Below are 72089 nucleotides of genomic sequence, written 5' to 3' on the forward strand. Positions count from 1 at the left end.
TTTCGTTTTAACTTAAAACAAGACTGCGGGTTGAATTCTCTAAAATAGAGGGACTTTTGTAAAAAATGTCATGACGGACGAAAGAAACCTGGTCCTCTTAGACAGCACACAAAACGTGTGGACACACCCTCTTAACGCCCACACGTGTGGCAGTTATCGTAGTCAAAAAAAGTATAAAAAAACTTTGTCCTATTAGTAGACGGACACGGCGCTGTGGCTCATCCTACCGAAACTCTTTCGAGACTTTGCAAGTTCATCCCTGACGTGACACGGCAGCACGTCAGCTCGTATTACTACTATATCTCTTCCTACATGGAAACGAAGACTCCGCGTTTTGTCGGCATCACCTCATTGGAGGGACATAAACCATATAGCTTAATAAATCTTCTGAAGAAAATAACCTCAATCTCTCTCTCCGTTCTAAAATAGATGACCCAATTTTATACTAACTCTATACTAAAGTTAGTAGTACTAGCAAAAGAGCCCGTGGATTGCAACGGGAGAGAAAACATAACACACGCTCTTAACTCAACAACCATCACTCAAGACCACAATAGGTCCATCTTCTTTATTTTTGCGAGGCATCATATTTGTGTTGCCGCTTATCCTCCTTCTCACCCTGCCGGCGATGACTTTGGTGTTCACACAAAACAACAAAAAACATGTGTTGAATATGGTTAATGCTAAGGCGTCTCTCTCTCCCTCTCTCCTCCCTCCCTCTCTCTCTCACTCTCGCGATGAGAAATCTGTTGTTTTTTTCTGCGACATTTTTCAGAGGTATGCATGTGTAGTTATCGATGTTTTCTTTTCCCTATATGGTTATAGTGAGGTGTTTATTTGCAATCTGGATCACCGCCGGTATGAAAAAAAATTCGGATCTTGCGCTATAAATTATAAGTTTGCTTCCATAACAATATTTAAAAAATATTTCATTGGTAAAATTAACATCATATTTAGATTTCACATATTTCTTTTTCTAATAAAATTTCATATATAATATGCCAAAATCGAAGTTACGATTTAAAAGATACAGATAATTTAGAAAATCATTTGGTTTGACTCAAATATATTCCAAAATAATATTTAAAAATAGTTAACAGGTAAAAATAATCTCATATTCATATTCTATATATTTTTCTAATCAAATTTCATATATAACATGTTCAAATCGGAGTTACGGTTTAAAAGATATGGATGATTTTAAAAAGCATTTATTTGACTTAAATATGATCCGGGAATGAATTACCTAAAACATCAGGGGGGGTTTCGAAAAATATAAAATAACGGCTCGGGTGTGACTTAATTCCGGACGACGGGTTGATTTCAAGAAAAAGACAAGGACTTTTATGCAAAATACAAAAATAATGTTTCGTTTTAACTTAAAACAAAACTGCGGGTTGAATTCTCTAAAATAAAGGGACTTTTCTAAAAAATATCATGACGGACGAAAGAAACCTGGTCCTTTTAGACACAACACAAAACGTGTGGACAGACCCTCTTAACGCCCACACGTGAGGCAGTTATCGTAGTCAAAAAAGGTATAAAAAACTTTGTCCTATTAGTAGACGGACACAACGCTGTGGCTTATCCTACCGAAACTCTTTCGAGACTTTGCAAGTTCATCCCTGACGTGACACAGCAGCACGTCAGCTCGTATTACTACTATATCTCTTCGTACATGGAAACGAAGACTCCGCGTTTTGTCGGCATCGCCTCATTGGAGGGACATAAACCATATAGCTTAATAAAGCTTCCGAAGAAAATAACCTCAATCTCGACTACTCCCTCCGTTCTAAAATAGATAACCCAATTTTGTAGTAACTTTATACTAAAGTTAGTAGTACTAGCAAAAGAGCCCGTGCGGTGCAACAGGAGAGAAAACATAACACACGCTCTTAACTCAACAAGCATCACTCAAGAGCACAATAGGTCCATCTCCTTTATTTTTGCGAGGCATCATAGTTGTGTTGCCGCTAATCCTCCTTCTCACCCTCGCCGGTGATGGCCTCGGTGTTCACACAAAACAACAAAAAACATGTGTTGAATATGGTTAATCCTAAGGCGTCTATCTCTCCCGCTCTCCTCCCCCCCTCTCTCTCTCTCTCGCTTTCTTTCACTCTCACGATGAGAAATCTGTTGTTTTCTCCTGCGACATTTTTCAGAGGTATGCATGTATAGTTATCGATGTTTTCTTTTCCCTATATGGTTATAGTGAGGTGTTTATTGGCAATCTGGATCGCCGCCGGTATGAAAAAAAGGATCTTGCGTTATAAATTATAAGTTTGCTTCCATAACAATATTTTAAAAATATTTAATAGGTAAAATTAACATCATATTTAGATTTCACACATTTTTCTAATAAAATTTCATATTGAATATGTCAAAATCAAAGTTACGATTTAAAAGATACAGATAATTTAGAAAATCATTTGGTTTGACTCAAATATATTCCAAAATAATATTTAAAAATACTTATCAGGTAAAAATAATCTCATATTCATATTCTATATATTTTTCTAATCAAATTTCATATATAACATGTTCAAATCGGAGTTACGGTTTAAAAGATATGGATGATTTTAAAAATCATTTGTTTGACTTAAATATGATCCACGAATGAATTACCTAAAACATCAGGTTTTTTTCGAAAAATGTAAAATAACGGTTCGGGTTTGACTTAATTCCGGACGACGGGTTGATTTCAAGAATAGACAGAGACTTTTGTGCAAAATACGAAAATAACGATTCATTTTAACTTAAAACAAGACTGCGGGTTGAATTCTCTAAAATAGAAGGTCTTTTCTGAAAATTATCATGACGGATGAAAGAAACTTAATTTGCTTTATTATCAGGGGTAAAGATAAAGTTGAGTCATCTATTTTAGAATAGAGGAAGTACGTACCACCATGAATTTTACAGCTAGGTTAATACATCGAGCCCGATGCGGATTGCCATGCATATGTGTCGTCGGCCGGGTTTCAAGAAACAGGCAATGGCGATGGCAAAAGCCGAGTGCCTGCAGCAAGACGTCCTGGCCAGCATCCTGGTCCACCTTCCTGGGAGTGATCTCCGCCGCCTCCGCCTTGTCTGCAAAGAATGGTGGGACATCATCACCGACCAAACGTTCATCCAGGCGCACATGATGCACGGACCTCGGGCACCTTTGACACATACCATCGTCTTCTTTCCCGGATTCACCTACGGGAGCCGCAAAAACCCATGCAACGGCCGTGGTTTCCTCCGCGACGAGCACTGGAGGCTCATGGCCGAGCTCATAGCCGGCGTGTGGGATGAATTTGTAGGTGCATGCAATGGTCTGCTCTGAGTCCTGGAAGCTGGCCAGGGCTCCATCAAAGTCGTAGAACCATTCACCGGTGAGTCCCTCGCGCTGCCGCTGCCGCCAGAGGCGTCGAGGCTAAGGTGGACCGGCAACTGCAAGGCGTACTACTTCGATTACGATGCTACGACCAGACATTACAGGATCGTGCACCATGACTTCATCACAGATGACACGAGAATGGATTTTTAGCACCCGGGTGCCTAGACACCCCCTTATCATGACCGTTGGTCTAGAATCCAGTTCATTGGGATATGTGTGATATACTGTAGCTAGTAGACTATTAGTAGCAGGCATACTGTTTGCTAAACCCGGGCGATCGGTTGCGATTCAAACGAAGCTGTGCCTAGGCTGTCACTTTGCCTCTAGGTTTGATTCCCCCGAGACGTGGACATGACATATCGGCCCATTGTAAATAAAAAAACAGGAAAGAGCTAGCAGACTTGGTACATTTTAACAGCCGAAAGCATAAGCATACCTCTTGGCCGGGACAGTGAAGCTAAACCTGAGTCAGAAGCACAGCCCATGGGATCTTGGAAGGAGAATGACAGGTGGGACAGTCCATGTGTGCCCACAACGTCATAGAGTAATTAAGTTGAACATGGCCGACTGGGAATCTCTTGTGACATGGGCGCATGCAGCGACAGTCTGCTGTCTTTTCATCCATCACGTGGGCCTGCAAGACCTTTCTCTGCATGTTGGTGAAGGAAATATGCCCTAAAGGCAATAATAAAGTTATTATTTATTTCCTTATATCATGATAAAAGTTTATTATTCATGCTAAAATTGTATTAACCGGAAACATAATACATGTGTGAAGACATAGACAAACAGAGTGTCACTAGTATGCCTCTACTTGACTACCTCGTTAATCAAAGATGGTTATGTTTCCTAACCATTGACAAAGAGTTGTCATTTGATTAACGAGATCACATCATTAGTTGAATGATCTAATTGCATGACCCATTCCATTAGCTTAGCATCCGATCGTTTAGTATGTTGCTATTGCTTTCTTCATGACTTATACATGTTCCTATGACTATGAGATTATGTAACTCCCGTGTGCCGGAGGAACACTTTGTGTGCTACCAAACGTCACAACGTAACTAGGTGATTATAAAGGTGCTCTACAGGTGTCTCCAAAGGTACATGTTGGGTTGACGTATTTCGAGATTAGGATTTGTCACTCCGATTGTCGGAGAGGTATCTCTGGGCCCTCTCGGTAATGCACATCACTTAAGCCTTGCAAGCAATGCAACTAATGAGTCAGTTGCGAGATGATGTATTACAGAACGAGTAAAGAGACTTGCCGGTAACGAGATTGAACTAGGTATTGGATACCGACGATCGAATCTCGGGCAAGTAACATACCGATGACAAAGGGAACAACGTATGTTGTTATGCGGTCTGACCGATAAAGATCTTCGTAGAATATGTAGGAGCCAATATGGGCATCCAGGTCCCGCTATTGGTTATTGACCGGAGACATGTCTCGGTCATGTCTACATCGTTCTCGAACCCGTAGGGTCCGCACGCTTAAGGTTTCGATGACAATTATATTATGAGTTCATACGTTTTGATGTACCGAAGGTTGTTCGGAGTCCCGGATGTGATCACGGACATGACGAGGAGTCTCGAAATGGTCGAGACATAAATATTGATATATTGGACGGCTATATTCGGACACCGGAAGTGTTCCGGGTGATTTCGGAGAAAACCGGAAAGCCGGAGGGTTACCGGAACCCCCCCGGGAGAAGTAATGGGCCATATGGGCCTTAGTGGAGAGAGAGGGGCAGCCAAAGGTGGGCCGCGCGCCTCCTCCCCCCTGGTCCGAATTGGACTAGGAGAGGGGGGGGGGGGGCGGCACCCCCCTTTCCCTCTCCCTCCCTACTTCTTTCCCCCTCCTAGTAGGAGTCCTACTCCTACTAGGAGGAGGACTCCTCCTTGGCGCGCCATAGGGGCCGGCCGGCCTCCTCCTCTCTTGAACCTTTATATACGGAGGCAGGGGCACCCCAGAAACACACAAGTTGATCCACGTGATCATATTCTTAGCCGTGTGCGGCGCCCCCTGCCACCATAGTCCTCGATAATATTGTAGCGGTGCTTAGGCGAAGCCCTGCGACAGTAGTACATAAAGATCGTCACCACGCCGTCGTGCTGACGGAACTCTTCCCCGACACTTTGCTGGATCGGAGTCCGGGGATCGTCATCGAGCTGAACGTGTGCTAAAACTCGGAGGTGCCGTAGTTTCGGTGCTTGATCGGTCGGGTCGTGAAGATGTACGACTACATCAACCGCGTTGTCATAACGCTTCCGCTATCGATCTACAAGGGTATGTAGATCATACTCTCCCCTCTCGTTGCTATGCATCACCATGATCTTGCGTGTGCGTAGGAAAATTTTGAAATTACTACGTTCCCCAACAGTGGTATCCGAGCCTAGGTTTTATGGTTTGATGTTATATGCATGAGTAGAACACAAGTGAGTTATGGGCGATATAAGTCATACTGCCTACCAGCATGTCATACTTTGGTTCGGCGGTATTGTTGGATGAAGCGGTCCGGACCGACATTACGCGTACGCTTACGCGAGACCGGTTCTCCCGACGTGCTTTGCACATAGGTGGCTTGCGGGTGACTGTTTCTCCAACTTTAGTTGAACCGAGTGTGGCTACGCCCGGTCCTTGCGAAGGTTAAAACGGCATCAACTTGACAAACTATCGTTGTGGTTTTGATGCGTAGGTAAGATTGGTTCTTGCTTAAGCCCGTAGCAGCCAAGTAAAACTTGCAACAAACAAAGTAGAGGACGTCTAACTTGTTTTTGCAGGGCATGTTGTGATGTGATATGGTCAAGACATGATGCTGATTTTATTGTATGAGATGATCATGTTTTGTAACCGGGTTATCGGCAACTGGCAGGAGCCATATGGTTGTCGCTTTATTGTATGCAATGCAATCGCGCTGTAATGCTTTACTTTATCACTAAGCGGCAGCGATAGTCGTGGAAGCATAAAATTGGCGAGACGACAACGATGCTACGATGGAGATCAAGGTGTCACGCCGGTGACGATGGTGATCATGACGGTGCTTCGGAGATGGAGATTACAGGCACAAGATGATGATGGCCATATCATATCACTTATATTGATTGCATGTGATGTTTATCTTTTATGCATCTTATCTTGCTCTGATTGACGGTAGCATTATAAGATGATCTCTCACTAAAATTATCAAGAAGTATTCTCCCTGAGTATGCACCGTTGCGAAAGTTCTTCGTGCTGAGACACCACGTGATGATCGGGTGTGATAGGCTCTACGTTCAAATACAATGGGTGCAAAACAGTTGCACACGCAGAATACTCAGGTTATACTTGACGAGCCAAGCATATACAGATATGGCCTCGGAACATGGAGACTGAAAGGTCGAGCGTGAATCATATAGTAGATATGATCAACATAACGATGTTCACCATTGAAAACTACTCCATCTCACTTGATGATCGGTTATGGTTTAGTTGATTTGGATCACGTGATCACTTAGAGGATTAGAGGGATGTCTATCTAAGTGGGAGTTCTTTAAGTAATCTGATTAATTGAACTTAAATTTATCATGAACTTAGTACTTGATAGTATCTTGCTTATGTATGTTTGATTGTAGATAGATGGCACGTGCTGTTGTTCCGTTGAATTTTAATGCATTCCTTGAGAAAGCAAAGTTGAAAGATGATGGTAGCAATTACACGGACTGGGTCCGTAACTTGAGGATTATCCTCATTGCTGCACAGAAGAATTACGTCCTGGAAACACCGCTGGGTGCCAGGCCTGCTGCTGGAGCAACACCAGATGTTATGAACGTCTGGCAGAGCAAAGCTGATGATGTTGGGGAATGTAGTAATTTCAAAAAATTTCCTACGCACACGCAAGATCACGGTGATGCATAGCAACGAGAGGGGAGAGTGTTGTCTACGTACCCTCGTAGACCAAAGAGGAAGCGTTGACGCAACGTAGAGGAAGTAGTCGTACGTCTTCCCGATCCGACCGATCCAAGCACCGTTACTTCGGCGCCTCCGAGTTCTTAGCACACGTACAGCTCGATGACGCTCCCCGGGCTCCGATCCACCAAAGCTTCGGGGATGAGTTCCGTCAGCACAACAGCGTGGTGACGATGATGATGTTCTACCGACGCAGGGCTTCGCCTAAGCACTACAACGATATGACCGAGGTGGAATATGGTGGAGGGGGGCACCGCACACGGCTAAGGAACGATCACGAGGATCAACTTGTGTGTCCTAGGGTGCCCCCCTGCCCCCGTATATAAAGGAGCAAGGGGGAGGCCGGCCGGCCCTTGGTGCACCAAGGAGAGAGGGGGGAGTCCTTCTCCTAGTGGGAGTAGGACTCCCCCTTTCCTAGTCCAATTAGGAATATGGAGGGGGAAGGAAAGAGAGGGAGAGGGAGAGGGAAAGAGGGGCCGCCCCCCCGTCCCTAGTCCAATTCGGACTCCCCATAGGGGGGGGCGCCACCTCCTGGGCTTCTGCCCTCTCTCTCCCCTCAGACCCAATATGGCCCATTACTTCCCCGGGGGGTTCCGGTAACCCCTTCGGCACTCCGGTTTTATCCGAAATCACCCGGAACACTTCCGGTGTCCGAATATAGTCGTCCAATATATCAATCTTTATGTCTCGACCATTTCGAGACTCCTTGTCATGTCCGTGATCACATCCGGGACTCCGAACTAACTTCGGTACATCAAAATGCATAAACTCATAATAACTGTCATCGTAACGTTAAGCGTGCGGACCCTACGGTTCGAGAACAATGTAGACATGACTGAGACAAATCTCCGGTCAATAACCAATAGCGGGACCTGGATGCTCATATTGTCTCCTAGATATTCTACGAATATCTTTATCGGTCAGACCGTATAATAACATACGTTGTTCCCTTTGTCATCGGTATGTTACTTGCCCGAGATTCGATCGTCGGTATCCAATACCTAGTTCAATCTCGTTACCGGCAAGTCTCTTTACTCGTTACGTAATACATCATCTCGCAACTAACTCATTGGTTGCAATGCTTGCAAGGCTTATGTGATGTGCATTACCGAGAGGGCCCACAGATACCTCTCCGACCATCGGAGTGACAAATCCTAATCTCGAAATACGTCAACCCAACATGTACCTTTGGAGACACCTGTAGAGCACCTTTATAATCACCCAGTTACGTTGTGACGTTTGGTAGCACACAAAGTGTTCCTCCGGCACACGGGAGTTACATAATCTCATAGTCATAGGAACATGTATAAGTCATGAAGAAAGCAATAGCAACATACTAAACGATCGGGTGCTAAGCTAATGGAATGGGTCATGTCAATCAGATCATTCAACTAATGATGTGATCCCGTTAATCAAATAACAACTCTTTTGTCTATGGTTAGGAAACATAACCATCTTTGATTAACGAGCTAGTCAAGTAGAGGCATACTAGTGACACTCTGTTTGTCTATGTATTCACACATGTAGTATGTTTCCTGTTAATACAATTATAGCATGAATAATAAACATTTATCATGATAAAAGGAAATAAATAATAACTTTATTATTGCCTCTAGGGCATATTTCCTTCAGATGACTACTCGATAGTTCAGTGTGCCATGCTTTACGGCTTAGAATCGGGACTTCAACGACGTTTTGAACGTCATGGAGCATATGAGATGTTCCAAGAGTTGAAGTTAATATTTCAAGCAAATGCCCGGATTGAGAGATATGAAGTCTCCAATAAGTTCTATAGCTGCAAGATGGAGGAGAATAGTTCTGTCAGTGAGCATATACTCAAAATGTCTGGGTATAATAATCACTTGATTTAGATGGGAGTTAATCTTCCAGATGATTGCGTCATTGACATAATTCTCCAATCACTGCCACCAAGCTACAAGAGCTTCGTGATGAACTATAATATGCAAGGGATGAATAAGACTATTCCCGAGCACTTCGCAATGCTGAAAGCTGCGGAGGTAGAAATCAAAAAGGAGCATCAAGTGTTGATGGTCAACAAGACCACTAGTTTCAAGAAAAAAGGCAAAGGGAAGAAGAAGGGGAACTTCAAAAAGAACAACAAGCAAGTTGCTGCTCAAGAGAAGAAACCCAAGTCTGGACCTAAGCCTGAAACTGAGTGCTTCTACTGCAAGCAGACTGGTCACTGGAAACGGAACTGCCCCAAGTATTTGGCGGATAAGAAGGATGGCAAGGTGAACAAAGGTATATGTGATATACATGTTATTGATGTGTACCTTACTAATGCTCGCAGTAGCACCTGGGTATTTGATACTGGTTCTGTTGCTAATATTTGCAACTCGAAACAGGGACTACGGATTAAGCGAAGATTGGCTAAGGACGAGGTGACGATGCGCATGGGAAACAGTTCCAAAGTCGATGTGATCGCAGTCGGCACGCTACCTCTACATCTACCTTCGGGATTAGTATTAGACCTAAATAATTGTTATTTGGTGCCAGCGTTGAGCATGAACATTATATCTGGATCTTGTTTAATGCGAGACGGTTATTCATTTAAATCAGAGAATAATGGTTGTTCTATTTATATGAGTAATATCTTTTATGGTCATGCACCCTAGAAGAGTGGTCTATTCTTATTGAATCTCGATAGTAGTGATACACATATTCATAATGTTGAAGCCAAAAGATGCAGAGTTGATAATGATGGTACAACTTATTTGTGGCACTGCCGTTTAGGTCATATCGGTGTAAAGCGCATGAAGAAACTCCATACTGATGGACTTTTGGAACCACTTGATTATGAATCACTTGGTACTTGCGAACCGTGCCTCATGGGCAAGATGACTAAAACACCGTTCTCCGGTACTATGGAGAGAGCAACAGATTTGTTGGAAATCATACATACAGATGTATGTGGTCCGATGAATATTGAGGCTCGTGGCGGATATCGTTATTTTCTCACCTTCACAGATGACTTAAGCAGATATGGGTATATCTACTTAATGAAACACAAGTCTGAAACATTTGAAAAGTTCAACGAATTTCAGAGTGAAGTTGAAAATCATCGTAACAAGAAAATAAAGTTTCTACGATCTGATCGTGGAGGAAAATATTTGAGTTACGAGTTTGGTGTACATTTGAAGCAATGCGGAATAGTTTCGCAACTCACGCCACCTGGAACACCATAGCGTAATGGTGTGTTCGAACGTCGTAATCGTACTTTACTAGATATGGTGCGATCTATGATGTCTCTTACTGATTTACCGCTATCGTTTTGGGGTTATGCTTTAGAGACGGCCGCATTCACGTTGAATAGGGCACCATCGAAATCCGTTGAGACGACGCCTCATGAACTATGGTTTGGCAAGAAACCAAAGTTGTCGTTTCTGAAAGTTTGGGGCTGCGATGCTTATGTGAAAAAGCTTCAACCTGATAAACTCGAACCCAAATCGGAGAAATGTGTCTTCATAGGATATCCAAAGGAAACTATTGGATACACCTTCTATCACAGATCCGAAGGCAAGACTTTTGTTGCTAAATTCGGAAACTTTCTGGAGAAGGAGTTTCTCTCGAAAGATGTGAGTGGGAGGAAAGTAGAACTTGATGAGGTAACTGTACCTGCTCCCTTATTGGAAAGTAGTACATCACAGAAAACTGTTTCTGCGACACCTACACCAATTAGTGAGGGAGCTAATGATAATGATCATGAAACTTCAGGACAAGATACTACTGAACCTCGTAGATCAACCAGAGTGAGAACCGCGCCAGAATGGTACGGTAATCCTGTTCTGGAAATCATGCTGCTAGATCATGATGAACCTACGAACTATGAAGAAGCGATGGTGAGCCCAGATTCCGCAAAATGGCTTGAAGCCATGAAATCTGAGATGGGATCCATGTATGAAAACAAAGTATGGACTTTGGTTGACTTGCCCGATGATTGGCAAGCAATTGAGAATAAGTGGATCTTCAAGAAGAAGACTGACACTGACGGTAATATTACTGTCTACAAAGCTTGACTTGTTGCAAAAGGTTTTCGACAAGTTCAAGGGGTTGACTACGATGAGACCTTCTCACCCGTAGCGATGCTTAAGTTTGTCCGAATCATGTTAGCAATTGCCGCATTTTATGATTATGAAATTTGGCAGATGGATGTCAAAACTGCATTCCTGACTGGATTTCTGGAAGATGAGTTGTATATGATGCAACCGGAAGTTTTTGTCGATCCAAAGGGAGCTAACAAAGTGTGCAAGCTCCAGCGATCCATTTATGGACTGGTGCAAGCCTCTCGGAGTTGGAATAAACGCTTTGATAGTGTGATCAAAGCATTTGGTTTTATACAGACTTTCGGAGAAGCCTGTATTTACAAGAAAGTGAGTGGGAGCTCTGTAGCATTTCTGATATTATATGTGGATGACATATTACTGATTGGAAATGATATAGAATTTCTGGATAGCATAAAGGGATACTTGAATAAGAGTTTTTGAATGAAAGACCTCGGTGAAGCTGCTTACATATTAGGCATAAAGATCTATAGAGATAGATCAAGACGCTTAATTGGACTTTCACAAAGCACATACCTTGACAAGATTTTGAAGAAGTTCAAAATGGATCAAGCAAAGAAAGGGTTCTTGCCTGTGTTACAAGGTGTGAAGTTGAGTCAGACTCAATTCCCAACCACTGCAGAAGATAGAGAGAAAATGAAAGATGTTCCCTATGCTTCAGCCATAGGCTCTATCATGTATGCAATGCTGTGTACCAGACTTGATGTGTGCCTTGCTATAAGTTTAGCAGGGAGGTACCAAAGTAATCCAGGAGTGGATCACTGGACAGCGGTCAAGAACATCCTGAAATACCTGAAAAGGACTAAGGATATGTTTCTCGTATATGGAGGTGACAAAGAGCTCATTGTAAACGGTTACGTTGATGCAAGCTTTGACACTGATCTGGACGATTCTAAATCGCAAACCGGATACGTGTTTACATTAAACGGTGGAGCTGTCAGTTGGTGCAGTTCAAAACAAAGCGTCGTGGTGGGATCTGAAGGAAATATGCCCTAGAGGCAATAATAAAGTTATTATTTATTTCCTTTATATCATGATAAATGTTTATTATTCATGCTAGAATTGTATTAACCGGAAACATAATACATGTGTGAATACATAGACAAACAGAGTGTCACTAGTATGCCTCTACTTGACTAGCTCGTTAATCAAAGATGGTTATGTTTCCTAACCATAGACAAAAGAGTTGTTATTTGATTAACGGGATCACATCATTAGTTGAATGATCTGATTGACATGACCCATTCCATTAGCTTAGCACCCGATCGTTTACTATGTTGCTATTGCTTTCTTCATGACTTATACATGTTCCTATGACTATGAGATTATGTAACTCCCGTGTGCCGGAGGAACACTTTGTGTGCTACCAAACATCACAACGTAACTGGGTGATTATAAAGGTGCTCTACAGGTGTCTCCAAAGGTACATGTTGGGTTGACGTATTTCGAGATTAGGATTTGTCACTCCGATCGTCGGAGAGGTATCTCTGGGCCCTTCTCGGTAATGCACATCACATAAGCCCTGTAAGCATTGCAACCAATGAGTTAGTTGCGAGATGATGTATTACGTAATGAGTAAAGAGACTTGCCGGTAACGAGATTGAACTAGGTATTGGATACCGACGATCGAATCTCGGGCAAGTAACATACCGATGACAAAGGGAACAACGTATGTTGTTATGCGGTCTGACCGATAAAGATCTTCGTAGAATATGTAGGAACCAATATGGGCATCCAGGTCCCGCTATTGGTTATTGACCGGAGATTTGTCTCAGTCATGTCTACATTGTTCTCGAACCGTAGGGTCCGCACGCTTAACGTTACGATGAGCGTTATTATGAGTTTATGCATTTTGATGTACCGAAGTTAGTTCGGAGTCCCGGATGTGATCACAGACATGACGAGGAGTCTCGAAATGGTCGAGACATAAAGATTGATATATTGGACGACTATATTCGGACACCGGAAGTGTTCCGGGTGATTTCGGATAAAACCGGAGTACCGGAGGGGTTACCGGAACCCCCCGGGGAAGTAATGGGCCTTATTGGGCCTAGGGGGAGAGAGAGGGCAGCAGCCCAGGAGGTGGCGCGCCCCCCCTATGGGGAGTCTGAATTGGACTAGGGAGGGGGGCGCGACCCCTCTTTCCCTCTTCCTCTCCCTCTCTTTCCTTCCCCCTCCATATTCCTAATTGGACTTGGAAAGGGGAGTCCTACTCCCACTAGGAGAAGGACTCCCCCCCTCTCTCCTTGGCGCACCAAGGGCCGGCCGGCCTCCCCCTTGCTCCTTTATATACGGGGGTAGGGGGGCACCCTAGAACACACAAGTTGATCCTCGTGATCGTTCCTTAGCCGTGTGCGGTGCCCCCCTCCACCATATTCCACCTCGGTCATATCGTTGTAGTGCTTAGGCGAAGCCCTGCGTCGGTAGAACATCATCATCGTCACCACGCCGTTGTGCTGACGGAACTCATCCCCGAAGCTTTGCTGGATCGGAGCCCGGGGGGCGTCATCGAGCTGTACGTGTGCTAAGAACTCGGAGGCGCCGGAGTAACGGTGCTTGGATCGGTTGGATCGGGAAGACGTACAACTACTTCCTCTACGTTGCGTCAACGCTTCCTCTTTGGTCTACGAGGGTACGTAGACAACACTCTCCCCTCTCGTTGCTATGCATCACCATGATCTTGCGTGTGCGTAGGAATTTTTTTGTTACTACGTTCCCCAACAGTGGCATCCGAGCCTAGGTTTTATGTGTTGATGTTATATGCACGAGTAGAACACAAGTGAGTTGTGGGCGATATAAGTCATACTGCTTACCAGCATGTCATACTTTGGTTCGGCGGTATTGTTGGACGAAGCGGCCCGGACCAACATTACGCGTACGCTTACGCGAGACCGGTTCTCCCGACGTGCTTTGCACAGAGGTGGTTTGCGGGTGACAGTTTCTCCAACTTTAGTTGAACCGAGTGTGGCTACGCCCGGTCCTTGCGAAGGTTAAAACAGCACCAACTTGACAAACTATCGTTGTGGTTTTGATGCGTAGGTAAGATTGGTTCTTGCTTAAGCCCGTAGCAGCCACGTAAAACTTGCAACAACAAAGTAGAGGACGTCTAACTTGTTTTTGCAGAGCATGTTGTGATGTGATATGGTCAAGACATGATGCTAAATTTTATTGTATGAGATGATCATGTTTTGTAACCGAGTTATCGGCAACTGGCAGGAGCCATATGGTTGTCGCTTTATTGTATGCAATGCAATCGCGCTGTAATGCTTTACTTTATCACTAAGCGGTAGCGATAGTCGTGGAAGCATAAGATTGGCGAGACAACAACGATGCTACGATGGAGATCAAGGTGTCGCGCCGGTGACGATGGTGATCATGACGGTGCTTCGGAGATGGAGATCACAGTCACAAGATGATGATAACCATATCATATCACTTATATTGATTGCATGTGATGTTTATATTTTATGCATCTTATTTTGCTTTGATTGACGGCAGCATTATAAGATGATCTCTCACTAAATTATCAAGATAAAAAGTGTTCTCCCTGAGTATGCACCGTTGCCAAAGTTCGTCGTGCCCAGACACCACGTGATGATCGGGTGTGATAAGCTCTACGTCCATCTACAACGGGTGCAAGCCAGTTTTGCACACGCAGAATACTCAGGTTAAACTTGACGAGCCTAGCATATGCAGATGGCCTCGGAACACGAAGACCGAAAGGTCGAGCGTGAATCATATAGTAGATATGATCAACATAATGATGTTCACCATTGAAAACTACTCCATCTCATGTGATGATCGGTTATGGTTTAGTTGATTTGGATCACGTGATCACTTAGAGGATTAGAGGGATGTCTATCTAAGTGGGAGTTCTTTAAGTAATTTGATTAATTGAACTTAAATTTATCATGAACTTAGTACCTATAGTATCTTGCTTATGTATGTTTGATTGTAGATAGATGGCCCGTGCTATTGTTCCGTTAAATTTTAATGCGTTCCTTGAGAAAGCAAAGTTGAAAGATGATGGTAGCAATTACACGGACTGGGTCCGTAACTTGAGGATTATCCTCATTGCTGCACAGAAGAATTACATCCTGGAAGCACCGCTGGGTGCCAGGCCTGCTGCTGGAGCAACACCAGATGTTATGAACGTCTCGCAAAGCAAAGCTGATGACTACTCGATAGTTCAGTGTGCCATGCTTTACAGCTTAGAATCGGGACTTCAACGATGTTTTGAATGTCATGGAGCATATGAGATGTTCCAGGAGTTGAAGTTAATATTTCAAGAAAATGCCCGGATGATAGATATGAAGTCTCCAATAAGTTCTATAGCTGCAAGATGGAGGAGAACAGTTCTGTCAGTGAGCATATACTCAAAATGTCTGGGTATAATAATGACTTGATTCAATTGGGAGTTAATCTTCCAGATGATTGCGTCATTGACAGAATTCTCCAATCACTGCCACCAAGCTACAAGAGCTTTGTGATGAACTATAATATGCAAGGGATGAATAAGACTATTCCCGAGCTCTTCGCAATGCTGAAAGCTGCGGAGGTAGAAATCAAGAAGGAGCATCAAGTGTTGATGGTCAACAAGACCACTAGTTTCAAGAAAAAGGGCAAAGGGAAGAAGAAGGGGAACTTCAAAAAGAATGGCAAGCAAGTTGCTACTCAAGAGAAGAAACCCAAGTCTGGACCTAAGCCTGAAACTGAGTGCTTCTACTGCAAGCAGACTGGTCACTGGAAGCGGAACTGCCCCAAGTATTTGGAAGATAAGAAGGATGGCAAGGTGAACAAAGGTATATGTGATATACATGTTATTGATGTGTACCTTACTAGAGCTCTCAGTAGCACCTGGGTATTTGATACTGGTTCTGTTGCTTATATTTGCAACTCGAAATAGGGACTACGGATTAAGGGAACACTGGCAAAGGACGAGGTGACGATGCGCGTGGGAAATGGTTCCAAAGTCGATGTGATCACAGTCGGCACGCTACCTCTACGTCTACCTTCGGGATTAGTATTAGACCTAAATAATTGTTATTTGGTGCCAGCATTGAGCATGAACATTATATCTGGATCTTGTTTGATGCGAGACGGTTATTCATTTAAATCAGAGAATAATGGTTGTTCTATTTATATGAGTAATATCTTTTATGGTCATGCACCTTTGAAGAGTGGTCTATTTTTGATGAATCTCGATAGTAGTAACACACATATTCATAATATTGAAGCCAAAAGATGCAGAGTTGATAATGATAGTGCAACTTATTTATGGCACTGCCGTTTAGGTCATATCGGTATAAAGCACATGAAGAAACTCCATACTGATGGACTTTTGGAACCACTTGATTATGAATCACTTGGTACTTGCGAACCGTGCCTCATAGGCAAGATGACTAAAACACCGTTCTCCGGTTCTATGGAGAGAGCAACAGATTTGTTGGAAATCATACATACAGATGTATGTGGTCCGATGAATATTGAGGCTCGTGGCGGATATCGTTATTTTCTTACCTTCACAGATGACTTAAGAAGATATGGGTATATCTACTTAATGAAACACAAGTCTGAAACATTTGAAAAGTTCAAAGAATTTCAGAGTGAAGTTGAAAATCATCGTAACAAGAAAATAAAGTTTCTACGATCTGATCGTGGAGGAGAATATTTGAGTTACGAGTTTGGTGTACATTTGAAACAACGCGGAATAGTTTCGCAACTCACGCCACCCGGAACACCACAGCGTAATGGTGTGTCTGAACATCGTAATCGTACTTTACTAGATATGGTGCGATCTATGATGTCTCTTACTGAATTACCGCTATCGTTTTGGGGTTATGCTTTAGAGACGGCCGCATTCACGTTAAATAGGGCACCATCGAAATCCGTTGAGACGGCGCCTTATGAACTATGGTTTGGCAAGAAACCAAAGTTGTCGTTTCTTAAAGTTTGGGGCTGCGATGCTTATGTGAAAAAGCTTCAACCTGATAAGCTCGAACCCAAATCGGAGAAATGTGTCTTCATAGGATACCCAAAGGAAACTGTTGGGTACACCTTCTATCACAGATCCGAAGGCAAGACATTCGTTGCTAAGAATGGATCCTTTCTAGAGAAGGAGTTTCTCTCGAAAGAAGTGAGTGGGAGGAAAGTAGAACTTGACGAGGTAACTGTACCTGCTCCCTTATTGGAAAGTAGTACATCACAGAAACCTGTTTCTGCGACACCTACACCAATTAGTGAGGAAGCTAATGATAATGATCATGAAACTTCAGAACAAGATACTACTGAACCTCGTAGATCAACCAGAGTAAGATCCGTGCCAGAGTGGTACGGTAATCCTGTTCTGGAAGTCATGCTACTAGATCATGATGAACCTACAAACTATGAAGAAGCGATGGTGAGCCCAGATTCCGCAAAATGGCTTGAAGCCATGAAATCTGAGATGGGATCCATGTATGAGAACAAAGTCTGGACTTTGGTTGACTTGCCCGATGGTCGGCAAGCAATTGAGAATAAATGGATCTTCAAGAAGAAGACTGACGCTGACGGTAATGTTACTGTCTACGAAGCTCGACTTGTCGCAAAAGGTTTTCGACAAGTTCAAGGGATTGACTACGATGAGACCTTCTCACCCGTAGCGATGCTTAAGTCTGTCCGAATCATGTTAGCAATTGCCGCATTTTATGATTATAAAATTTGGCAGATGGATGTCAAAACTGCATTCCTGAATGGATTTCTAGAAGAAGAGTTGTATATGATGCAACCGGAAGGTTTTGTCGATCCAAAGGGAGCTAACAAAGTGTGCAAGCTCCAGCGATCCATTTATGGACTGGTGCAAGCCTCTCGGAGTTGGAATAAACGCTTTGATAGTGTGATCAAAGCATTTGGTTTTATACAGACTTTCGGAGAAGCCTGTATTTACAAGAAAGTGAGTGGGAGCTCTATAGCATTTCTGATATTATATGTGGATGACATATTACTGATTGGAAATGATATAGAATTTCTGGATAGCATAAAGGGATACTTCAATAAGAGTTTTTCAATGAAAGACCTCGGTGAAGCTGCTTACATATTAGGAATAAAGATCTATAGAGATAGATCAAGACGCTTAATTGGACTTTCACAAAGCACATACCTTGACAAGATTTTGAAGAAAGTTCAAAATGGATCAAGCAAAGAAAGGGTTCTTGCCTGTGTTACAAGGTGTGAAGTTGAGTCAGACTCAATGCCCGACCACTGCAGAAGATAGAGAGAAAATGAAAGATGTTCCCTATGCTTCAGCCATAGGATCTATCATGTATGCAATGCTGTGTACCAGACCTGATGTGTGCCTTGCTATAAGTCTAGTAGGGAGGTACCAAAGTAATCCAGGAGTGGATCACTGGACAGCGGTCAAGAACATCCTGAAGTACCTGAAAAGGACTAAGGATATGTTTCTCGTATATGGAGGTGACAAAGAGCTCATCGTAAATGGTTACGTTGATGCAAGCTTTGACACTGATCCGGACGATTCTAAATCGCAAACCGGATACGTGTTTACATTAAACGGTGGAGCTGTCAGTTGGTGCAGTTCTAAACAAAGAGTTGTGGCGGGATCTACATGTGAAGCGGTGTACATAGCTGCTTCGGAAGCAGCAAATAAAGGATTCTGGATGAAGGAGTTCATATCCGATCTAGGTGTCATACCTAGTGCATAGGGTCCAATGAAAATCTTTTGTGACAATACTGGTGCAATTGCCTTGGCAAAGGAATCCAGATTTCACAAGAGAACCAAGCACATCAAGAGACGCTTCAATTCCATTCGGGATCTAGTCCAGGTGGGAGACATAGAGATTTGCAAGATACATACGGATCTGAATGTTGCAGACCCATTGACTAAGCCTCTTCCACGAGCAAAACATGATCAGCACCAAGGCTCCATGGGTGTTAGAATCATTACTGTGTAATCTAGATTATTGACTCTAGTGCAAGTGGGAGACTGAAGGAAATATGCCCTAGAGGCAATAATAAAGTTATTATTTATTTCCTTTATATCATGATAAATGTTTATTATTCATGCTAGAATTGTATTAACCGGAAACATAATACATGTGTGAATACATAGACAAACAGAGTGTCACTAGTATGCCTCTACTTGACTAGCTTGTTAATCAAAGATGGTTATGTTTCCTAACCATAGACAAAAGAGTTGTTATTTTATTAACGGGATCACATCATTAGTTGAATGATCTGATTGACATGACCCATTCCATTAGCTTAGCACCCGATCGTTTAGTATGTTGCTATTGCTTTCGTCGGAGAGGTATCTCTGGGCCCTTCTCGGTAATGCACATCACATAAGCCTTGTAAGCATTGCAACCAATGAGTTAGTTGCGAGATGATGTATTACGTAACGAGTAAAGAGACTTGCCGGTAATGAGATTGAACTAGGTATTGGATACCGACGATCGAATCTCGGGCAAGTAACATACCGATGACAAAGGGAACAACGTATGTTGTTATGCGGTCTGACCGATAAAGATCTTCGTAGAATATGTAGGAACCAATATGGGCATCCAGGTCCCGCTATTGGTTATTGACCGGAGATTTGTCTCAGTCATGTCTACATTGTTCTTGAACCGTAGGGTCCGCACGCTTAACGTTACGATGACAGTTATTATGAGTTTATGCATTTTGATGTACCGAAGTTAGTTCGGAGTCCCGGATGTGATCACAGACATGACGAGGAGTCTCGAAATGGTCGAGACATAAAGATTGATATATTGGACGACTATATTCGGACACCGGAAGTGTTCCGGGTGATTTCGGATAAAACCGGAGTGCCAGAGGGGTTACCGGAACCCCCCGGGGAAGTAATGGGCCTTATTGGGCCTGAGGCGAGAGAGAGGGCAGCAGCCCAGGAGGTGGCGCGCCCCCCCTATGGGGAGACCGAATTGGACTAGGGAGGGGGGTGCGGCCCCTCTTTCCCTCTTCCTCTCCCTCTCTTTCCTTCCCCCTCCATATTCCTAATTGGACTAGGAAAGGGGAGTCCTACTCCCACTAGGAGAAGGACTCCCCCCTCTCTCCTTGGCGCACCAAGGGCCGGCCGGCCTCCCCCTTGCTCCTTTATATACGGGGGCAGGGGGGCACCCTAGAACACACAAGTTGATCCTCGTGATCGTTCCTTAGCCGTGTGCGGTGCCCCCCTCCACCATATTCCACCTCGGTCATATCGTTGTAGTGCTTAGGCGAAGCCCTGCGTCGGTAGAACATCATCATCGTCACCACGCCATTGTGCTGACGGAACTCATCCCCGAAGCTTTGCTGGATCGGAGCTCGGGGAGCGTCATCGAGCTGTACGTGTGCTAAGAAATCGGAGGCGCCGGAGTAACGGTGCTTGGATCGGTCGGATTGGGAAGACGTACGACTACTTCCTCTATGTTGCGTCAACGCTTCCGCTTTGGTCTACGAGGGTACGTAGACAACACTCTCCCCTCTCGTTGCTATGCATCACCATGATCTTGCATGTGCGTAGGAAATTTTTTGAAATTACTACGTTCCCCAACAGGATCTACATGTGAAGCAGAGTACATAGCTGCTTCGGAAGCAACAAACGAAGGAGTCTGGATGAAGGAGTTCATATCCGATCTAGGTGTCATACCTAGTGCATCGGGTCCAATGAAAATCTTTTGTGACAATACTGGTGCAATTGCCTTGGCAAAGGAATCCAGATTTCACAAGAGAACCAAGCACATCAAGAGACGCTTCAATTCCATCCGGGATCTAGTCCAGGTGGGAGACATAGAGATTTGCAAGATACATATGGAGCTGAATGTAGCAGACCCGTTGACTAAGCCTCTTCCACGAGCAAAACATGATCACCACCAAAGCTCCATTGGTGTTAGAATCATTACTGTGTAATCTAGATTATTGACTCTAGTGCAAGTGGGAGACTGAAGGAAATATGCCCTAGAGGCAATAATAAAGTTATTATTTATTTCCTTATATCATGATAAAAGTTTATTATTCATGCTAAAATTGTATTAACCGGAAACATAATACATGTGTGAATACATAGACAAACAGAGTGTCACTAGTATGCCTCTACTTGACTAGCTCGTTAATCAAAGATGGTTATGTTTCCTAACCATTGACAAAGAGTTGTCATTTGATTAACGGGATCACATCATTAGTTGAATGATCTGATTGACATGACCCATTCCATTAGCTTAGCATCCGATCGTTTAGTATGTTGCTGTTGCTTTCTTCATGACTTATACATGTTCCTATGACTATGAGATTATGTAACTCCCGTGTGCCGGAGGAACACTTTGTGCGCTACCAAACGTCACAACGTAACTGGGTGATTATAAAGGTGCTCCACAGGTGTCTCCAAAGGTACATGTTGGGTTGACGTATTTCGAGATTAGGATTTGTCACTCCGATTGTCGGAGAGGTATCTCTGGGCCCTCTCGGTAATGCACATCACTTAAGCCTTGCAAGCATTGCAACCAATGAGTTAATTGCGAGATGATGTATTACAGAACGAGTAAAGAGACTTGACGGTAACGAGATTGAACTAGGTATTGGATACCGACGATCGAATCTCGGGCAAGTAACATACCGATGACAAAGGGAACAACGTATGTTGTTATGCGGTCTGACCGATAAAGATCTTCGTAGAATATGTAGGAACCAATATGGGCATCTTGGTCCCGCTATTGGTTATTGACCGGAGATTTGTCTCAGTCATGTCTACATTGTTCTCGAACCGTAGGGTCCGCACGCTTAACGTTACGATGACAGTTATTATGAGTTTATGCCTTTTGATGTACCGAAGTTAGTTCGGAGTCCCGGATGTGATCACGGACATGACGAGGAGTCTCGAAATGGTCGAGACATAAAGATTGATATATTGGACGGCTATATTCGGACACCGGAAGTGTTCCGGGTGATTTCGGAGAAAACCGGAAAGCCGGAGGCACTACTAGGAAAAGGCCTACTAATGGCGCACCTAATTTGGCCATTAATGGCGCATTAGTGGTGCGCCATTAGTAGCACGCCATTAGTATATTTTACTAATGGCGCATGTGACGCCCCCGATTTGACCGTACACTAATCATACACGCAAACGTGTACGATCAAGATCAGGGACTGACGGGAAGATATCACAACACAACTCTACAAATAAAATAAGTCATACAAGCATCATATTACAAGCCAGGGGCCTCGAGGGATCGAATACAAGAGCTCGATCATAGACGAGTCAGCGGAAGCAACAAAATCTGAGTACAGACATAAGTTAAACAAGTTTGCCTTAAGAAGGCTAGCACAAACTGGGATACAGATCGAAAGAGGCGCAGGCCTCCTGCCTGGGATCCTCCTAACTACTCCTGGTCGTCATCAGCGGGCATCACGTAGTAGTAGGCACCTCCGGTGTAGTAGGAGTCGTCGTCGACGGTGGCGTCTGGATCCTGGGCTCCAACATCTGGTTGCGACAACCAGGAAGAAGGAAAGGGGGAAAGGAGGGAGAAAGCAACCGTGAGTACTCATCCAAAGTACTCGCAAGCAAGGAGCTACACTACATATATATGCATTGGTATCAACTGGAATAAGGCTATCATAGGTGGACTGAACTGCAGAATGCCGGAATAAGAGGGGGATAGCTAGTCCTTTCGATGACTACGCTTCTGGCAGCCTCCGTCTTGCAGCATGTAGAAGAGAGTAGACTGAAGTCCTCCAAGTAGCATCGCATAGCATAATCCTAACCGATGATCCTCCCCTCGTCGCCCTGTGAGAAAGCGATCACTGGTTGTATCTGGCACTTGGAAGGGTGTGTTTTATTAAGTATCCAGTTCTAGTTGTCATAAGGTCAAGGTACAACTCCAAGTCGTCCTGTTACCAAAGATCACGGCTATTCGAATAGATTAACTTCCTTGCAGGGGTGCACCACATTCCCCAACACGCTTGATCCCATTTGGCCGGACACACTTTCCTGGGTCATGCCCGGCCTCGGAAGATCAACACGTCGCAGCCCCACCTAGACCAACAGAGCGGTCAGCACGCCGGTCTAAACCTAAGCGCCCAGGGGTCTGGGCCCATCGCCCTTAGCACACCTGCATGTTGCGAATGCGGCCGAAAGCAGACCTAGCCTAGTGGCCTTCCAGTCCAATCCGGCGCGCGCCAGTCAGTCGCTGACGTCACGAAGGCTTCGGCTGATACCACGACGCCGGGATACCCATAACTACTCCCGCGTAGATGGTTAGTGCGTATAGACCAAATGGCCAGACTCAGATCAAATACCCAGATCTCGTTAAGCATGTTAAGTATCCGCGAACGCCGACCAGGGCCAGGCCCACCTCTCTCCTAGGTGGTCGGAACCTGCCCTGCCGCTCCGCCTCAAAACTCCACTTGCGGGTGCTCCTCAAGCCGACCCGTCTTTAGTCACCACATGCATCATGTATAAAGTATATAGTATATACCTGTGATCAACTCCCGAGTGATCACGGCCCGATAGTATAGCATGGCAGACGGACAAGGATGTAGGGCCACTGATGATAAACTAGCATCCTATACTAAGCATTAGGATTGCAGGTAAAGGTAACAACAGTAGTAGCAAGGACAGGCTATGCATCAGTATAGGATTAACGGGAAGCAGTAACATGCTACGCTACTCTAATGCAAGCAGTATAGAGAAGAGTAGGCGATATCTGGTGATCAAAGGGGGGGCTTGCCTGGTTGCTCTGGCAAGAGAGAGGGGTCGTCAACTCCGTAGTCGTACTGGGTAGCAGCGGCGTCGGTCTCGGTGTCTAGCGGAAGAAGAGGGGGGAAGAAACAATAAATATAATGCAAACAGATGCATAACGATGCATGACAAGGCAAGTAACAGCGCTAGGGGTGCCCTAACGCGGTATTAGGTGATACCGGTGAAGGGGGATAACATCCGGGAAAGTATCCCCGGTGTTTCGCATTTTCGGACAGATGAACCGGAGGTGAAATGTTGCAGGTTCACTATGCTAGGGACACGTGGCGGACGAACGGGCTGCGTATCCGAATTCGTCTCGTCGTTCTGAGCAACTTTCATGTACAAAGTTTTTCCATCCGAGCTACGGTTTATTTTATATTAATTTTAAAAGATTTAAATCATTTTTAGGATTTATTTATTTAATTTAATCAACATTATCCAGAATAGTGTCTGCTGACGTCATCATGACGTCAGCATGACGTCAGTAGTTGACTTGGTCAACCTGACAGGTGGGTCCCGATCGTCATACTCTGTTTTAATTAACTAACAGTTAATTAGGTTAATTAGTGATTAGGTTAATCTAATTATAATTATTAAGTTAATTAACTCTTTGATTAATTAAATAATTAATATTTTAATTATTTTAATTATTTATTTATCTATTATCTCTTTTTTTTAAATCTTCTTTTTTTTGCTAAAAACGTTCTGGTCGTGGGCCCCCCCTGTCATAGGCACAGGGGGCCTTAACGGGTTTTGGGCGCTGGGGCGACGGCTGTCGCCCGAACGGGCGCTGGGCGTGCTGGCGCCCGACTCGGAGGGGGGGGGCGAGCAGGCGCAGCTGCGGCGCGGGAGCCGGCAGCAAGCAAGGGGCGGCGCCGGCGCGGCCTGGCACAGCGGAGCCGAGGCGGGAGGCGAGGTGACAGGAGGGGCGCGGCGTGACGGGGCAGAGGCGGCGCGGGGCAGGCTGCAGGGGAGGAGGCGCGCGCCGGGGCGAAGCCGTGGTGGGCAGCGGCAACAGCGCTGTGGTGCGGCGTGTGCGCGATGCGGCGAGGAGCGGCGGGGCTGCTGCGGTGGCCGCGCGGGCGCGCGCGGGCGCCAGCGAGGTGCGGGCGTGCCGGAGCGCAGACGGCGCGGGCACGGCGCGATGAGCGAGCGAGGGGGGAGAGAGGAGGTGCGCGGAGGCCGTGGCCTCACCGGAGAGTGTAGGGACGGGGCAGCGGGCTCAAGCTCGAGGAGGGTGACGGGACGACGTGCGGCGGGGCGATGAGGTCCGGCGACGTAGAGGAGGAGGACGGCGAGGTCTGGCAATGGGCAGCGGCGGGACGGCGCGCGTCCACGGCGTCCGGCGAGGAGGGGGTGAGGACGGGCGACGGGGCGGCGGTGGTCGGGATCCGGGGGGGTCAAGCGCCGGTGGGGGGGGGGGGAGGCAGCGACGGTCGACGGGTGTTGGGGGCCGGCCCGATCCGATCTGGATCGGGTGAGAGGGAGTGACGAGGGAGTGGGGGAAGTGGTGGGTTACGGTTAGGGTTTCACTGGGGGTGGGGGGGATAAGGGGAGGGAGTGGCCGGCTGGGCCTTTGCCCAGTTGGGCCGGTGGCCGAATGGGCCGGCCTGTTGGGTCGGCTGGCCCGGGGGGGTGCTTTCTTTCCTTTTTGTTGTTGTTGTTTTGTCCTTTTTCGTATTTTCTTTCTTTTATTTATTTTCTCTTGTGTTTCAATTCAGTATAAAATATTTATGCATTTTATAAAACTGGGTCTCCCACACCACAATTATCTATGTAATATTTAGTACAAACCGAACATTTTTATTTCAATGTTTGAAAACTTTTATTATTTACCAAAGTTTGAATTTGAATTTTGGTCCGGTTTTGATCTAACGATCGATTAGCAACAGTAACGTAGGTAACGTGGCTCCATTAGCGTGGGATTACTGTAGCTTAACTACCCGGGCGTTACAAATCTCCTCCACTACAAGAAATCTCGTCCCGAGATTTAGGAGGTAGAAGGAAACAACACGGGGTATTCTTCACGCAGGCGATCCTCGCGTTCCCAAGTGGCTTCGTCTTCAGAGTGATTCAACCACTGTACTTTGAGGAATTTGATCGCCTTCTGACGTGTGCGGCGTTCAGCTTGGTCAAGAATGCGGACCGGATGCTCTTTATAAGAGAGGTCCTGTTGCAATTCGAGCACTTCATGATCCACCGCTCGGATTGGATCCTTGAAGCAACGGCGGAGTTGTGACACATGGAACACATCGTGAACCTGAGAAAGGTTCGGCAGAAGCTCCAGTTGATATGCCACCTTTCCACGCCTTTCGAGAATAGTGAAGGGACCGATATAGCGAGGAGCTAGCTTGCCCTTGATCCCGAAGCGGTGAGCACCCTTCATTGGGGTAACTCGAAGATAAGCCTTTTCGCCAGGTTGATAGACCATGTCTTGGTGATGACGGTCATACTGACTTTTCTGACGTGACTGAGCAGTCTTGAGATTCTCGCGAATAATGCGAACTTGTTCTTCGACCTGTTGGATAATATCCGGACCGAAGAGTGGGCGTTCCCCAGTTTCTGACCAGTTCAGAGGGGTTCGACACTTTCGTCCATAAAGCACTTCGAAGGGGGACATCTTCAGACTAGCTTGATAGCTATTATTATAAGAGAACTCGGCATATGGAAGAGATTCCTCCCATTTCTTGCCGAATGAGATTACACAAGCTCGAAGCATGTCTTCGAGAACTTGGTTGACACGTTCAACCTGTCCTTGCGACTGAGGATGGAACGCAGTACTGAACGACAGATGAGTCCCCATAGCTTCTTGGAAACTCGCCCAAAATCTTGAAGTGAATAAGCTGCCACGGTCTGAACTGATAACCAGTGGAATTCCGTGAAGTGAAACAATTCTGGACATGTAGAGAGTAGCAAGCTGACTAGCAGTGATTGTCTCTTTGACCGCCAGAAAATGGGCAACTTTGGAAAGCCGGTCAATGACGACAAGAATAGCATCATTACCTTTCTGCGATTTGGGAAATCCAGTGACGAAGTCCATTTCAACATGGTCCCATTTCCATTCAGGAATAGAGATAGGTTGCAGAGTTCCAGCAGGCCTTTGATGCTCTGCTTTGATTCGGCGACAAACATCACACTCAGCAACATAACGAGCAATGTCCTGCTTCATATTAGACCACCAGAATCTTTGACGAATATCCTGGTACATCTTTGTACTACCAGGATGGATGGACAGAGGCGTATCATGGGCTTCTTGCATAACCCTTTTAGTCTTATCCAGGTTTTTCTTCGAACATGGTACCACTAGGCGGCCTTTGAAATACAAGGCGCCATCGTCGGCGATCGTGAAGAATGAGGGCTTTCTTTTTTTTAGGTCGCGCTTAATCTCGAGGACTTCATCGTCACATTTCTGTATCCATTTGATGGTGTCCACAAGATCTGGTTTCGCAACCAGGGTATTGAGAGAACCCTTGGAAACAACATGGAGGTTCCGTTTGGGGAAATCTTCGGGAGGGGGAGGGAGTGATCCCGGAGGAACAATATGGAGGTTCAGCCTTCTAAATTCTTCGGTAAGCGAGGGCTGAACTTTGTGGACCTATAGGTGGTTGCAGTAAGACTTGCGGCTTAAGGCATCAGCCATTACATTAGCCTTGCCGGGGGTATAGGATATACCCACGTCAAAGTCTGCAACAGTCTCCATCCATCTTTGCTGGTGTAGGTTCAAATCTGGCTGAGTAAACAGATACTTCAGACTTTGATGGTCGATGAAGATCTCGCAACGATTACCGAGAAGGTAATGCCGCCACTGCTTCAGTGCATGAATGACAGCAGCAAGCTCGAGGTCGTGAACTGGGTAGTTTTCTTCGTGAGGGCGCAGTTGACGAGAGGCATAAGCAATCACTCTGCGCTCTTGCATTAGGACACAGCCTAATCCTTGACGGGAAGCGTCGCAGTAAATGACGAAGTCCTTCTTAGTATCAGGTGGAGCAAGTACGGGGGCAGAAGTCAACTTGTCTTTGAGCGCCTGGAAACTTTCCTGACACTTGTCTGTCCAGTCGAACTTGACACCCTTATGCAACAAATTAGTCAGAGGCCTGGCAATCTTGGAGAAGTTCTCGATGAATCGACGGCAATAGCTGGCGAGACCGAGAAAACTTCGGACTTGCTTGACATTCTTCGGAGGAGTCCAATCGAGAATAGCCTGAACTCGTTCAGGGTTGACGGCAATACCATCCTTGGAGATGACATGCCCAAGATAGGTTACTTCGGGGAGCCAGAATTCACACTTGGAATACTTAGCATACAGTTGATGCTCTCGAAGTTTTTCTAACACTAGACGAAGATGTTCAGCATGTTCCTCCTTGTTCTTGGAAAATACGAGGATATCGTCCAAATAAACCACGACGAACTTGTCGAGGTAATCCATGAATATATAGTTCATCAGACGAGAGAAGGTGGCTGGAGCATTCGTTAAGCCGAATGACATGACGGTGTACTCGTATGATCCATACCGTGTCACGAAGGCGGTTTTTGGGATGTCCTCTTCACGAACACGGATCTGGTGGTAACCCAACCTCAAGTCGAGTTTGGAGAACACTGATGAGCCAGCCAGTTGATCCTGTTTCTGGTTGCATTCCCTAGCACGGTGCCCTGGTTGTCCACACCTGAAGCACAAACCATTCTCGGGAGTAGGAACAGGAGCTTGGGGTGGTGGAGCTGGAAGCCTTGGCTGCCTAGTTGGAGCCGTAGGCAGACGAGGTGCAGCATAGGACTGCCTTGGGGCAGGTGCACTTGGCTGGTACATGCTGTTGGGAATCCATATCTTGCGCTTCTGCGAGGACGGGTCCGAAGATGAGCCTGTGTCATGGCTGCGCTTGTGAGAGCTCTGGTATTCCTGCAGACCAGTTTCGACATTGATGGCTTTGTTCACCAGAGTGGCGAAATCAGCAAAATCATGCACTAGAAGTGCGAGTTTGATGTCAGCTTGAAGGCCATCCCGGAACTTCTCCTGTCTGCGTGCATCAGTTGCAATGTCCTCTTCAGCATAGCGGGACAAGTCCAGAAACTCCCGCTGATAAGCTTCCACAGTTTTGTTGCCTTGGGTGAGGTTGCGGAACTCACGCTTCTTCCGGTCCATAACTCCCTGAGGGATGAAGCGAGCACGGAAGGCAGCTTGGAAGTCTGGCCAGGTGATGATTGTTCCAGCTGGCAGAGTACGCCTGTGGCTGTCCCACCATTGAGCTGCGGGTCCCTTCAGGAAGAAGGAAGCAAAGGTGACATAGCTGGCAGGGGCTACATCAGCAGACTCCATCTCATAGGTGATGTCTCGGAGCCAGTCATCAGCATCCAGAGGCTGAGTTGAGCTGCGGTACACAGTTGGGTTCAGGCACATGAAATCCTGCAGAGTTACTGGGGTTGGCTGCTGGTTCATATTGGGGCGAGGAAACTGAGCCATAATATTCTCCATGAACTGACGATTCAGCTCAAACTTTTGCATCATCCCAGCCATGTACTCAGGTGGTGGTGGGGCGTTGCCACCACGACCACGACCACCTGGTCTAACCATCCTGCTAATATTTAACAGGGGTAGTTCAGCATTGAGGAATTGTAAAAACAAGAATCATTCATGATGAAACATGCACAACGAACGTAGCATGACAGATACTACATAGTAGTCGGCATATCTTACAAAAGAGATCAGCATAGAGTTCGTTACACGGAGTTCGGTACATAGGCTAAGACATCATAGGCGGCACACAGGCTCGCGGCGAATGCAGCTAACACTAATAAGCAAGTCTACGTCAGTCCCATGCGGTACTGCGGAGGTAGGTGTAGCCCGACAGCTGGTAGTGACGCGAAGGGAAGACCTCCACGCGAGTAGCCTGGGGTCCGCGGATACTCTGGTGTGGAACCCGATGCACAGGTGGCAGGAGAGGACCAAGTGCAGGAGAGTAGCCTCCCACATCTGGCCAGTCGACGCCCTGGGGCATCACGGTCCTGGCAGGGTAGACCGCAGAACACGACAGATCACCAGATCGGACAGAGGGGTGTAACAGCGTCAGAGCACGATACAGGTACTGACGGGTGGTGTACAACTCGTGGCGAAGAGCTCGGTTAGCTCTATCCAGCCCATCAGCATGCAGAACCAGGTTCTGATGGTATAAGGGCTCTCGGGTGACAGTGGAGTAGGTAGCAGTGTAGTATCCCTCCGCACCAACATCAGATGCGATAGCAATGTGCCTGAAGGGGGAGGTGTCCAACTCCTGATACTCTCCACGAAGACGTGTCAGAGCAGCATAAGCAGCATCATGGACCGCCATATCGATAGTCACTCCAACACCATGAGCAGTGTGCAGCACGGTAGTGGAGTCATACTCTCGAGAGTAGAGGTGGACGATGGCACGGTACTGCTCCTGGTTGAAGTCCTGGTACTCCTCATAGACGGTGTACTCAGGGTGCCAGCGATAACCCAGATAGGTCATCATCTCAACCAACACAGCAGGTGATCCTGAGGCACCAATGGCCGTCGTGTGGCGCACGACCTGCCTCGTGGGTTCCATCTGAAAACAAAGATGTTTTCACAGGAGTCAAATGACAATGTGGATAATGTTCAAATACTACTCTAAAGAACAACTAGGGCTTATCCAACTTTGGGGTGAATGTTGTAACGGGATCCTAGTGTCAGAGTTAGTAAATTCGTTAAACCCGAGTAGAAGAGAGTTCAGAGTCCCAGAGTAAAGGTCGAGGAGTAAAAGATCCTAGTACCACCCGATGGCGACGTGGGCCCGTAAGGCACACAGCCAAGTTAGTAAAAGTTTTTGCAATGTCTAGACTCGACTTCGGCCAAGGAGTGTGGAAGGGGGGTTCCTACAGGCAGTTGGCTCTGATACCAACTTGTGACGCCCCCGATTTGACCGTACACTAATCATACATGCAAACGTGTACGATCAAGATCAGGGACTCACGGGAAGATATCACAACACAACTCTACAAATAAAATAAGTCATACAAGCATCATATTACAAGCCAGGGGCCTCGAGGGCTCGAATACAAGAGCTCGATCATAGACGAGTCAGCGGAAGCAACAAAATCTGAGTACAGACATAAGTTAAACAAGTTTTCCTTAAGAAGGCTAGCACAAACTGGGATACAGATCGAAAGAGGCGCAGGCCTCCTGCCTGGGATCCTCCTAACTACTCCTGGTCGTCGTCAGCGGGCATCACGTAGTAGTAGGCACCTCCGGTGTAGTAGGAGTCGTCGTCGACGGTGGCGTCTGGATCCTGGGCTCCAACATCTGGTTGCGACAACCAGGAAGAAGGAAAGGGGGAAAGGAGGGAGAAAGCAACCGTGAGTACTCATCCAAAGTACTCGCAAGCAAGGAGCTACACTACATATGTATGCATTGGTATCAACTGGAATAAGGCTATCATAGGTGGACTGAACTGCAGAATGCCGGAATAAGAGGGGGATAGCTAGTCATTTCGATGACTACGCTTCTGGCAGCCTCCGTCTTGCAGCATGTAGAAGAGAGTAGACTGAAGTCCTCCAAGTAGCATCGCATAGCATAATCCTAACCGATGATCCTCCCCTCGTCGCCCTGTGAGAAAGCGATCACCGATTGTATCTGGCACTTGGAAGGGTGTGTTTTATTAAGTATCCAGTTCTAGTTGTCATAAGGTCAAGGTACAACTCCAAGTCGTCCTGTTACCAAAGATCACGGCTATTCGAATAGATTAACTGCCCTGCAGGGGTGCACCACATTCCCCAACACGCTTGATCCCATTTGGCCGGACACACTTTCCTGGGTCATGCCCGGCCTTGGAAGATCAACACGTCGCAACCCCACCTAGACCAACAGAGAGGTCAGCACGCCGGTCTAAACCTAAGCGCCCAGGGGTCTGGGCCCATCGCCCTTAGCACACCTGCACGTTGCGAACGCGGCCGAAAGCAGACCTAGCCTAGTGGCCTTCCAGTCCAATCCGGCGCGCGCCACTCAGTCGCTGACGTCACGAAGGCTTCGGCTGATACCACGACGCCGGGATACCCATAACTACTCCCGCGTAGATGGTTAGTGCGTATAGACCAAATGGTCAGACTCAGATCAAATACCCAGATCTCGTTAAGCGTGTTAAGTATCCGCGAACGCCGACCAGGGCCAGGCCCACCTCTCTCCTAGGTGGTCGGAACCTGCCCTGCCGCTCCGCCTCAAAACTCCACTCGCGGGTGCTCCTCAAGCCGACCCGTCTTTAGTCACCACATGCATCATGTATAAAGTATATAGTATATACCCGTGATCAACTCCCAAGTGATCACGGCCCGATAGTATAGCATGGCAGACGGACAAGGATGTAGGGCCACTGATGATAAACTAGCATCCTATACTAAGCATTAGGATTGCAGGTAAAGGTAACAACAGTAGTAGCAAGGACAGGCTATGCATCAGTATAGGATTAACGGGAAGCAGTAACATGCTACGCTACTCTAATGCAAGTAGTATAGAGAAGAGTAGGCGATATCTGGTGATCAAAGGGGGGGCTTGCCTGGTTGCTCTGGCAAGAGAGAGGGGTCGTCAACTCCGTAGTCGTACTGGGTAGCAGCGGCGTCGGTCTCGGTGTCTAGAGGAAGAAGAGGGGGGAAGAAACAATAAATATAATGCAAACAGATGCATAACGATGCATGACAAGGCAAGTAACGGTGCTAGGGGTGCCCTAACGCGGTATTAGGTGATACCGGTGAAGGGGGATAACATCCGGGAAAGTATCCCCGGTGTTTCGCGTTTTCGGACAGATGAACCGGAGGTGAAATGTTGCAGGTTCACTATGCTAGGGACACGTGGCGGATGAACGGGCTGCGTATCCGAATTCGTCTCGTCGTTCTGAGCAACTTTCATGTACAAAGTTTTTCCATCCGAGCTACGGTTTATTTTATATTAATTTTAAAAGATTTAAATCATTTTTAGGATTTATTTATTTAATTTAATCAACATTATCCAGAATAGTGTCTGCTGACGTCATCATGACGTCAGCATGACGTCAGTAGTTGACTTGGTCAACCTGACAGGTGGGTCCCGATCGTCATACTCTGTTTTAATTAACTAACAGTTAATTAGGTTAATTAGTGATTAGGTTAATCTAATTATAATTATTAAGTTAATTAACTCTTTGATTAATTAAATAATTAATATTTTAATTATTTTTAATTATTTATTTATCTATTATCTCTTTTTTTAAATCTTCTTTTTTTTTGCTAAAAACGTTCTGGTCGTGGGGCCCCCTGTCATAGGCACAGGGGGCCTTAACGGGTTTTGGGCGCTGGGGCGACGGCTGTCGCCCGAACGGGCGCTGGGCGTGCTGGCGCCCGACTCGGAGGGGGGGCGAGCAGGCGCAGCTGCGGGGCGGGAGCCGGCAGCAAGCAACGGGCGGCGCCGGCGCGGCCTGGCACAGCGGAGCCGAGGCGGGAGGCGAGGTGACAGGAGGGGCGCGGCGTGACGGGGCAGAGGCGGCGCGGTTCAGGCGACGGCGCGGGGCAGGCAGCAGGGGAGGAGGCGCGCGCCGGGGCGAAGCCGTGGTGGGCAGCGGCAACAGCGCTGCGGTGCGGCGTGTGCGCGATGCGGCGAGGAGCGGCGGGGCTGCTGCGGTGGCGGCGCGGGCGCGCGCTGGCGCCGGCGAGGCGCGGGCGTGCCGGAGCGCAGACGGCGCGGGCACGACACGATGAGCGAGCGAGGGGGGGAGAGAGGAGGTGCGCGGAGGCCGTGGCCTAACCGGAGAGTGTAGGGACGGGGCAGCGGGCTCAAGCTCGAGGAGGGTGACGGGGACGACGTGCGGCGGGGCGATGAGGTCCGGCGACGTAGAGGAGGAGGACGGCGAGGTCTGGCGATGGGCAGCGGCGGGACGGCGCGCGTCCACGGCGTCCGGCGAGGAGGGGGTGAGGACGAGCGACGGGGCGGCGGTGGTCGGGATCCGGGGGGTCAAGCGCCGGTGGGGGGGGGGAGGCCGCGACGGTCGACGGGTGTTGGGGGCCGGCCCGATCCGATCTTGATCGGGTGAGAGGGAGTGACGAGGGAGTGGGGGAAGTGGTGGGTTACGGTTAAGGTTTCGCTGGGGGTGGGGGGGATAAGGGGAGGGAGTGGCCGGCTGGGCCTTTGCCCAGTTGGGCCGGTGGCCGAATGGGCCGGCCAGTTGGGTCGGCTGGCCCGGGGGGGTGCTTGCTTTCCTTTTTTTTGTTGTTTTGTCCTTTTTCGTATTTTCTTTCTTTTATTTATTTTCTCTTGTGTTTCAATTCAGTTTAAAATATTTATGCATTTTATAAAACTGGGTCTCCCACACCACAATTATCTATGTAATATTTAGTACAAGCCGAACATTTTTATTTCAATGTTTGAAAACTTTTATTATTTACCAAAGTTTGAATTTGAATTTTGGTCCGGTTTTGATCTAACGATCGATTAGCAACAGTAACGTAGGTAACGTGGCTCCATTAGCGTGGGATTACTGTAGCTTAACTACCCAGGCGTTACAGCGCACCACTGGTGCGCCATTAGTATCTGGCCTGCATCCTTCATACAATGGAGTAACCGCGTCTAACTCAAGTTGATCCATCTTGGCTTTCTCTCGGGCGGCAGCTCTTGCGTTATCCGTCTGCTTGAGAAGCAGCTCTTGAATATGAGGGTCCTGCACCCAGCCCATCGATGGTCCAGCTGTTGGGTTTCGTAGTAATTTCAAAATTTTCCTACGCACACGCAAGATCATGTGATGCATAGCAACGAGAGGGGAGAGTGTTGTCTACGTACCCACGCAGACCGACTGCGGAAGCGTTGACGCAACATAGAGGAAGTAGTCGTACGTCTTCACGATCCAACCGATCAAGCACCGAAACTACGGCACCTCCGTGTTCGAGCACACGTTCAGCTCGATGACGATCCCCGGACTCCGATCCAGCAAAGTGTCAGGGAAGAGTTCCGTCAGCACGACGGCGTGGTGACGATCTTGATGTACTACAGCAGCAGGGCTTCGCCTAAACTCCGCTACAGTATTATCGAGGACTATGGTGGCTGGGGGCACCGCACACGGCTGAGGAATAGATCACGTGGATCAACTTGTGTGTTTCTGGGTGCCTCTGCCTCAGTATATAAAGGAGCCAAGGGGGAGGGGGGCGCCGGCCAGGAGGCGGGCGCAGGAGGAGTCCTACTCCTTCCGGGAGTAGGACTCCCCCCCAATCCTAGTTGGACTAGGATTCCCCGAGGGGGAAAGAGGGAAAGGGGCGGGCCACCTTCTCCTAGTCCTAATAGGACTAGGGGAGGGGGGAGGTGCACAGCCACCTTGGGCTGCCCCTTTCTCCTTTCCACTAAAGCCCATTAAGGCCCATATGGCTCCCGGGGGGTTCCGGTAACCTCCCGGTACTCCGGTAAAATCCCGATTTCACCCGGAACACTTCCGATAGCCAAACATAGGCTTCCAATATATCAATATTTACGTCTCGACCATTTCGAGACTCCTCGTCATGTCCATGATCACATCCGGGACTCCGAACAACCTTCGGTACATCAAAATGCATAAACTTATAATATAACTGTCATCGTAACCTTAAGCGTGCGGACCCTACGGGTTCGAGAACAATGTAGACATGACCGAGACACGTCTCCGGTCAATAACCAATAGCGGGACCTGGATGCCCATATTGGCTCCTACATATTCTACAAAGATCTTTATCGGTCAGACCGCATAACAACATACGTTGTTCCCTTTGTCATCGGTATGTTACTTGCCCGAGATTCGATCGTCGGTATCCAATACCTAGTTCAATCTCGTTACCGGCAAGTCTCTTTACTCGTTCCGTAATACATCATCCCGCAACTAACTCATTTAGTTGCAATGCTTGCAAGGCTTAAGTGATGTGCATTACCGAGAGGGCCCAGAGATACCTCTCCGACAATCGAAGTGACAAAACCTAATCTCGAAATACGCCAACCCAACATGTACCTTTGCAGACACCTGTAGTACTCCTTTATAATCACCCAGTTACGTTGTGAGTTTGGTAGTACCCAAAGTGTTCCTCCGGTAAACGGGAGTTGCATAATCTCATAGTTATAGGAACATGTATAAGTCATGAAGAAAGCAATAGCAACATACTAAACGATCGGGTGCTAAGCTAATGGAATGGGTCATGTCAATCAGATCATTCAACTAATGATGTGACCTCGTTAATCAAATAACAACTCTTTGTTCATGGTTAGGAAACATAACCATCTTTGATTAACGAGCTAGTCAAGTAGAGGCATACTAGTGACACTCTGTTTGTCTATGTATTCACACATGTATTATGTTTCCGGTTAATACAATTCTAGCATGAATAATAAACATTTATCATGAAATAAGGAAATAAATAATAACTTTATTATTGCCTCTAGGGCATATTTCCTTCAGTCTCCCACTTGCACTAGAGTCAATAATCTAGTTCACATCGCCATGTGATTTAACAACAATAGTTCTCATCACCATGTGATTAACACCCATAGTCCACATCGATATGTGACCAACACCCAAAGGGTTTACTAGAGTCAGCAATCTAGTTCACATCGCTGTGTGATTAACACCCAAAGAGTACTAAGGTGTGATCATGTTTTGCTTTGTGAGATAATTTTAGTCACCGGGTCTGTTATACTCAGATCCGTAAGTATTTTGCAAGTATTTATGTCAACAATGCTCTGCACGGAGCTACTCTAGCTAATTGCTCCTACTTTCAATATGTATCTAGATTGAGACTTAGATTCATCTAGATTAGTGTCAAAACTTGCATCGACGTAACCCTTTACGACGAACATTTTTGTCACGTCCATAATCGAGAAACATATCCTTATTTCACTAAGGATAATTCTGACCGCTGTCCAGTAATCTACTCCTAGATTACTATTGTACTCCCTTGCCAAATCAGTGCAGGGTATACAATAGATCTGGTACACAGCATGACATACTTTATAGAACCTATGGCCAAGGCATAGGGAATGACTTTCATTCTCTTTCTATCTTCTGCCGTGGTCGGGCTTTTGATTCCTACTCAACTTCACACCTTGTAATACAGGCAAGAACTCTTTCTTTGACTACTCCATTTTGAACTACTTCAAAATCTTGTCAAGGTATGTACTCGTTGAAAAAACTTATCAAGCGTCTTGATCTATCTCTATAGATCTTGAAGCTCAATATGTAAGCAGCTTTACCGAAGTCTTTCTTTGAAAAACTCCTTTCAAACACTCCTTTATGCTTTACAGAATAATTCTACATTATTTCCGATCAACAATATGTCATTCACATATACTTATCAGAAATGTTGTAGTGCTCCCACTCACTTTCTTGTAAATACAGGCTTCACCGCAAGTCTGTATAAAACTATATGCTTTGATCAACTTATCAAAGCGTATATTCCAACTCCCAGATTCTTGCACCAGTCCATAGATGGATCGCTAGAGCTTGCATACTTTGTTAGCACCTTTAGGATTGACAAAACCTTCTAGTTGTATCATATACAACTCTTCTTTAATAAATCTATTAAGGAATGCAGTTTTGTTTATCCATTTGCCAGATTTCATAAAATGCGGCAATTGCTAACATGATTCGGACAACTTAAGCATAGATACGAGTGAGAAACTCTCATCGTATTTAACACCTTGAACTTGTCGAAAACCTTTTGCGACAATTCTAGCTTTGTAGATAGTAACACTACTATCAGCGTCCGTCTTCCTCTTGAAGATCCATTTATTCTTAATTGCCTGCCGATCATCGGGCAAGTCAACCAAAGTCCATACTTTGTTCTCATACATGGATCCCATCTCAGATTTCATGGCCTCAAGCCATTTTGCGGAATCTGGGCTCACCATCGCTTTCTTCATAGTTCGTAGGTTCATCGTGATCTAGTAGCTTGACTTCCAGAACAGGATTACCGTACCACTCTGGCGCGGATCTTACTCTAGTTGATCTACGAGGTTCAGTAGTATCTTGTTCTGAAGTTTCATGATCATCATCATTAGCTTCCTCACTAACTGGTGTAGGTGTCACAGAAATAGTTTTCTGTGATGTACTACTTTCCAATAAGGGAGCAGGTACAGTTACCTCGTCAAGTTCTACTTTCCTCCCACTCACTTCTTTCGAGAGAAACTCCTTCTCCAGAAAGTTTCCGAATTTAGCAACAAAAATCTTGCCTTCGGATCTGTGATAGAAGGTGTATCCAATAGTTTCCTTTGGATATCCTATGAAGACGCACTTCTCCGATTTGAGTTTGAGCTTATCAGGATGAAACTTTTTCATATAAGCATCGCAACCCCAAACTTTAAGAAACGACAGCTTAGGTTTCTTGCCAAACCATAGTTCACATGGTGTCGTCTCAACGGATTTAGATGGTGCCCTATTTAACGTGAATGCAGCTGTCTCTAATGCATAACCCCAAAACGATAGTGGTAGATCGGTAAGAGACATCATAGATTGCTCTATATCCAACAAAGTATGGTTATGACGTTCGGACACACCATTATGCTGTGGTGTTCCATGTGGCATGAGTTTGTGAAACTATTCCACATTGTTTTAATTGAAGACCAAACTCGTAACTCAAATATTTGTCTCCGCGATCAGATCGTAGAAACTTTATTTTTCTTGTCACGATGATTTTCCACTTCACTCTGGAATTCTTTGAACTTTTCAAATGTTTCAGACTTATGTTTCATCAAGTAGATATACCCATATCTGCTCAAATCATCTGTGAAGTTCAGAAAATAACGATACTTGCCGTGAGCCTTAACACTCATCGGACCGGATACATCAGTATGTATTATTTCCAATAAGTCAGTTGCTCGCTCCGGAGAACGGAGTCTTAGTCATCTTGCCCATGAGGCATGGTTCGCAAGCATCAAGTGATTCATAATCAAGTGATTCCAAAATCCCATCAGCATGGAGTTTCTTCATGCGTTTTACACCAATATGACCTAAACGGCAGTGCTACAAATAAGTTGCACTATCATTATTAACTTCGCATCTTTTGGTTTCAATATTATGAATATGTGTATCACTATGATCGAGATCCAATGAACTTGTTTCATTGGGTGTATGACCATCGAAGGTTTTATTCATGTAAACAGAACAACAATTATTCTCTGACTTTAATGAATAACCGTATTGCAATAAACATGATCAAATCATATTCATGCTCAACGCAAAAACCAAATAACACTTATTTAGGTTCAACACTAATCCCGAAAGTATAGGGGAGTGTGCGATGATGATCATATCAATCTTGGAACCACTTCCAACACACATCGTCACTTCACCCTTAACTAGTCTCTGTTTATTCTGCAACTCCCGTTTCGAGTTACTAATCTTAGCAACTGAACTAGTATCAAATACTGAGGGGTTGCTATAAACACTAGTAAAGTACACATCAATAACATGTATATCAAATATACTTATGTTCACTTTGCCATCCTTCTTATCTGCCAATCACTTGGGGTAGATCCGCTTCCAGTGACCAGTCCCTTTGCAGTAGAAACACTTAGTCTCAGGCTTAGGACCAGACTTGGGCTTCTTCACTTGAGCAGCAACTTGCTTGCTGTTCTTCTTGAAGTTCCCCTTCTTCCCTCTGCCCTTTTCTTGAAACTAGTGGTCTTGTCTACCATCAACACTTGATGTTTTTCTCGATTTCTACCTTCGTCAATTTCCGCATTGCGAAGAGCTTGGGAATCGTTTCCGTTATCCCTTGCATATCATAGTTCATCACGAAGTTCTACTAACTTGGTGATGGTGACTAGAGAATTCTGTCAATCACTATCTTATCTGGAAGATTAACTCCCACTTGATTCAAGCGATTGTTGTACTCAGACAATCTGGACACATGCTCACTAGTTGAGCGATTCTCCTCCATCTTTTAGCCATAGAACTTGTTGGAGATTTCATATCTCTCAACTCGGGTATTTGCTTGAAATATTAACTTCAATTCCTGGAACATCTCATATGGTCCATGACGTTCAAAACGTCTTTGAAGTCCCGATTCTAAGCCGTTAAGCATGGTGTACTAAACTATCAAGTAGTCATCATATGGAGCTAGCCAAACGTTCATAACGTCTGCATCTGCTTCTGCAATAGGTCTGTCACCTAGCGGTGCATCAAGGACATAATTCTTCTGTGCAGCAATGAGGATAAACCTCAGATCACGGATCCAATCCGCATCATTGCTACTAACATCTTTCAACACAATTTTTCTCTAGGAACATATCAAAACAAACATATGAAAGCAACAACGCAAGCTATTGATCTACAACATAGATTGCAAAATACTACCAGGACTAAGGTCATGATAAATTTAAGTTCAATTAATCATATTACTTAAGAACTCCCACTTAGATAGACATCCCTCTTATCTTCTAAGTGATTACGTGATCCATATCAACTAAACCATAACCGATCATCACGTGAGATGGAGTAGTTTTCAATGGTGAACATCACTATGTTGATCATATCTACTATATGATTCACGCTCGACCTTTCGGTCTCCGTGTTCCGAGGCCATATCTGCATATGCTAGGCTCGTCAAGTTTAACCTGAGTATTCTGCGTGTGCAAAACTGGCTTGCACCCGTTGTAGATGGACGTAGAGCTTATCACACCCGATCATCACGTGGTGTCTGGGCACGACGAACTTTGGCAACGGTGCATACTCAGGGAGAACACATCTTGATAATTTAGTGAGAGATCATCTTATAATGCTACCGTCAATCAAAGCAAGATAAGATGCATAAAAGGATAAACATCACATGCAATCAATATAAGTGATATGATATGGCCATCATCATCTTGTGCTTGTGATCTCCATCTCCGAAGCACCGTTATGATCACCATCGTCACCGGCGCGACACCTTGATCTCCATCGTAGCATCGTTGTCGTCTCGCCAATCTTATGCTTCCACGACTATCACTACCGCTTAGTAATAAAGTAAAGCATTACATCGCAATTTCATTGCATACAATAAAGCGACAACCATATGGCTCCTGCCAGTTGCCGATAACTCGGTTACAAAACATGATCATCTCATACAATAAAACTCAGCATCATGCCTTGACCATATCACATCACAACATGCCCTGCAAAAACAAGTTAGACGTCCTCTACTTTGTTGTTGCAAGTTTTACGTGGCTGCTACGGGCTTAAGTAAGAACCAATCTCACCTACGCATCAAAACCACAACGATAGTTTGTCAAATAGACTCCATTTTAACCTTCGCAAGGACCGGGCGTAGCCATACTTGGTTCAACTAAAGTTGGAGAGATAGTCGCCCGCAAGCCACCTGTGTGCAAATCACGTCGGGGGAACCGGTCTCGCGTAAGCGTACGCGTAAGGTTGGTCCGGGTCGTCTCGTCCAACAATACCGCCGAACCAAAGTATGACATGCTGGTAGGCAGTATGACTTATATCGCCCACAACTCACTTGTGTTCTTCTCGTGCATATAACATCAACATAAATAACCTAGGCTCTGATACCACTGTTGGGTTTCATAGTAATTTCAAAATTTTCCTACGCACACGCAAGATCATGTGATACATAGCAACGAGAGGGGAGAGTGTTGTCTACGTACCCACGCAGACCGACTACGGAAGCATTGACGCAACATAGAGGAAGTAGTCGTACGTCTTCACGATCCAACCGATCAAGCACCGAAACTACGGCACCTCCGTGTTCGAGCACACGTTCAGCTCGATGACGATCCCCGGACTCCGATCCAGCAAAGTGTCGGGGAATAGTTCCGTCAGCACGATGGCGTGGTGACGATCTTGATGTACTACAGCAGCAGGGCTTCGCCTAAACTCCGCTACAGTATTATCGAGGACTATGGTGGCTGGGGGCACCGCACACGGCTAAGGAATAGATCACGTGGATCAACTTGTGTGTTTCTGGGGTGCCTCGGCCTCAGTATATAAAGGAGCCAAGGGGGAGGGGGGCGCCGGCCAGGAGGAGGGCGCAGGAGGAGTCCTACTCCTTCCGGGAGTAGGACTCCCCCCCCAATCCTAGTTGGACTAGGATTCCCCGAGGGGGAAAGAGGGAGAGGGGGGCCGGTCACCTTCCCCTAGTCCTAATAGGACTAGGGGAGGGGGGAGGTGCGCAGCCACCTTGGGATGCCCCTTTCTCCTTTCCACTAAAGCCCATTAAGGCCCATATGGCTCCCGGGGGGTTCCGGTAACCTCCCGGTACTCCGGTAAAATCCCGATTTCACCCGGAACACTTCCGATATCCAAACATAGGCTTCCAATATATCAATATTTACGTCTCTACCATTTCGAGACTCCTCGTCATGTCCATGATCACATCCGGGACTCCGAACAACCTTCGGTACATCAAAATGCATAAACTTATAATATAACTGTCATCATAACCTTAAGCGTGCGGACCCTACGGGTTCGAGAACAATGTAGACATGACCGAGACACGTCTCCGGTCAATAACCAATAGCGGGACCTGGATGCCCATATTGTCTCCTACATATTCTACGAAGATCTTTATCGGTCAGACCGCATAAAAACATACGTTGTTCCCTTTGTCATCGGTATGTTACTTGCCTGAGATTCGATCGTCGGTATCCAATACCTAGTTCAATCTCGTTACCGGCAAGTCTCTTTACTCGTTCCTTAATACATCATCCCGCAACTAACTCATTTAGTTGCAATGCTTGCAAGGCTTAAGTGATGTGCATTACCGAGAGGGCCCAGAGATACCTCTCCGACAATCGAAGTGACAAAACCTAATCTCGAAATACGCCAACCCAACATGTACCTTTGGAGACACCTGTAGTACTCCTTTATAATCACCCAGTTACGTTGTGACGTTTGGTAGTACCCAAAGTGTTCCTCCGGTAAACGGGAGTTGCATAATCTCATAGTTATAGGAACATGTATAAGTCATGAAGAAAGCAATAGCAACATACTAAACGATCGGGTGCTAAGCTAATGGAATGGGTCATGTCAATCAGATCATTCAACTAATGATGTGACCTCGTTAATCAAATAACAACTCTTTGTTCATGGTTAGGAAACATAACCATCTTTGATTAACGAGCTAGTCAAGTAGAGGCATACTAGTGACACTCTGTTTGTCTATGTATTCACACATGTGTTATGTTTCCGGTTAATACAATTCTAGCATGAATAATAAACATTTATCACTAAATAAGGAAATAAATAATAACTTTATTATTGCCTCTAGGGCATATTTCCTTCACCAGCGTCGTTTGCTCCGCCAGCATCATCATCTTCATGATCATGCCCGTCGTCTGCTCCGGCATCTTCCTCATCATCATGTCCTGCATCTTCTACATGATGACTGTGTACAGCATCACCGTCGTGATCATCTCCTGGGGATTCTTCGTCTTCTCGCCCGCCCGAGCCGCGGTGGTTGTCTTGCTGCCCTTCCTCATTTCTTGCCCGGCCCCCATGGACGACTTCGTAGTCATCTTCATCACCTTGCCACCGATAGCCATCCATGAAACCACGCAAGAGCAGGTGGTCCCGCACCTGCCCGGATTCCGGATCCGCAATAAGGCTCTTCAGCTTGCATCTTCGACACGGACATCTTATCTCCTTCTCGTTCTTTTGAAGCATCTCAGCCTTCGCGGACCTCAAAAACCTATTCACGATGCCTTCGGTCATCATGCGGACCATGGTCGCCTGCGGGGTAGAGCAAAACGATATTTTAGAACCAAGAAAAAATTTGGCATGACTTTCCCTAAAAATAGGACCAAAAAGAATGCTTAATGCCAAAATTCTCGCCGAAACGGAAATGAATCAACATTCCGGCAAAATATTGGCAACTATCGCATTTCAAATACCGCTACACCTCCAAACACAAACACATATGCAACACCACAAACATATGCAACACCACGAACATACATAGATCTAGCTAGGCCATAAAAAGTGCATGTGCACATTGTTGTAGGGAGAACAACATAAATATAGCTTCCCCCTTACTTACCTATCAAAACAAGGTAATTTAACCACTTAAATTGAATGAATCTATGGTGGAAATGAGGTGAAAAAGAGGAGGCACCCGAGACAAGGAGGAGGTGGAGAGAATGAAGTGGGGAGAAAGTGAGTGTGGGTAGGAGAGGCTGTCCAAAATAGCTTGTTGCTGCCCACTTACTAATGGCGCACCAACTCTAAATGCGCCATTAGTAATCCAGGTTACTAATGGCGCACCTTCTGGTGGTGCGCCATTAGTAGTTTTGCAAAAAAAATACTAATGACGCACTGTCCCACAGTGCGCCATTACTAGTTTAAACTAGTAATGGCGCACGGTGGAACAGTACGCCATTAGTAGTTTTGCAAAAAAGGGAATAAAAAATATAATAAAAAACAACATTAGTGGCGCACTTTCCGGCAGGTGCGCCATTAATAGTTACAACTAGTAATGGCGCACTGTGTCTGGATGCGCCATTAGTATGTTTGGACAGGCGCACTAGTTAATTTTTTTTATACTAATGGCGCACCCTGGGCCAGGTGCGCCATTAGTAGTTTCAACTCTAATGGCGTATCAGAAGGTGGTGCGCCATTAGTATATACTAATGGCGCACCGCTTGTCTGGTGCCCCATTAGTGTCAATCCCATCTATAGCCCTTTTTCTAGTAGTGAGGGTTACCGGAACCCCCCGGGAGAAGTAATGGGCCATATGGGCCTTAGTGGAGAGAGAGAGGGGCAGCCAAAGGTGGGCCGCGCGCCTCCTCCCCCCTGGTCCGAATTGGACTAGGAGAGGGGGGCGGCGCCCCCCTTTCCCTCTCCCTCCCCACTTCTTTCCCCATCCTAGTAGGAGTCCTACTCCTACTAGGAGGAGGACTCCTCCTTGGCGCGCCATAGGGGCCGGCCGGCCTCCTCCTCTCTTGAACCTTTATATACGGAGGCAGGGGCACCCCAGAAACACACAAGTTGATCCACGTGATCATATTCTTAGCCGTGTGCGGCGCCCCCTGCCACCATAGTCCTCGATAATATTGTAGCGGTGCTTAGGCGAAGCCCTGCGACAGTAGTACATCAAGATCGTCACCACGCCGTTGTGCTGACGGAACTCTTCCCCGACACTTTGCTGGATCGGAGTCCGGGGATCGTCATCGAGCTGAACGTGTGCTAAAACTCGGAGGTGTCGTAGTTCGGTGCTTGATCGGTCGGGTCGTGAAGACGTACGACTACATCAACCGCGTTGTCATAACGCTTCCGCTATCGATCTACAAGGGTACATAGATCATACTCTCCCCTCTCGTTGCTATGCATCACCATGATCTTGCGTGTGCGTAGGAAAATTTTGAAATTATTACGTTCCCCAACAGTTGGCTCCCCATCCCGTCGCTCTTTGTCCCTTAAAATAGCTGCCCTAATTACTCGAATGCTGCAACACCTCTGCATCTGTACAGTGACCAGCACGAATCTTCATATAACTGGATGGGCGGGATTACAGGGTGCCGGGGCACCCGGGCGCCATCCCACCTTTCCGCAGATGACACTCTTCCCCTACGTGCACGAGAGGCCATTGATGATGAAGAACTGCACGTGTACACCATTGGAGGAGGCGAGGGCTGGAAAAGGCTGCATGTCGCTTTTCTCGGTGTATGGCCGGGCATACGGTGACCCTGTGTACAACCAAGGGTCAGTGTACTGGCCCACGCGTGGCCATGGAGTGCACGAGCACGGCGAGAAGCTCGTGCGCTTCGACCTTGCAACAGAGAAGATCACGTTGGAGGCGGCCAAACACCTGCGGCTGGAGCTCCCGAGGCTGTCGGAGACGGTGAAGTTCTGCAGGGCGGCGGACTTGACGTCTTGCATGATGACGTATGTGATGGAATTTTTGCCTATTTTGGGCCTAGCACAATAGCAATTTCAGAAATTCTTAGTAAATCCTAGAGGCCCACGCAGCCCATTTGTGCAAGGCAAGAGGTGGAACTAAAGTTTAGTCCCACATTGTTAGTTTAGAGGGAGTTGGACCTCTTTATAAGGGAGGTTCTTTCTCCACATGTATGAGCATGAGAACAAGAGGGACATCCACGCGTGCTCCTCCTCCGCCGCCCGCCTCGTCACGACGCGGTGCGACGCGGGTTGCGGGAATGTGCTGCCTCTTCGTTTCATCTCCCGTGATCCCTTCAGCTCCCGGCGCAGCCTCTCGCCTCCTTCTCGGGCTTGCGTCGTGCACCGCAGGTCGGGACAGTAGGCCTCCGAAACCGCACCTCTTTGAGTCTTGTACGGGAGAAGGGTGATAAGGTTTTTGGGGAGCGCTCTACGCGACTACTGGCTTCTTCATCACGGACTCTGACGACAACTTCCCCGAGGTCGACTACCTCAGCAACGACATGGCTAGAGAGGATGTCGACCCCAAGTCCAGTGCTTCTGCCGCTGCTGTCCCGTATGTGTTCTTCTTCTTTCTGTCAGATGTCCTGCCACAGTTTCTCGTACTAGTTCTTGCCCTACATGTGTTAGCTTCTACTCCATATATGCAACATGATCTAGTGTCTGTCCTAGATGTGTTCAGTTCAAGTTCATATATGTAGATGCTATTTACTTTCTCTCCGTCAGATTGCATGACTTGCTTTATCGCAGCTATATTAGTCATGCTTTATCTAATATTTCTGCTAATAAAATCATTTGGTAAATTTCTCATATTTCCAACAATCCAAAAACCTTATTATAGGCAATTTACCCCAAGTGGTTTTGCTGCTTCCATGAGACCTCCTATGTTTGAGGGTATCCACTATAAGAGGTGGCGCGTGAGAGCAGTCTTATGGTTTCAAACCATGAGTTGCTATGACGCCACTCTCGGCAAACCTGAAGGAGAGCTTGATGCTCAACAGGCACAACCTTTTCAAAAAATGGATACTCTGTTTAAGGCTGCTCTCTTCAGTATTCTTAGTGAGAACATAGTTGATACTTATGCGTCAATTGATAATGGAACAGATATGTGGGATGCACTCGAGGCCAAGTTTGGGGTCTCGGATGCTGGCACTGAGCTGTACATCATGGAGCAATTCTATGACTACAGGATGACTGAAGAGCGCTCCGTGGTTGAGCAAGCTCATGAGTTACAGTCATTTGCGAGAGAACTTGAGCACTTCAGTTGTATGCTACCGGACAAGTTTGTTGCCGGAGGTATCGTCACTAAGCTTCCTCCTTCATGGAGGAACTTTGCTACCTTGCTGAAGCATAAGAGGCAGGAGTTTTCCGTCCCGGATCTCATTGGCACTCTTGATGTGGAAGAAAAGGCGAGAGCAAAGGACACACGTGCTCGAGGTATTGAGGGAGGATCTAGTGCCAATGTGGTACAGAAGCAGAACTTCCAGCCCCACAAGTTCAAGAACAAGGGCAAGTTTGATTGAAAAGGAAAGTTTGATGGGAAGAACAAGGCTGTGCAACACACGAACTGCAAGAAGAAGAATGGCAAGAAGAAATGTGCTTGTCATGTGTGTGGGGATCCTGATCATTGGGCTCCTAGTTGCCCTAATCGCTATGACAAGCGTGACCCTGGGAAAGGCGGCAAGACTGCTAATGTTGTTATTGGAGACACTGACATGAAGGATGATGGGTATGGTATATTTCCCACTATTCTTTCAATATGTCATTCTCCTGATTGGTTGATTGACACGGGTGCTAATGTGCATGTATGCGGTGATATTTCCATGTTTTCGTCTTATCAGACCGCAGGGACTTCAACCGTGCTGATGGGCAACGGTTCAAGTGCTTCTGTTCGTGGTGTTGGCACGGTCGATCTGAAGTTTACTTCGGAGAAGATCGTGCGGCTGAAGAACGTGCATTATGTCCCCTCCGTTAATAAAAATCTTGTTAGCGAATCTCTTCTGTGTAGATATGGCTACAAGCTTGTCTTTGAGTCGAATAAATTTGTAATATCCAAATATGGAACCTTTGTTGGTAAGGCTAGGAGTCAGGAGGCTTGTTTCGTTTATCCTTATCAGACGTTTGCAATAAAGTTGTTAATCATATTTGCAACAATAGTGAATCAAATGTGTGGCATTCACGTCTTTGTCATGTTAACTTTGGTTGCATGTCACGACTAGCAAAGTTGAATTTAATCCCTAGTTTCACCACTGTCAAGGGATCTAAGTGTCAAGTGTGTGTGCAAGCTAAGCAACCTTGTAAGTCTCACACGACTGCAGAAACGAGAAATCTTGCACCACTAGAGCTCATACATTCAGATCTATGTGAAATGAATGGTGTTTTGACAAAAGGTGGAAAGAAATATTTCATGAAGTTAATTGACGACTCCACTAGATACTGCCGTGTGTATGTTCTGAAATCTAAGGATGAGGCTTTGAACTTTTTCAAGATCTATAAAGCTGAAGTGGAAAACCAACTTGATCGAAAAATCAAGAGGCTTAGGTCCGACCGTGGTGGAGAGTATTTTTCCAATGAATTTGATGCTTTTTGTGCGGAACATGGTATAATCCATGAGAGGACGCCTCCCTATTCACCTCACTCAAATGCGGTGGCCGAAAGAAAGAACCATACTCTAACAGATTTGGTTAACGCCATGTTAGACACTTCGGGTCTCTCCAAGGCATGGTGGGGGGAGGCGATAGTGACTGCATGTCATGTTCTAAACCGAGTTCCCACAAATAACAAAGAGATAACTCCATTCGAGGAATGGGAGAAGAAAAGGTTAAAACTCTCTTATCTACGAACATGGGATTGTTTGGCGAAAGTCAATGTTCCAATTCCAAAGAAGTGGAAGCTTGGACCAAGGACTATGGATTGTGTTTTCCTGGGATATGCTTTTCATAGCATTGGCTGTAGATTCTTGGTTGTAAATTCTGAGGTACCTGACATACATGTCGGTACGATCATGGAGTCGAATGATGCGACTTTCTTTGAAGATATATTTCCCATGAAGGATATGGCTACCTCATCTAATCAAGAGATGCCTAGTTCATCGAATCAGGAACCAGTTACAATTACCGAACCTTCCATTTCGATGGAACACTTTGAAAGTCCTGTGGAGGAGAACAATGAAGTTCCTACTAGGAGCAAGAGACAGAGGACTGCAAAGTCTTTTGGTGATGATTTTCTTGTGTATCTCATAGATGACACTCCCAGTTCTATTTCGGAGGCCTATGCATCTGAAGATGCTGATTACTGGAAGGAAGCGGTTCATAGCGAGATGGATTCCATCTTGACGTATGAAACCTGGAAGATAACTGATCGTCCTTATGGGTGCAAACCTATAGGATGCAAATGGGTATTCAAGAAGAAGCTTAGGCCTGATGGTACTATTGAAAAGTACAAGGCTCGGCTCGTGGTTAAGGGTTATACCCAAAAGGAACGTGAAGACTTCTTTGATACTTACTCACCTGTGGCTCGACTGACCACTATTCGAGTTCTACTTTCACTAGCTGCCTCACATGGTCTTCTCGTTCATCAAATGGATGTTAAGACTGCTTTCCTAAATGGAGAGTTGGACGAGGAAATTTATATGGAACAACCAGATGGGTTTGTGCTGGATGATCAGGAAGGAAAAGTGTGCAAGTTGCTGAAGTCTTTGTATGGACTCAAGCAAGCACCCAAACAGTGGCATGAGAAGTTTGAAAGAACTTTAACAGCTGCAGGCTTTGTTGTAAACGAAGCTAACAAATGTGTGTACTATCACCATGGTGGGGGCGAGGGAGTTATCCTTTGCTTGTATGTTGATGGCATACTGATTTTCGGAACAAATCTGAATGTTATTAAGGAGGTCAAAAATTTCCTATCTCGTTGTTTTGAGATGAAGGATTTAGGAGTGGCTGATGTCATTCTGAACATCAAGTTGTTGAGAGACGATGATGGTGGGATTACATTGCTTCAATCTCACTATGTGGAAAAGATCTTCAGTCGCTTTGGCTACAGTGACTGCAAGCCCTCTCCAACACCTTATGATGCTAGTGTGTTGCTTCGAAAGAATTGAAGAATTGCTAGAGACCAATTGAAGTACTCTCAGATTATTGGCTTGCTTATGTACTTAGCTAGTGCTACAAGACCTGACATCTCTTTTGCTGTTAGCAAACTGAGTCGGTTTGTTTCAAAACCAGGAGATGTGCATTGGAAAGCTCTAGAGAGAGTTTTGCGTTATTTGAAAGGCACTGCAAATGATGGAATTCACTACACCAGGCACCCAAAGGTGCTTGAAGGGTATAGTGACTCAAACTGGATCTCAGATGCTGATGAGATAAAGGCCACGAGCGGATATGTATTCACTCATGGAGGTGGCGCTGTTTCTTGGAAGTCTTGCAAGCAGACCATCTTAACGAGGTCAACAATGGAAACAGAACTCACAGCACTAGATACAACTACGGTCGAAGCAGATTGGCTTCGTCGGCTCTTGAATGACTTGCCGGTTGTTGAGAAACCTGTACCGGGTATCCTTATGAACTGCGACAATCAAACTGTGATCACGAAAGTGAGCAGCTCAAAGGATAACATGAAGTCATCAAGACACGTTCAGAGAAGGTTAAAGTCTGTCAGGAAAATGAAAAACTCCGGAGTTATTGCATTGGATTATATCCAAACGTCTAAAAATCTGGCAGATCCTTTTACTAAGGGTCTATCACGTAATGTGATAGATAATGCATCGAGGGAGATGGGTATGAGACCCACAATATGAGTTGTTCATAGTGGTAACCTATTCTTTGTGATCGGAGATCCCGTGAATTAGATGTGGAAGACAAGTTGTTGGTCAACTGAGGGGAGAGTATCCTTACTATTCACAATACCACTCCATGAAGATGCAATACTCTCCCAATCTGCATGGTAGGCTGATGTATATCTTAATGTGTTCTAAGTGGCTCATTTAAGCAGAGATGTTATCCTGCAGAACATCTTTTGAAGAACACACCTATATGAGTCTGATTGTCAAACGTCTCAATCTATGAGAGTAGGGTTCTCTCTAGTAAACTCATGAAAGGTCATGGAGTATGACGCATAAGCTCCACCCGCGGGGAAGACCCACGGTAGCCACGTATCGGTCAAGGCTTTATGTGAAGCTAGATTCGCAGAAAACTTGCAGTTCAAGGCGCAGTCCACTGTTCAAGTTGCTAACTAGTGTAGCATAGAGTTCTAGGTGGAAGTTCAACTTCACAGTGTCCACTGCAGTACCGGTATATAAAACAGTGTTTTGGAACCAAAGGCAAATTTTGTGTGCCTCTGGGATCTGGTGGGGGATTGCTGGAATTTTGTCTATTTTGGGCCTAGCCCAATAGCAGTTTCAGAAATTGCTAGTAAATCCTAGAGGCCCACGCAGCCCATTTGTGCAAGGCAAGAGGTGGAACTAAAGTTTAGTCCCTCATTGCTAGTTTATAGGGAGTTGGACCTCTTTATAAGGGAGGTTCTTTCTCCACATGTATGAGCATGAGAACAAGAGGGACATCCATATATGTGTTAGCTTCTACTCCATATATCAGTGCCACAATTTCTCGTACTAGTTTTTGCCCTACATGTGTTAGCTTCTACTCCATATATGCAACATGATCTAGTGTCTGTCCTAGATGTGTTCAGTTCAAGTTCATATATGCAGATGCTATTTACTTTCTCTCCGTCAGATTGCATGACTTGCTTTATTGCAGCTATATTAGTCATGCTTTATCTAATATTTCTGTTAATAAAATCATTTGGTAAATTGCTCATATTTCCAACAATCCAAAAACCTTATTATAGGCAATTTACCCCAAGTGGTTTTGCTGCTTCCTTGAGACCTCCTATGTTTGAGGGTATCCACTATAAGAGGTGGCGCGTGAGAGCAGTCTTATGGTTTCAAACCATGAGTTGCTATGACGCCACTCTCGGCAAACCTGAAGGAGAGCTTGATGCTCAACAGGCACAAGCTTTTCAGAAAATGGATACTATGTTTAAGGCTGCTCTCTTGAGTGTTCTTGGTGAGAACATAGTTGATGCTTATGCGTCAATTGATAATAGAAAAGATATGTGGGATGCACTCGAGGCCAAGTTTGGGGTCTCGGATGCTGGCACTGAGCTGTACATCATGGAGCAATTCTATGAGTACAGGATGACTGAAGAGCGCTCCGTGGTTGAGCAAGCTCATGAGTTATAGTCATTTGCGAGAGAACTTGAGCACTTCAGTTGTATGCTACCGGAAAAGTTTGTTGCCGGAGGTATCATCACTAAGCTTCCTCCTTCATGGAGGAACTTTGCTACCTTGCTGAAGCATAAGAGGCAGGAGTTTTCCGTCCCGGATCGCATTGGCACTCTTGATGTGGAAGAAAAGGCGAGAGCAAAGGACACACGTGCTCGAGGTATTGAGGGAGGATCTAGTGCCAATGTGGTACAGAAACAGAACTTTCAGCCCCACAAGTTCAAGAACAAGGGCAAGTTTGATGGAAAAGCAAAGTTGATAGGAAGAACAAGGCTGTGCAACACACGAACTTCAAGAAGAAGAATGGCAAGAAGAAATGTGCTTGTCATGTGTGTGGGGATCCTAATCATTGGGCTCCTAGTTGCCCTAATCGCTATGACAAGCGTCACCCTAGGAAAGGCGGCAAGACCGCTAATGTTGTCATTGGAGACTCTGACATGAAGGATGATGGGTATGGTATATTTCCCACTATTCTTTCAGTATGTCATTCTCCTGATTGGTTGATTGACACGGGTGCTAATGTGCATGTATGCGGTGATATTTCCATGTTTTCGTCTTATCAGGCCGCAGGGACTCAACCGTGCTGATGGGCAACGGTTCAAGTGCTTCTGTTCGTGGTGTTTAAGGCTGCTCTCTTGAGTGTTCTTGGTGAGAACATAGTTGATGCTTATGCGTCAATTGATAATAGAAAAGATATGTGGGATACACTCGAGGCCAAGTTTGGGGTCTCGGATGCTGGCACTGAGTTGTACATCATGGAGCAATTCTATGACTACAGGATGACTGAAGAGCGCTCCGTGGTTGAGCAAGCTCATGAGCTACAGTCATTTGCGAGAGAACTTGAACTTATGCGTCAATTTGATGCTTTTTTTTCTGCGGAACATGGTATAATCCATGAGAGGACGCCTCCCTATTCACCTCAGTTAAATGGGGTGGCCGAAAGAAAGAACGTACTCTAACAGATTTGGTTAACGCCATGTTAGACACTTCGGGTCTCTCCAAGGCATGGTGGGGGGAGGCGATAGTGACTGCATGTCATGTCCTAAACCGATTTCCCATAAAGAACAAAGAGATAACTCCATTCGAGGAATGGGAGAAGAAAAGGTTAAAACTGTCTTATCTACGAACATGGGGTTGTTTGGCGAAAGTCAATGTTCTAATTCCAAAGAAGCGGAAGCTTGGACCAAAGACTGTGGATCCCACCATCATCGTCTCTCAACAACTTGATGTTCAGAATGGCATCAGCCACTCCTAAATTCTTCATCTCAAAACAACGAGATAGGAAATTGGAGTCTTTGGTCCAAGCTTCCGCTTCTTTGGAATTGGAACATTGACTTTCGCCAAACAACCCCATGTTCGTAGATAAGACAGTTTTAACCTTTTCTTCTCCCATTCCTCGAATGGAGTTATCTCTTTGTTCTTTGTGGGAACTCGGTTTAGGACATGACATGCAGTCACTATCGCCTCCCCCCACCATGCCTTGGAGAGACCCGAAGTGTCTAACATGGCGTTAACCAAATCTGTTAGAGTACGGTTCTTTCTTTCGGCCACCCCATTTAACTGAGGTGAATAGGGAGGCGTCCTCTCATGGATTATACCATGTTCCGCACAAGAAGCATCAAATTGACGCATAAGTTCAAGTCCTCTCGCAAATGACTGTAGCTCATGAGCTTGCTCAACCACGGAGCGCTCTTCAGTCATCCTGTAGTCATAGAATTGCTCCATGATGTACATCTCAGTGCCAGTATCCGAGACCCCAAACTTGGCCTCGAGTGTATCCCACATATCTTTTCTATTATCAATTGACGCATAAGCATCAACTATGTTCTCACCAAGAACACTCAAGAGAGCAGCCTTAAACAGAGTATCCATTTTCTAATATTTCTGAAAAGCTTGTGCTGTTTCTTGGAAGTCTTGCAAGCAGACCATCTTAACGAGGTCAACAATGGAAGCAGAACTCACAACACTAGATACAGCTACGGTCGAAGCGGAATGGCTTCGTCGGCTCTTGAATGACTTGCCGGTTGTTGAGAAACCTATACTGGGTATCCTTATTCACTCAGTTTGCTCCGTATGTAGTCACTTGTTGAAATGCCTAGAAAGACAAGTATTTAGGAATGAAGGGAGTAGATCTGATCATTTTCACAAAATAATAATAATTAATTACAATATTGCATGTGTACATTTATAGAGATGAGTGTAGGTAGGTGTGTATGAGTGTGTTCTATTCTAAATTAAAGAATAAGTGACTGAAAAAACACTAGAGATAGAAAAGACTCACGTTCATGCATGCACATGGGAAGAAAAGTTGCATTCATGTGGGATTTTAGTGGGAAGAGGTGCAAGAAAGGGCGAAAAACTTACCAGTTGACGTTCATGCATACAAGACTAGATAAGAGATAAGTAAGTTCATGCGTTTTGTGTATAAACCGAGCTTCGAGGATGAGATAAAATGAAAGCAAATCCTATTAGCGCAGTCTATAAATTATAAATATAGCTCTAACAACAACTAAGGACTAGGCGTGCCTAGGTAGAGCGCTAATGGCGCAGGGGAAACTGTTGGGGCGTAGCCAAACGTCCGTACATAGGCCTGCAGAACTTCGCCATCCCCGGCCGCCTCGGGAGCTCCAGCATTAGGTGCTTGGCCGCCTCCAACGTGATCTTTTTTTAGAGAAAAAGGGCCGCAGCCCCGGCTCCATGCATTACCAATGAAACCCAACAGTATTTCAGGAAGTGTATCTCTCGAGCATTACAAAGCTTAAGAGCTTAGGGGGGAACACTAAAAAAGCAGCAAGTCTGCCAGGGGGAAACACATCCCACTACAGGCACACACGAAAGCAAAGCTAAAGGAAAAACAAAAGGGAAAACATAACTAGGGTAAAGTAGAGCAGGATCTTCAGGTCTCTCTCCGCATCTTCAGCACACATTTTTATCCACTCCTTTTGAGTCGCAGCAAGATCAGCTCACTCCCAGCGTATTCTTCCCCAAGTTTTTCCCTCATCAGCCTGGATCCGGCCACAGCAGAAGTGGGGGGTTTCTTGCCAAACTCTCCAGCCTTCGCACTATCTCTTTTAGTTCCGATTTGAGAGCATCTGGCAAGACCACCTCCCATATAGACAAGTTTTTCGCAGTTTTCCACACGAGCACCTGCATATCCATCCAAGGCATTCGATTAAAACATATGTCATTTCTGATCCTCCAGAGAGCCCACATGGCCGCAGCTTGCACAAATGTAGCCGCCGTGTCAGGTTTGCTGGCCCAGGCTATCATCATTTTATGAATATCTTCATAAATTTTGATATTGGCCGCATCCCTGACAACTCTCCAAAGTTCCGCAGCAACCACACAAGAAAAAAAATAAATGACAAGAGGACTCATATTCAGAACAAAAAAGACATGTTTTATCTGGAACATGTTGTCTCTTGCACAGGTTGTCTCTGGTCAATAGTTTGTTATTCATAATCAACCAAATAAAAATTTGAATACGAGGGGGCATTTTAGTTTTCCACACCACGGGCTTAACCCTAGGTAGGATCCCTCTGAAATTAACAATATTGTAAAAAGATTTCACTGTATATAGCCCTTTTGTCTTGTATTTCCACACAAGAGTATCAGGTCTGTCTATAAGTACTACATTTTTAATATCCTCAAAGAGGCTATTCCAATCTAACATCATGTCAGGGGAAAAACATCTCCTGAAATTGATCTTGAGGGTGGTTCCATCCCAAGCCTCCTCAATGGTAGCTTGTTGGTCCACCGCAATGGAGTATAGCCTCCAGTATTTAGTAGCTAGGTTAATTTCTCCACACCAACAATCTTCCCAAAACCTAACATTTTTACCATTACCCATCTTCCATTCATACCCAAATTTAGAGGCCTTAATGGCCCAGAGTATACCTTTCCAGAAAGGTGATGCTCCCACACTAGAGCAGGTAAAAATGTTAGGACTCTGAATATTGTACTTATAATCTACTATATTTTTCCAGATCTTACCCTCATCTAAAATATATCTCTTGCCCCAGGAGGCAAGTAGGCACATATTAAAGTCTGCCAAATTAGTTATACCCAGGCCACCATATTTTTTTGGTAGCTATGGACCCCCAATTAGCAAGGTGGTATTTAAAGTGGCCCTCATAATCATCCCAAAAGCAATGAGCTAGTTAGGAATTAATCAGGGTTATAGCCCACTTAGGAAATTTAATTACACCCATCAAATAAGAAGGAATACTAGCTAGGCAAGATTGCACCAGGATTAATCTCTTGCCAAAAGATAACAGTCTGCCCCTCCAGCCCGCCCCTCTTTTGATAATTTTGTCAATCACAGGTTGGAGGTCTTCTTTCCTAAGTTTATTATGGTGGAGGGGAGCTCCCAAGTATTTAATAGGGAAACCCCCAAGCTTGCACCCCATGACTTGGGCAAAAATATTGGCCCTATCAGGCTCAACATTAATAGGAACCAAGTCACATTTATGGAAATTTATTCTCAACCCAGAGATCTGTTCAAAACTGGAAAGCAACCACTTCAAGTTCTTAGCTTGAACTAAGCTATTGCTTACAAACAGAAGAGTATCATCTGCATATTGCAGACTGATGACTCCAGTCGGATTTGAGAGAGGGAAGACTCCCTCTATGACATGTCGAACCGCATGAGCTTCTCGCCTCGCCCGCGCTTGCTGTGGCTATGCGTCGGCCAATACACTGCCCCGCCAACGTACAAAGGATCGCCATATGACTGGCCATACACCGACGTCGATGCGGCAGGCACGCGGTTTTGAGCCTTTCGGTTTTGAGTCCACCTTAGCCCAGACGCGTCCGGCGGCAGCGCAGTGGCGGCGCCAGAAGTTCCATATTGTGTAGTCAATTTGAAGTTGTGTAGTCAGATATATGAATATATATTCATTTTTTGCAAGATGTATACATGTATACGTTGATTTTATCAAAAAGCTGGGTAGTCAATTGACTGCCCAGCTTACATCTGAACGGCTCTACGACTTTGATGGAGCCCTGGCCGGCTTCCAGGAAGCAGAGCAGGCCGTTGCAGGCGCCTACGAAGTCATCCCACATGCCCGCAGCTAACTCGGCAGTGAGCCGCCAGTCCTCGTCAAAGAGAAAACCGCGGCCGTTGCATGGTTTTTTGCGGCTGCCGTAGGCGAATCCAGGAAAGAAGACGATGGTGTGCGTCAAAGGCGCCGAGGTCCGTGCATGATGTGCGCCTGGATGAACATGTGGTCGGCAATGATGTCCCGCCATTCTTTGCAGACGTGACGAAGGCGGTGGAGGTTGCTCCCCGGGAGGCGGACGAGGATGCTTGCCATCACGTCTTGCGGCAGGCACACGGTATTGGGCCTTTTGGCTGCCATCGTCGCCTGCTTCGTGAAATTAACTTAGCTATGAAATACATGGTGGTAGTCGGGATGCTTAAACCTAAATTGTGTGTGCTATATGGTTCCTCCCTCCGATGAGGTGATGCCTACAAAACTTGCGCACAACTTTGCAGCGAAGTTGCACTTTATCGTAATATGCAAAAATAATCAAAGAACCATGAAATTTTGGCACATATTATATAGTATTTATATGTACATATTTACACTCAGCCAAAAACCAACAAAAACAAAAAAAAAACCAACTCACCGAAAACACAAACCAGAAGACAAAGAATGATCCCAAGAAGCAATTCGACTCACCGAAAATAGGGGTCAATCGATTCCACAAAGCCCAACTCACCACCAAAATGATACAGAAAAAAAAAGAAAACAACACACATCTCAAAGCAGAATCGGACGGCCACGAAATTGATTGACCCGAAAAGAATTTTCAGCTCACTAACATAGAGCTAATGTGTAATATTTTTTCTATTTCTTGGTAGTCCATTGTCAGGCATTGTTATTTGTGATGTATAAAATGGTATGTTTGAGATCAGTGGTATGTTTTAAGAGGCATGTTTTTCTTTTTTTGCGGGAAGAGGCATGTTAATTTGTCTTTTGATGCATGTTGATCAATTATTCATACATGTCCTGGTTCAAATAATCCACTTATAATTTATGAAATATTTTTTCTTATTATACCGCTAACATGCATGGTTGGTTAATTTACCCTGGATAAGGATCTGAGGAGTTGCCGGGACGAAAATTAGTTTAGCCAAAAAAGCGTGAGAGATATATAAAAACGACGGTCATGCATGCATGTGGGAAGAAAAGTTGCATGCAACATAGAGAAGAGGTGCCAGAAAAAGAGAAAGGGTGTGACCATGTCACATCTAGATGTGAGATAATATCTCACATCTAACATGACATCATCCAGGTGCACCACACAAACAGCCTCGCTTGTTGACTTCCTCTCGATCGCCAGGTCTTGTTTGTTTGTTTCTCACGGCCTGCCCAACAACACACAGCCCGGTCACCTCCCCCCTCCCGCACCGCTGGGCCTTTCTTGTTGGGCTTTTTCACGGGGCTGTTTGTCCCGGTTGTTTGTTTGTTTGTCACGGCCCAAACAAAAGAATACGGCCAGTGTAGATCGCTTGTAGAAAAACTGTCCAGAAATTCTGATTCTTTCAGAAACCTCGTCATCCTCCTGTGTGTGCTTGTATGTATGTGGTAGCTAAAAAAAGAAACCAAACAACCCATAGCTAGATAAGTGTATACCAGTGTGTTTGTGCAGCCATATCAGTCCATGAGCATGAATGGAAAGGAGAGGTAAAACTAACTGAACAAAAAAGAATAAAACACAAGGAAAACTCCAGATTCTTCAGTTTTGCATATTTAGATAGTCTGTACATGTGCAAAAAGTATAGCACATATGATACACAAAAAAAATTAACCACCCAAAAGTGTTATCCCTTATCCCTAGCATAGCTATCACTGTGCCTGTGTATCGGAGATTCAGAGTGCAGTTTCAGTTTGAGAGCCTGAGAAAGTTACTAGACTAACTAACCTGTTGGTACATTCGTTTGCGAGAAGACAGCAAAAAGATGAAAAAAAAGGAACATAAGATGAATAGCTGCTTTGATGAAAACTTCATTTTGACTATATAATTACATAGATGAACAGCAAGATAACCAGCAAAGTACCAAAGATCAGGTCAGGGCCCCCTCACGCTTAAGAAAACTTGTAAATGATAGAAATGAAATCCTAAACCAAACACAAGAAGCCGCGGATTCAAGTATAGCATTCAGGTAGTTGCGAAGACCAAACCATGTGAATGACAAAAAAATAATGATGAAACTGAAGGAGCAGGCATCTCGATGAAAAAAAAACTACCTGATTTTGAAACCCCTAGAACTGATTGTTCTTATACACATATAGACATACATGCAAAAATAAGCACACCACTAGCACATACAGGCAGTGGTGAAGAAAAACATCATTTCAGTTGCATCAATCACTTGTAGATAAACACACTGTAGCTCATTGTAAAACCAACCCCTTGACCATTAACTATAGTTGTGTTGCACACTCTAATTTCTTGCTTTTCAAAAAACAAAAACAAAACATCAATGATTCCAGAGTTAAAACACACAAAGGCAAACTAATACAGCATGACCATTAACTACAACACTCTCTCATTACAACGCATTTTCAACTGTCCAAACTAGAAGCTGATAGTTTAACAGCACACAAATGGAAAAAAATAGTTGATGGAAATGAAGGTACAATAGGTGTGTTGGAGACTATTCTTATTCACATGCTTAATTTTGTTTCCAACACTGACCGAAGTTACACATTGTGTAAGAGTGCCCACTATCTGAATTTACACTCTCAAAATAAGATAAATGCAACTTTATACAAAAAATAGCCTGAATTTAGAGAAAAAAAATGAAATCAAGAGTGTGAATCCATACTATGTTCACCCCCCCCCCCCCCCGCCCGCCCGCCCCCCAGGACATGAACATGGACAAATTATCTGCCACCCCAACTTCCTGTGACCTCACCAAGTTGTAGAGAAGAACAACCACATACACCGCCCCTCCTATCTGTAGTAAAGATGATGCACGAAAAAAGTTGAAGTGCTATATAATTCATTCAAAAGCAAATAAAAAAACCCCTTGCCATAGGTATCACTTTGCCTATATAAAAATCATAGTTAGTTTACAAAAGTCTGAATCCCTACTAGACCTATTATACTGTGCCATAGTTTGATATGCTAACAGTGCTATATTGTGGCCCCTACGGCACGCATGTCGTCATCGGGCGCGGCAAAAAAGTTCAGTGGAATGTGGAGGTATAGTAGAACACTGTGGCTCCACGGCAAAAAATTCAGCATGGGCATCAAACAACTGTGGCAAAAAAATCAGTAGAACACCCAGGTTCAGTAGGACAATGCGGCTCCACGACATACATACATACATATATGTGCAGTTTGTCTAAAACACAGTCAAAATGAGAACTGAGTAAATCACTGCTGTGCTTGATGAATAAGGACTGTCTGAAACACAGTCTGAAATTGGGTACCACAAAAAACACTCTAAAAATATAGTATGACATAAGTGGTGTGAATCAGTAAGTAGCATGAATCATACTATGTCGAAAATCATCATAGGCACAGAATCATTTTGATTGACATGCATATGAACTACTAATCAAACTGTACCACGTCCCGCTGTAGGGGTACAATCCTTTGATTGACATGGACAAACCTGAATCAAAAGCAAAACACAACGCCGCTGGTGCCTGCCGAAGCACAATGAAATAGAGCATATGAAATTCCATGACTGCTCGCGCCCAGGCAAAATCAATCATCACACACCCCTCGCTCGCCCATCCCTCCCAGTTGCAACTCAGCGTCAGACTTGCAACTATGGCCTTGAGTTGCGAGTTAGGGTCCGACTTGCAACTCGCTCAGCTACGACTACTAAAAAACCAAAAGCCCCCCCAAGTTGCGAGTCGGGTGTTGACTTGCAACTCGGGGCATTTGAGTTGCGAGTCAGGGTCCAACTTGCAACTAGGTCAACTAGAACTATGAAAAAAAGGCACCCAGTTGCGAGTCAAAGGTTGACTTGCAACTAGGTTCAACAAAAACCACAAAAAACCAAGCCCCCTGCCCCAGTTGCAAGTCAGGGTCCGATTTGCAACTAGGGCTTCGAGTTGCCAGTCAAGATCCCGCTTACAATTGTGTCAACTACAACTACGACAAAACAATGATCCCAGTTGCGAGTCGAGTGTTGGCTTGCAAGTCGGGGCACTTGAGTTGCGAGTCAGTGGCCAGCTTGCAACTGGGGCGACCTACAACTACAAAAAATGGAGCCAGTTGCAAGTTTAATTAGGCATGACTTACAACTAACAAAAAACACCCCAATTGCGAGTCAATTGGTTGACTTGCAACTGTTGCCTCGAGTTGCGAGTCAGTGTCCAACTTGCAACTGGGTCAACTACAAAATAAATAAAAACAAGCACCCAATTGTGAGTTAAAGGTTGACTTGCAACTAGGGGCCCTCGAGTTGCAAATAAGGGGCCAGCTTGCAAGTCAGGGCTTGACTTGCTAGTTGGTTCAATAACAAACACGAAAAAAAAATCCCCCCTTCCCAGTTGCAACTCAGTGTTAGACTTGCAACTATGGCCTCGAGTTGCGAGTTAGGGTCCGACTTCCAACTGGCTCAACTACAACTACTACAAAACCAAAAAAGCCCCCCTAGTTGCGAGTCGAGTGTTGACTTGTAACTCGGGGCATTTGACTGCATTTGAGTTGCAAGTCAGGGTCCGACTTGCAACTAGGTAAACTAGAACTATGAAAAACAAGCACCCAGTTGCGAGTCAAAGGTTGACTGGCAACTAGGTTCAACAAAAAAACCGAGCTCCCCGCCCAGTTGCAAGTCGGGGTCCTACCTGCAACTGGGGCTTCGAGTTGCGAGTTAGGATCCTGATTACAATTGGGTCAACTACAACTACGACAAAACAAAGATCCAAGTTGCGAGTCGAGTGTTGGTTTGCAACTCGGGGCACTCGTGTTGTGAGTCAGTAGCCGGCTTGCAACTGGGGCGACCTACAACTACAAAAAAAACGGGGCTAGTTGGTAGTTTAATTAGGTTTGACTTGCAAACTAACAAAAAACACCCCAATTGCGAGTCAATTGGTTGACTAGCAACTATTGTCTCGACTTGCGAGTCAGTGTCCAACTTGCAATTGGGTCAACTACAAAATAGAAGAACAAGCACCCAATTGTGAGTCCAAGATTGACTTGCAAGTAGGTTCAATAACAAACACGAAAATAAAGCTCCCCCCACAATTGCAAGTTAGCGTCCGACTTGCAACTGTGGCCTAGAGTTGCGAATCAGGGTCCGACTTGCAACTGGGTCAACTACAACTATAAAAAATGGTTAACTTCCTCCGGTTTACCATTGATGCTTGTGCTTTCATGCCCCTGTATATATTCACAACATATCTGCAGCTGTGCACTCTCAAGAGCATGAAACCACCAGACAAGTGCTGGGAAACTGGTCTCGGGCAGAGCATGGGAGTATCTGAAAAAATAGATATATATGAACTTGTGCAGATAAAAATAGACCAAAATGTCGAAACTAGTAACTAGTAACTGATATTCAGACATATACATAGTAACTGGCAAAAACAAAAATAGTTCCAGAAGATACAACACAGAAAAAACATGACATCTACAAACACAAAAATCACCAAAAAAATCAAACACACACACATAGTATATTGGATGAGATATAGCAAAATCAAAAATAATCATTGCATTCAATTGTTGCAATAGTACCAAAAAGAGGCAGATGCACACACGTACTCTCTGCTTTGGATCCTAAGTAGCAATCCAAATTTTATAAGAAATGAACTGTTCTACTTACGAAGAACACCATCAGTATGAGCAATGCTTGTGTAGAAAACAAAAGGACAGATTGTCAACTATTAGGAGTGGTTTGCGTTCACTACTAATCTTTTATCATGCATAACTGTTGTGGATAACAAGACCAGATGAAAACTCCACCTATAGACATATCAATGACAAATTCTCAATGATGTTAGTTGGTATCAAGGACATGAGCAAGAAAATCAGAGCCTAAATGCAAGGAACAAACAAAAACATCACATAGCATTAGTGCTCAACCATAATCATAACCTAACACAACTGATCTGAATGCTCACGAAGTCAAACCCATTACAAAATCAAAGAAGCACACGCATAAAACAAGCTATGATACTAGACAGACCTTAAAAGAGTCATACTGACATGAAAAAATGGTACAACAAGAATCTGGAATGAGAAAGTATCCAAACCCATTCCTACCTACCACACACAAGCATTAGCTCAGTGGGAGAACATGAATCTATATTGACGGAAAACAATACTTGATTCACATAAAAAATGTGCTTGTCATTTCAAACCCTACACCAATCCACTACCCCAACACCATCACTACCTATCCAGACTAACATGACATGACGACAAGTTCAGAGCAGAACCATGGTGCCACTGGCGGAGCGTAGTGGGGACAATTCCGGGCCCTGGCCCCCCCTTCCAAAAGGAAAATTTACCAAATACACTTACTTATCTGCTAATTGCTCTACTAATCGTCCGGCGTCTCTGATCATCCTAGCCTTTTCTATGCCATATACACTCACTTGGCCCCTCCTAATATTTGATTCACGCTCCGCCACTGCATGGTGCTAATCCCCTAGATAACTACTATTGTTTCAGAGAAGAACCATTGTTTCTTAATTACAAAACGCGACGAACACAAGTAACTCATATACACACATGCAACTAGTAACTATATATAGTCTGGACATCACACACTGACAAACAAACTTAGTTTCAGAGATACGTACAACTGACATAAAAACAGGATGGATCAAGAAAAAAAAAACATTTCATCCCCACTATCTAAATCTGCCACTGAACTAAAACAAACATTTGCTCGAAAAAGGGCCTATACGAAAATTATAGCCCTACTGCTATACTGCTATTGAAGGAGTAAAAGAAGAAAAATGAATGGATCTAGGCACATAATCTACCCACGCACACTGAATCTACATGTTTTGGTTGGGCAAAAAACTCTAGATCATAAAACAACTCACTGAAAATCCTACCCCATCCACTAAATCTTACCCATCCCGTTAAATCCTACCCCATCTCTCCTCCCTTCTCACTGTCGACAACGCCGTCGCTTGGAGACCCTTCGTAGAGGAACAACCCCCTCCCCTCGCAAGAGAAAAATATAACGGCGTTGAGAAGGGAAACAGGCCCAGTCCGAACAACCCAAGACAAACAACGGCCCGCCAGCCCAACAACTGTCAGCCCCACTCTCGCATGGGCCTCGGCACGGGCAGCCGCGCGCGACAACGCGTCGCGAGCGAGCGCGCGAGCCACCGATCAACTTGCACGAATGTTAAAGAAGACAAAGATCCAACGATCCTGAGTTTAGATGTGAGATATTATTTCACATCTAGATGTGAAATAGCAAACCTGAAAGAGAAAATACTACTCTAGTACTCCCTCCGTTTGCACTAAAATCACGACAAGTATTTTGAAACGGGGGGAGTACATGGCAAGGACTAAGGACTAGATGTGACAAAGTAGAGCGCTAATGGAGCATTGGACACTGTTGGGGTGTAGCCAAACGTCTTTGCCTGATACTGTCGGCGGAGCGGCAGTGCTCCTGCTATCGGAAGCTGCTGCTGGCGGAGATGAGCCGAGACGGGGATGAAGGACGTTCGACCATTGTACGTGTGGTCAAGCCACCACGGTTGCTCCATGCCCGCCTCAAATAGCAGCTCCTGCCGGCCAAATTCAAGGCTCCTTTCCATCCTGCGAAGGTACATCCCGTCAGTGGCGAAGCTAGCATGAGATTACGCCTAGGGCTAAGCTAGCTTTGAGTGATACACTTTAGTGGTTTTATATGTTGTATATGAAAAGAATTACAAAGGATATTGGTATTACGCCTAGGGCTATAGCCCCAACTGCCCTAGGCCTGTCTCTGCCACTGCATCCCGTGATCGAAGCTTTTGCACAACAACACGCTCCCCTCCAGCAGCAGCAGGCCGGCCTCTTCAGCTCCAGGAAACCACACGTCCCACTCGCGGCTCCAGCCATAGGTCGTCACGCATGGCATCGAGCCGACGGGCCGGCAGAACCTCACCGTCTCTGGCCTCGGGGCCTCCAGCCGCAGGTGTTTGGCCGCCACCAACGTGAACTTCTCCGTCGCCAGGTCGAAGCGCACCAGCTTCTTGCCTTTCCGGCGCTTTCCATGGCCACTCGCGGGCCAGTACACTGCCCCGTCAACATACGCAGGATCGCCGTATGCCCGACCATATATCGAGAAAGCGACACGCAGCCTCGTCCAGCTGCCGTCTCCTCCGATGGTGTACACGTGCAGTTCTTGGTCGACCATGACGCGTCCGGGCATGGTGCGGTATTTGACAAAGTCATAGTGCACGATCTTGTATCGTCTTGTCGCAGCATCGTAGCCGAAGCAGTATGCCCCGGAGTTGTAATTCCACCTTACCCCCGACGCCTCTGGCGGAAGCGATAGAACGAGCGACTCACCGATGAACGGCTCTATGACTTTGATAATGGACTTTTCGCCGGTTTTCAAGAAGCAGAGCAGGCCGTTGCAGGCGCCTACAAAGTCATCCCGCACGTCGGCTGTGAGCTCGGCCGTGACCCGCCAGTGCTCGTCAAAGAGAAAGCCGCGGCCTTTGCACGATTTTTCGCGGCTGCTGTAGGCAAATCCGGGAAAGAAGACGATGGTGTGTGTCAAATGCGTCCGTGGTCCGTGCGCCATGTGCGCCTGGATAAACGTTTGGTCCGCGATGATGTCCCGCCATTCTTTGCAGACCCGCCGGAGGCGGCGGAGGTCGCTCCCCGGGAGGCGAACCAAGACGCTGGCGAGGACGTCTTGCGGCAAGTCAGTGATTTTGGCCCTTTTGGCCGCCGTCGTTGCCTGCTTCTTGGAAGACCGCCGACACTGACGCGGATGCATCACGATACGCATCGACCTGATCCGATGCATTAACTTAGCTGTGAAATTCATGATGATACTCGGAAAGTTTAGACCTAAATTATGTGTGCGTTGGTTGGGTTATAGTCTAAGTGGCTCAATCAAGCATAGAAAGAAAAAGAAAAAGAAACAGAAAATACCCACATGAATCTCCGTGTAATAATTATGGCACATCTAGATGTGCTTTAACAAAACTGTATCAACAATCTCTAGAGGTGAATCTTTTATCCATCCCACACACATCTTATATCTGAAAAATCACGCGCAAGATGATATATATTGTCAAAAGTTGTCGGCGATATTTTTTTGAACAAATAAGCTCGGTTTAGTATATGGATCGGTAGCCCCGCGACCTAGCCAGCCCCTGCCTCCCAAAAAGTTAGGGTTCTCTGCCTCCCGCCTGTCCAGTCCGACCAGCCGAACTTATCCGACTGCAACCATACTTCATCCTGCGTCGTGTCAGCCTTCGCACATCTTCGTGCATTGCTTAACACCCTGTGTATGCATGATCTCGATACGACACACTCCAAACTTCTCCAAGCCTTGTATGCACATCGCCTTGCATCATGTCAATCATTAATGGACTTGCGACCGCACCTTTGTTTTCCGTAGCGTGCACCGCTGCTATCTTGTACATACATGTACACGTACTAAGCAAAGATAGCCCATCGGAGAATTCCTGTAGTAGGCTTCCTGTGCACAAAATCAAAAGTTCCATTTACCCTTGCTCACGTGCAGCCCCAAACCTTCTCCATTCTGCTCTTTGTCTTGCTCCCGATGGATAGCTACACACACGGTACCTGACGCCCTTTTTCTTCTTTTAATTAACAAGTCTCGAACGCGATCCCTTACACCGGTCAAAACCAGCAGCTTGCTCCTCCCGATCGATTAGCTAGCTTATTATGGCCGCCTCCTCTGGATGGGCCCTATACGTTCTTGCTGGCTCAGGCCTGGCCCGCTTATCCACAGCGTCCGCACGCTAGCCTAGGGCATACGCTATACGCTGGATCGATCCATCGCACTGCCGCCGCCACGCGCCTGCTGCTGCTTGCCTGGTCGCCGTCAAGCCGCACGTACGCCACGCTGCTTCCATCGATCTCATCATGCAAACCGTCTATTTCAATTCGCCGAGAACTGTCACCGTTCCCAATTGCTTCACCATGCCGATATCATCGTAGGCACACCGCGTGCAGTGTCAAACCCATCGCCCTCTGAACGCGATCTTGGCTCCTGCTTCCACGCGAACCATACGAAATTGACACACCTCTAGATCAACAATTCATGACCTTTGAACATTGAACCTTGCTTATGATACCACTTGTTAGAATAAATTCGAGGCCACCGTTGATCTACCGAGGACCAAACAATCACATGAGGCATGACACGAGATTTGTTAACGAGGTTAACCGATATGGCTATATTTCCGGGGCCTGAATACGGACGCTCCTCCCCGTGACACCGCTATAATACCGCACCCCGGCGTGCCTGTGCTATTATGTTGGCATAGGTTACATCGTGTGTCTACCCCCCGATATATATGAGAGGCCTATGATACAAGAGTCCTATTAGGACACAACTCCTACCCTGTCTACACATAGTTCAAATACAAGTCCAACTGTAACCTATCTTGTACAATAATATTCGACACAACTCTAACACGTGTACTTCTTGGTCGACCACGGCGTGTCCAGGCATGGTGCGGTCTTTGACAAAGTCATAGTGCACGATCTTGTATCGTCTTGTCGCAGCATCATAGCTGAAGCAGTACGCCCCAGAGTTGAAGGTCCACCTTACCCCCGACGCCTCTGGCGGTAACGGCACTGTGAGCGACCCACCGGTGAATGGCTCTACGACTTTCATAATGGACTTCTTGCCGATTTCCAAGAAGCAGAGCAGGCTGTTGCAAGCGCCTACAAAGTCATCCCGCAGGTCAGCTGTGAGCTCAGCCGTGACCTGCCAATGCTCGTCAAAGAGAAAGCGCGGCCTTTGCAAAAAATTTCACGGCTACTGTAGACGAATCCGGGAAATTACAGTGCCTGTCTGATTTAGTGAACAAATATAAGCCTGATTTTTTAGGTTTTCAAGAAATTAAGAGGGAAACTTTGTTTGACTCTTTCCTCAATGTCCTAGCTGGTTCTACTGCTTATGAGTGGCACATACTACCTGCTGTAGGCTCTGCTGGGGGTATCCTTATGGGTGCCAAATCCAACTTTTTTGAGGTCCTTGATATTAGTATAAAGAAATATTGCATTATTATATCCTTAAAAAATAAGAATGATGGCTTCTGTTAGCATTTGATTGTGGTATATGGGACAGCTTATGTCGTAGACCAACTTGACTTTATTGCTGAACTACATGGAAGTATGGAAGGCTTATGCTATCCTGTTCTGTTTGGGGGGGATTTCAACCTGATTAGGGAGGCTAAGGAGAAAACTTCTGGCAATATTAATACCTCGTGGGCATTTTTGTTCAATGATTGGATAAACAAATGGGGCTTAATTTAATATAAGCTGTCAAACAGGGTTTTTACCTAGAGTAACAATCAAGACAACCCCATCTTTGCCACTATCGACAGAGTTTTCTCTGCTACTAGTTGGGACAGTCACTTCCCTCTCACCACACTGTGTGCTCTGCCTAGAGTGGGAAGTGATCATACCCCAATTTTACTTGATTCTGGGGTGGGTATGTGTAATCCAACCAGACCCTCCAAATCTGAGAAGTGGTGGCTTGAGCAACCAGACTTTCAAGCCTTAGTAGAAAAAATTTGGGCCACACCTTCACCATTTACAACTACTATTGGGACCTGGCAATTTAAAACTAAACTATTTAGGGAACTTTTAAGGGATGGAATATAAACATTGAAGCTACCATGAAGAAAAAAAAGAAGGATTTACTTCAGGAATTTGATATCCTGGATGTCTTTTGTGAACAAAACAGAACTAATGCTGGGGATATCCTCAGGATGAAACAGATTAGGGAGGAGCTTGGTGAGATTTGGAAAAAAGAATAAACTGCCATGTGGTAGAGATCTAGAGATAGGAAGATCAAAGAGGGGGATAGGAACACAACATATTTCCATGATGTTGCCAACCAACGAAGGAGGAAAAGCCAGTTGTCTATCTTGGAGGGTCCAGATGGACCTATATACTGCACTAAAGACATGCTAGAAGTTGCTACTAACTTTTATAAAAACCTCTTTGGTTATGAACCTAGACCTAATATTCATCTAGATGACCAGTTTTGGTCTGAGAAAGAGCTTGTGACAGAAGCAGAAAATGCCTTGCTTGAGAGGCCTTTCTTAGAAGAGGAAATTAAAGAAGCTGTTATGAGATCCTATGCTAACGGGGCCCCTGGCCCTGATGGCCTCTCATTTTTGTTCTATTAACACTTTTGGGAGGTTATCAAAGGAGATTTCATGGCTCTGGTGGGGGATTTTGAAAATGGATCTTTGGATATCTAGAGATTAAATTACTCTATTGTCACTCTTATTCCTAAAGAGCCAGATGCCAAAAATATGAAGAAGTCCAGGCCCATTTGTTTGAGTAACTGCTCTGTAAAAATCTTTAGCAAGGCTATGAGAAATAGGGCTTCCCCTGTGGGTCATAGGCTCCTATCACCATGTCAATCTGCTTTTGTGAGAGGTAGGTTTATTTTAGAGAGTGTGGTTACTGCCCATGAGGCTATACATGAAGTTCATAAATCAAAAGACCCTGGGATTGTGCTCAAGTTAGATTATGAGAAAGCTTACGATCGTGTGAACTGGGATTTCCTAGTAGAGATGTTAACTTCTAGGGGTTTTCGGGCTAAGTGGATTAGGTGGAACCTTTCCATTATGCAACAAAGCTCTTTTTGTGCCAAGATTAATGATGCTCTAGGCCCTTACTTTGTAGGGGGGAAAGGGCTCAAACAAGGGGACCCGAGCTCCCCAATGCTTTACAATTTAGTAGCTGATGTGTTCTCTCCTATGCTGGTGAAAACGGTTAACAATAACATAACATAATCTCTGGGATTGTTCCGCATGTCATCCCACATGGGCTAATATGTCTATAGTAGGCTGATGACACAATCCTTTTCCTAAATCCTAATCCTGAACATGTTAAGAATTTAAAATGGCTACTTGCATGCTTTGAAAACCTTTGTGGTTTGAAGATTAACTATAACAAGTGTGAGGTAGTTCCAATAAATATGAATGAAGATGATGCTAAGCTATTATCCCAAAATTTTTGCTGCAAATTGGGGGATTTCCCCCTTAAGTATTTGGGGGTTCCACTGCACTACCTCAAGCTGAGGAGGGAGGACATTCAGTATATCATAGACAAAATTATTAAGAGAATGTGTGGGTGGAAAGGGAGATTACTTAGCTATGAGGCAAAGTTAGTTCTTCTCAAAGCCTGCATTGCTAGTATACCTATGTATCTGATGTCTGTTATTAAATTTCCTAAATGGGCAATTAAAGCCATCACCTCTCAGATGGCACATTTCTTCTGGGGGAACATGGAGGATGAACATAAATACCATCTTGCTAACCGGGGACTAATTTCATAGAAAAAATATTTTGGTGGTTTGGAGGTACCCAATTTAAGAGAATTTAACATGGCTTTTCTAGCCTCTTGGGCTAAAAGATACTTCATGGACTGTGATAAGAACTGGGTTAGACCGATAGATCATAAGTATAGAACCAATAACCCTAATTTTTTGTGGTCCAAACAGGGGGTGGGATCTCCCTTTTGGAAAGGGGTTACTTGGGCTTTTGAAGGTATAAAACCTTTTTTTAGATGGAACATGGGCAATGGCAATAAGGTCAGGTCCTGGGATGACACTTGGGTGGGGGATTCTTCCCTGAAAACTCAATTCTGGGAAGTTCATGAAATTTGTCAGCAACAGCATTGCGTAGTTTCAGAGGTGTGGGATGATTTCAATTTAAAACTTACCTTGAACAGATGTGTGGGGTCTGAGTTTATGGAGAGGTGGCATGACCTGATCCGGGTCATTTCTACCAAAAACCTGACTAATGAGGAGGACCAACCTGTTTGGTTGCTGGAATCATCAGGGGTCTACTCGGTCAAGTCTTTTTACACCATGATTAACTGGGGTGGGGTTTCTACCCTGTATGGAAAAACTTTTGGAAGATTGGTGTGCCTCACAGATACCTAGTCTTTTTGTGGCTAGCTTTTAGTAATAAAATTCTTACCAGAGATAACTTAAATAAAAGGAGGGTGGTAGAGAACCTAAAATGTTTATATTGTGATGAGGAAGAATCAGTGTGCCACTTGTTCTTCGAATGTGTAGTTGCCAGACAGATCTGGAGTGATGTGGCTGACGCTTTTGGGTTTAATATCCCTAATAATATGACTGAGTTATCCTCCTTCTGGAGTATGAATAATAAGAAAATTGTTGTCAATATTGCTTGTGTTGCTATCATTTGGGGCATTTGGACTATGCGTAACGACATGTGTTTTCAGGGCGTACCGTGGACAAGCACCCGTGAGATTCCTGCAAGGATCAGCGCGTCGATACATCAATGGAAGATTCTATGCGGGGGCGATCAATTGGTGCTGCTGAGAAGATGCCTTCAACTTCGGGATCGGCGAAGAGGCGAGCTGCTCAGGATTGCCTGGGCTGAGGACTGAGAGCGTGCGCGAAGAAGACCCGGGGCGGAGCGCTGAAGGCTCATTCAGGGTGAAAAAAATGCTTACGTCGATCTTCTCCGTGATACTTCTGGCGTGGCTTGGATGATGCCTGTATATTTTGCCTTGTATGGCAGTAGACGCTCTTTCCCTTCGGTAGTTTTGATTCAGTTTGGTTTGCGGGCGATTAGGCCGTAGCTTTACTTAAATATTCTCTGGTCTGTTACTTCGAGTAGACCC

The 72089-nt window shown here is 45.5% G+C and overlaps 1 protein-coding gene and 1 pseudogene across 1 annotated transcript; one reads left to right on the forward strand and one right to left on the reverse strand.

Moving 5' to 3' along the window:
* The first annotated feature begins 2992 nt into the window (after positions 1 to 2992).
* On the forward strand, positions 2993 to 46022 carry LOC147981949 (putative F-box protein At3g49980; annotated as a pseudogene).
* An 18755-nt stretch (positions 46023 to 64777) lies between these two features.
* Positions 64778 to 66216, reverse strand: LOC147981950 (putative F-box/kelch-repeat protein At3g17570). The gene is made up of 2 exons (XM_087516152.1): positions 65212 to 66216; positions 64778 to 65047 (listed from the first exon to the last, which is right to left on the reverse strand). The coding sequence occupies exons 1-2, from the start codon at positions 66214 to 66216 to the stop codon at positions 64778 to 64780; spliced, it is 1275 nt and encodes a 424-aa protein (XP_087372278.1).
* Between the last annotated feature and the right edge of the window lie 5873 nt (positions 66217 to 72089).

The sequence above is a fragment of the Triticum urartu genome, chromosome 3A, assembly GCF_056163025.1.
Source record: "Triticum urartu cultivar PI428250 chromosome 3A, HENAU_Tu73, whole genome shotgun sequence".
Classification (NCBI taxonomy): Eukaryota; Viridiplantae; Streptophyta; class Magnoliopsida; order Poales; family Poaceae; genus Triticum; species Triticum urartu.

What these genes read in the sequence shown, in the direction of transcription:
- LOC147981950 (XM_087516152.1), bottom strand. Translation starts at nt 66,216, where the DNA reads ATGCGTATCGTGATGCATCCGCGTCAGTGTCGGCGGTCTTCCAAGAAG. An exon ending in GCAAAAGCTTCGATCACGGG is followed by an intron (nt 65,048 to 65,211) that starts ATGCAGTGGCAG and finishes TTCGCCACTGAC; the next exon opens with GGGATGTACCTTCGCAGGAT.